The sequence below is a fragment of the Somniosus microcephalus genome, chromosome 3 (genome assembly GCF_052327205.1).
Source record: "Somniosus microcephalus isolate GS21.2 chromosome 3, FLI_Smic_1.0, whole genome shotgun sequence".
In the NCBI taxonomy this organism is placed as follows: Eukaryota; Metazoa; Chordata; class Chondrichthyes; order Squaliformes; family Somniosidae; genus Somniosus; species Somniosus microcephalus.
The window spans coordinates 287,838,337-287,910,425 of record NC_140989.1 but is presented as its reverse complement, the minus strand read 5'-3'; positions in this window follow the sequence as shown (position 1 = coordinate 287,910,425).

Here is a 72,089-nt window from a genome sequence, read left to right as displayed (position 1 = left end):
GCACCCGAAACAGGTTGCTTAAGTATGCAAATCGGGATGTAGAACCCCAATTGCAATTTTCCGATACAACTGGGCAGAGCGTGTGCTGTGCATGCGCCACCCAGTTGTACTAGGCAATGAGCAGCTTAACCAGCAAACACTGGAGGCTGCACACAAAATTTTGAGGAAACTCTTACTTTTTTTAGTAGGGCCAGGAGGCACAGAAATGCTCCGGGATTGCCTCCCCCTCTTCCCAGACCCAATCTGGCAGCTGGCCAATTTCCCACCCTCCCACAACCAGCAAGCTGCAGCACAAGGCCCACATGGCACCTCAAGCTCACTGTGCATAAATGAGGCCAGGGCCTTAGAATGGCTCGGGCCTCAAGCTGGCAAGAATGGACACAGCCGCTCCACGACTTTGTGCCCGTGTCAAGCGGAGGTTGAAGATTTCCCTGTACTTCATTACCCCATTGAATTGTTTCCTTAAATAATGTATTCACCTTGTAATCTCATCAGGACATGCTGCTGAGAATTACCCAGAAGGAAACTGATCAAAGTGTATCCTGAACATAAATGTTATAGAACCACCAGCTATGACTCAGTTGGGTTTATCTTGCCATGACACATGGGTATGGGTATAATTATAATGTTTGTTTCTGCCTACATAATTCATATAAACGCTGCATTCTGTTTTTGCTGAGGAACATGATTGCTAATCTCTTTCTGGGAAATACATCATCATAAGTTTTATAAGAAGAATTCAACCGGACTTGTCTGGCAGATTGGTTTGATTAACTCCTTGTGATGTGTTTTTAGACCTCTAATATTGTATAACCAATACCCTACAACAACTTTCATTTCTGTGGCCAGAAGAGAAAATAGACAGAATTTACCCTAGGATTGCCAAACGGAAGACATGATAATAGTGGGACAGGGGACAGGGACATAGCTTGAATTGTGTTGTTGGTTTTGCTGCTGCTGAAAATTCACCAAAACATTAATGATTAATGCTTCCATCTCATAAATGTAAGAAGTCACACAACACCAGGTTATAGTCCAACAGCTTTATTTGAAATCACAAGCTTTCGGAGCGCTGCTCCTTCTTCAGGTGAAGTGGAGAAATGCATAAAGACACAGCTTATATAGTCAGAGAATCATGTCAGATGTTTACAGGTAACCTTTCCAACTGCCATTTATCACACCTCGGCAGAGAGATAATCACAGCAGTCAAAGGTGTGAATGGTGTCCAAACAGGTCAGTCAGGGAAACATTACATCAAAGAACAATGAGGTGGGGTCACAAGGGGTCAAATATTGCAGATGCTGGGGTCTGTATGAAAAACAAAAAAAGACAAAAAACATTTTTTTTGGCTGGAAATCACAGCAGGTCCGGCCACATCTGTGTAGAGAGAGCAAGCCAATGTCGACTTGAGTCTGGATGACCCTGCATCAGGTGGGGTTACATGTAGCGTGACATGAACCCAAGATCTCGGTTGAGGCCGTCCTCATGGGTGCGGAACTTGGCTATCAGTTTCTGCTCGACAATCACCACCCACCAGGTACATGGTACATACTCATGTGACTCGGCCAACGTTGTCTACCTCATACGTTGCAGGAAAGGATGCCCCGGAGCATGGTACATCGGCGAGACCATGCAGACACTGCGACAATGGATGAACGGACACCGCGCAACAATCACCAGGCAGGAGTGTTCCCTCCCAGTCGGGGAACACTTCAGCAGTCAAGGACATTCAGCCTCCGATCTTCGGGTAAGCATTCTCCAAGGTGGCCTTCGAGACACACGACAACGCAAAATCGTCGAGCAGAAACTGATAGCCAAGTTCCGCACCCATGAGGACGGCCTCAACCGAGATCTTGGGTTCATGTCACGCTACATGTAACCCCACCTGATGCAGGGTCATCCAGACTCGAGTCGACATTGGCTTGTTCTCTCTATACAGATGCGGCCGGACCTGCTGTGATTTCCAGCCAAAAAAAATGTTTTTTGTCTGTTTTTTTGTTTTTCATACAGACCCCAGCATCTGCAATATTTGACCCCTTGTGACCCCACCTCATTGTTCTTTGATGTAATGTTTCCCTGACTGACCTGTTTGGACACCATTCACACCTTTGACTGCTGTGATTATCTCTCTGCCGAGGTGTGATAAATGGCAGTTGGAAAGGTTACCTGTAAACATCTGACATGATTCTCTGACTATATAAGCTGTGTCTTTATGCATTTCTCCACTTCACCTGAAGAAGGAGCAGCGCTCCAAAAGCTTGTGATTTCAAATAAAGCTGTTGAACTATAACCTGGTGTTGTGTGACTTCTTACATTTGTCCACCCCAGTCCAACTCCGGCATCTCCACTCCATCTCATAAGTAACAGAGACAAGTGGAAAAATTGATATCTATTGGGGGGGGGATTTTTACTTCCAGACGCTCTGGGAGCAGGGGGTTGGGATCCGGAAGCGCGCGGGAAACCCGGAAGTCTGGGTTTCCCTGCATGCTGTGGAGATTTAATTCCACAGCGTGTGACTCTTGGCCCAGACAGGTACCCCGCCCGGATGTCAGCCTGATTGATAGGCTTGGCTTCCAGTCGGGCGGGGATTGATCCGGAGGAGTCCACAGGACCATGCAAGTCCAATCCCCGACCCCAGGGGGTGTCTGATCCCAAGGGGGGTCCAATACCTGACCCCGTTGGGGGAGGGGGGGTCCAATCCCCAACTCCAGGAGGGTTCAATCCCGAGGGGTCCAATCCCTGACCTCGATGGGTCCGATCCCCGACCCCGGGCGTGGGGGGGGTCCAATCCCTGACACGGGCGGGGGGTGGGGGGGGGTGTCCAATACCGGAGGGGGGTTTGTATGGGGGTGGGGTCCGATCCACGACCCTGGAGGAGGGTGGTGGGGGTGTCCAATACCGGAGGGGGGTTTGTATGGGGGTGGGGTCTGATGCTGGGAGGAAGCACTCCTGCTCCTCCTGGCCCACAAGGAGTGCTCCCCGAGGCTGTCCTCACCTCACCGCAGCTGTCGGGTTTCCCAAGGCCTGGGAAACCAGCAAAGTAGTTTAAATCTGCGGCTTCCAGCCACATCAACATATTTAAAATGCCAACCCTCCTCCTGGTGGTGGGATTCTTGCCCCCCCCCCTCCTTGTCCTGCCTCAGTAAAACCCAAAAGTCGGCGGGTTGGAACCGGCTCCCTGACACGCTTGGAATTTTTGCCCATTTAACATCCGCACCCACTCCCATCCATGTTAAAATTCCCCCCTATATTTATTTTTTAAAAGTGTGAAATTTTCCAAGACTATGCACCACTGGCAGTAGACAACTTATTGGAAAATCCTGGATGCACTGTCTGCAATTTTCTGTCCATTGATTTTCCATTCCATTAATTTTCTGACAGTGCTCCAACGATTTTATAATAAGCCTCTCGCTGCATGCAAAACCCCGCTGGTGGAGTGAGGTCTCATTAGATCTTCCCTTTGAGGTTTAATTTACATTTTGGGAAGTTTCAAACAATCCAATCCAAAAGCAGACAGATGGCAACCCCAAGTTTAGCTTTGAATTGAAAAAATGAATCGCAATTGGTGCAATGTATCATTGATATCTGAAAGTGATCAACATGACAGCTGTCAGCATGATCCAGGGTAAAGGAGCTTCTGCTTTATTTCACAGATGTACTAATTTTGTTTTGTTTCATTTTCCTGTTGATGTCATCAGTGTCATGGTTACATTAGACACAAAACAGGGTATCTAAATTATGGAGCCTTAAAAGGGAATTGTTTTCATGAAAATCTGTCCAGTAGACCTTTTTTTAAATTTGAAAAGGTGAAGGGCATTTGCTTTTTTTGACACAATGATACCATGTGCAGACAATGCAATTATGCATTTTGACATATTGATGTTGTTGCTATACTTTTTCTTTATGAAGACAGTACCCTTTTATTTTTATATCTATAGAATTTTATTTGCACGAGTAAACGTTGGCTTGAGGAAATAGAAAAGTATATTGTTGTTGAGAACTAAAATTTGAAACTTTAATTCTGGAAAGTTTTTAAAAAAATGTTTCTCCCTGTGGCCACTTGGGTGAGGTATGGGGGAGCTGCCAACGCTCACAGAATCATTCCACAGTGTAAGCAACTGCATTTGGGAGAGGAAGGAAGAAAAACAAGGGCAAAAGCAATACCTAGCCAAGAATTCAACAGCTGGAACTTCATCTGTGGCAATCAGCAACCAAACAAACTTTGACCATTCACAGGAAAAATCTCCTTAAAAAAAAGTGATGAACTGTACAGTAATTTGCATTGCTAGATTCAAAAGGGAACGTAACATGCCTAAGGTCTTTTCACAGCTTAGATGGTTAATACTGATGCATTTTTGAGAACAAAGTTGTAAATAAATGTTGTAGAAATTACATATTACAGTAATAAATAATTGGTGCTTCACTCTGCCCACAGTCTATGGAACTGTAAATATATTTGAATAAAAGAAAAAAGTACAGCTCCAACAGTACCTGTTTATAGGCAATAAAGGTGCAGCTCTTATGTTGAATTAGTTTATTAACTTGTTGTAACGGATAGGGACTGGATTCCAATATTTCTGAAAATGGCAGGATAATGAACCACTACCAAAGCTGTGAAAACATACACTTCTGAAATGTCCAACTCCTGCAAATATAATTTTGTTAGCAGCACTTATAAAAGTAGCCAATCCCAACACATCTCCAATAACAAACAGAACAGTCAGAAGTGGGGATGTTCGCACAGTTTTCAGCTCCATTTGCAACTCCTCAGATAAGGAAGCAGTCCATGCCCGCATGCAACAAGACCTGGATGACATTCAGGCTTGGGCTGATAAGTGGTAAGTAACATTCACACCACACAAGTACCAGGCAATGACTATCTCCAACAAGCGAGAGTCTAACTACTGCCCCATGACATTCAATGGCATTACCATAGCCGAATCTCCCACAATCAACATCCTGGGGGTCACCATTGACCAGTAACCATTAACTGGACCAGCCACATAAATACTGTGGCTACAAGAGCAGGTCAGAGGCTGGGTATACTATGGCTAGTGTCTCACCTCCTGACTCCCCAAAGCATTTCCACCATCTACAAGGCATAAGTCAAGATGGAATTCTCTCCACTTGCCTGGATGAGTGTAGCTCCAACAACACTCAAGAAGCTCGACACCATCCAGGACAAAGCAGCCTGCTTAATTGGCACCCCATCAACTGCCTTAAACATCCCTCCCTCCACCACCAGCACACCATGGCTGCAGTGTGTTCCATCTACAAGATGCACTGCAGCAACTTGCCAAGGCTTTTTCAACAGCATCTCCCAAACCCACGACCTCTATCACCTAGAAAGACAAGGGCAGCAGGGGCATGGGAACACCATCACCTCCAAGTTCCCCCCCAAGTCACACACCATCCTGATTTGGAAATATATCATCGTTCCTTCATCGCCACTGGATCAAAATCCTGGAACTCCCTCCCTAACAGCACTACGGGAGCACATTCACCTCACAGACTGCAGTGGTTCAAGGCGGCGGCTCACCACCACCTTCTCAAGGGCAATTAGGAATGGGCAATAAATGCTGGCCTTGCCAGCAAAGCCCACATCCCAGGAACGAATAAAAAAAAAAATTCTCAAGCAGTTAATACCACTGAACTCGCATAAATGTTGAAAAATTCATTGGCCCAGAAATTCCAGAACGGGGCTTGCAGCGCGTGCAAGCCCCGTATTTACACTTACCCCGCGCTACTGCCGATCAGCTCCAGGGACGCCTGGAATTGGTGTTTCCAGAAGAAGAATCCCGGGCAGCGTATGACGTCACGCCGCCCAGGAGTGCAGCCAGCGCGAAGTCAGGAGCGTGCAGTGCAAGTGAGACACGCCCCTTGAGGTCTCAGTTTCACTGGACACGCCCCCAATGTTTCTGTCAAGCTGCTAACCATTTTTACATGCAAAGCAGCAGTTTAAATAGGTTTTTGGAAGTTTTTTGAAGATTTTGGTAACTTTCATAAACTTTTTTAAATGTTTACATTATTTTGAGTAATCTGAAGTAGTTTTAAAGAGAATTAAAGCAATTTAAAGGCTTTTAAAAGCCCTAAAAGAATTTTTTTAATTCCATTTATTTATTTAGCAATGTCGTCGTCATACGTGTCTTCACACTGTTCCCTTTGGGGAACTGTATGAAGTGGTGGAAGGATTTATGGCCATGATTAACGCTCATTCCGTGACCGTAACCATCTTTGAACCAGCCATTAGGGCGGTTAGTCCTATGGCAGGAGGGTTTTACGGGCTCCCACAAGCTATACAAGGAGGGGGGGCCACCCACACCCACGGACGCAAATATCCCACTGGATGTCAACCCAGAATTTAGAGCCGGAGCTCCGACTCCACTTGCCGGGACTGTCTGGAGCGGGGTTCGAAACCCTACCCTGATCTGGCCCAGCGGCGGGGATCCTACCGCTATGACAAAGGCCCAATCCAATTAGCAACGTGAAATGGCAGCATAGGGCTCCAGTCACGGGGAGGGAAAAGGCGCAGGAAACGTATGGGTGTCACCTTTTGTGCGGAGTGGGCCTTTTGCGTAGCAGTAAGCATCCCCGCCGCTGGGCCAGAAGGAGTAGGGTTTTGAACCCCACTCCAGACAGTCCCGGCAAGTGGAGTCGGAGCTCCAACTTTAAATTCTGGGTGGACATCCAGCGGGATGCTTGCGTCCGTGGGTGTTGGTGGCCCCCCCCCCCTCAGATGGGTTGTGGGAGCCCGTAAAACCCGCCCGCCATAGGACTAACCACCCTAATGGCTGGTTCAAAGATGGTTACGGTCACGGAATGAGCGTTAATCACGGCCATAAATCCTTCCACCACTTCATACAGTTCCCCAAAGGGAACAGTGTGAGGATACGTACGATGATGACCTCTCGCGCAATGCACCTCCTTGGACCCTCAGTCGCAGATGCACGGGGGCAAGTTGTGCAATTGTTAAATTTTTTATTTTATTGACATGTAAAATGTTGGCCCAGTAATTCCCTTCCAAATGCGCTAGTACGGTCGGGGTACTTACGCATCTGGCCGGATGAAATGCCGGTTTTCAGCATGCACAGTGCATGTGGGGAAAACCGGCATTTCCTGTCCTCTGAACGAAGGGGTTCAGAGGCAGAACGCGTGCGACTGCACAGGCAGCGCGTGCGCAGTATAATTCGCCGCTTTCATTAATGCTTTCAGTGAGGTCCAGTCATTACAACTTACACATGAAAAAAGCATGGGTACAGTTGCTCCAGAGGCTGCGGAGGAAGATATTTCTTATCGTGGAGCTTCTGAAAGTATGTATGTCTGTATATATTCCTTTGCGTGTTATGTATATATTCCTTTACTTATGTGTATGAATGTATTATTTAATTATGACTTTCAGAGAAAGTAACTTATTGGAAAATCATAATTAAAAATATACATTCATACACATTAGTAAAGGAATATAAAACATACATACATATACGTAAAGGAATATATGTGGACATACATACATAACTCATTCTCACATTCCATTCACACAGCCACAATTGCTCCTTCTACCTACCGTTCTGAAAACCCGTTTAAAAAAAAAAAATTAAAGTTTAAAACTTAGTTAAAATTTCTTAAAATAACTTCCCTCCCTTTCCCAAACCTAAATATTGCATTTCATAAGCTCCTCCATAAAATATATCTCCTTCCCCAGCCAATGAACAACTTTACACTTGCTTTTTTTAAGTGCAAGTTCTAGGGACTTACCCTCACTGAATCCATCAGTGAAATCTACAAAGTTCACTGCGCAAGCGCTGCCTGTGCAGTCGCACGCGCTGTGAATAGACCTCGGGTCTGGAAATGCCGGCGTTCCCCGCATGCGCTGTTCCTGCTGAACGCCGGCATTTCCAACGGCCAGATGCGTGAGTAACCCGACCGTACTCACGCTTCTGGCCTGGAATTTCTGGCCCATTAATTCAATTGTGGAGTGTACAATTGTACTAGAGAACGACTTAACTGCAGCAGTGAAAATCTTATTTTACTAATGGTAGGTTGCAAGCATTCCTAAGGATATTTTAGTGGGAGAGGATAGCCTACAAATATGCAAAGAAGAAGACAAGCAAGGAGCACACACTCAGATAGTGAGTACTGTGTTAATGACTAGAAGGACCTGGACAGATATGAGAAAAAAATTACACACCTTATAGAAAGTAATAGTCAGACACAAATATTACTGAAAAACAGCAGCACAGGATGTAGTAAACATGATGTAAAATTGTAGTTGTAAAAGATATACACAGAAAAGGGATAGTGATGCAGAATGTACCAAACAAGCTATTAAAAGTGAATATACTTATATTGCATCATGGTAGGATGCACTGTGGGAACCATAGAAGTTTATAATATAGGGGGCTATGTCTGTGCTGGCTTTTTGCCAGAGCAATCCAAAAACAATCCAACTGCTCTGCCCTCACCTCATAGCCTTGTATTATTCCCCCTTTCAAATATTTATCCAACTTGCCCTTAAAAGATGCAATGATCTTTGCCTCATCACTCCCATGCATTCAGTGTTCCAACAATCTTCTGTGTAAAGAAATATCTCCAAATCTCTCCTCACTCTGAGTGAAAATAGTCCCAGTAGCTCAACTTTTTTCTCATACCTGTAGTTTCTCATCCCTGGCAGCATCTTGCTGAATCTACGCTGTATTCTCTCTCTGGCTTTAATGTCCTTTCTATAAAGTGGTGCTGAGAACTACAGGCAGTAGTAGTTCTACATGTAAAACTACTACTGCGGCCTTACTGATGTTTTGCATAAATTCATCAATACTGCTTTACTCTTGTAAATTTTCCTTTTTATGGTTTTATCTACCTGCACTTGCATTCTAAGGGAATTATTTATTTGAATCTCTCAGTGTCTCCAGTAATTGTATTCTCCAATTCCTTGTTTTTTTCCCCGAAATGTATTACTTTACACTTACCTACATTAAATTGCATTTCCTACCTATCTGCCCATTTCACTAAACTGTCTATGTCTTCCTGAAGACCTCCTCACTGTTTTGCCATCCATCTTATTTTTGCATCATCAGCAAATTTTGAGATTGTGTTCCCTGTACTCAAATTCAACTCATTTATATATACCATGAACAAAAGACTCAGCACAGACCCTTGCAACACCATGACCTACCCTTCTCCAGTTCAAGCAACAGACATTCACCCTAACTCCATTTCTTGTCCGTCAACCAACTTTCTATCCATGCTGCTACATTTTCTTATACCATACAGATGAATTTTTCTAACAAACCTCGTTAAACAACTTATTGAATGACTTCTGAAAAACCACATACACTACATGTACAGCATTCCTTTTACCTATCCAGTGACTTAAGAAAAAAATATTACTTTTATCAAATGCAGGTTGCCTTTAACAACTCTATGCTGACTGTCCTTGAATAACCCATGCATTTCTCATTTCACCTTGAATTATGGATTCTAAGGCCTAGAAATTGGGTATAGCCTCGCTTGAGGCGTTAGAACTGGCGGAGCGCTAAGTTTATAGCCAGACGAAAGTTATCGCTGCCTGGCGAGATATTGGGTTGCATCGCCCCCAAAGGGGATTGAGGCACTAATTCAGCCGTTGCACGGTGCTCTTAAGGCGCAAAAGTTCAGGCGCTACTCAATATCGACGCAGACGGGCGCAGCGCAGGTGATCTCAATTACGGGAAACCATGAGACCTCCAGGCGTCGGCCGGCTCTTAAAGGGGTGGGTCAGTCAGCTTGAGCTTCAACACCCAACGCCCTGTAGGCCTCAGATTCGGCGCTCGCCCTTGTCTGGCGGTACAAACTTGTTCAGCATGGAGAAGGTTAGACAGAGAGCAGAGCGCTTCAGCACTGAGGCTCTGGACCACTTGGTGGCTGCAGTTGAACGCCGTCGAGAGGTCCTGTATCCGGATAATGGCAAGAGGCCGAATCAGAAGGCTTACCGACGATCTTGGAGGGAGGTTGCTGTGAGGGTCAACTCCAGCAGCATGGCGACCAGGACCCCTGTTCAGTGCAGGAAGAAATTCAACGACCTCACACGGATCGTTAGGGTGAGTGATGGTTTAGCAATCTTCTGATTCCCTCCATCTGCAGCTGGCTTCGGGCACCCTGCTGCAATGATGGCCCAATGGCCATCTGTCAGCATGCACCCATGGCCCTTTCTGGGCACACACATGGACAGATGTCTCAAGGCCTCATGTAAGGGCTCTTGCACCATGGGGGGCATGCGATGATCTCTCAAGGCCTTATGTAAGGGCTCTTGCACCATGGGGGGCATGCGATGATCTCTCAAGGCCTCATGTAAGGGCTCTTGCACCATGGGGGGCATGCGATGATCTCTCAAGGCCTCATGTAAGGGCTCTTGCACCATGGGGGGCAAGCGATGATCTCTCAAGGCCTCATGTAAGGGCTCTTGCACCATGGGGGGCATGCGATGATCTCTCAAGGCCTCATGTAAGGGCTCTTGCACCATGGGGGGCATGCGATGATCTCTCAAGGCCTCATGTAAGGGCTCTTGCACCATGGGGGGCATGCGATGATCTCTCAAGGCCTCATGTAAGGGCTCTTGCACCATTGGGGGCATGCGATGATCTCTCAAGGCCTCATGTAAGGGCTCTTGCACCATGGGGGGCATGCGATGATCTCTCAAGGCATCATGTAAGGGCTCTTGCACCATGGGGGGCATGCGATGATCTCTCAAGGCATCATGTTACAGAACTTCCCCTTCTTTCCCCTGCAGTCCAAGCTGGCGATGATCCGGAAGGAGCAGCATCGAACCGGTGGCGGACCTCCACATGTGGTCACTCTGACGGATCTGGAGGAGAGAGTGCACCAGATACTTGGAGGACGTCTGTCTGGTCCTGTGACCACTGCATCTGCAGACCCCATTACCGACAGCGAGGGTAAGACTCTCACCTTTTTCACCTGTTGCCTTCCACTTGGTCACCCGCCAGCATGCATCCTCAGTGTGCAGCCATGTCAGAGCCTTGCCGCAATCTGGCATGTCTTTCAGCAAACCTGTCCTTTTGCTAAAGCCACTCTTCCACCTCCCACTTTCAGATGAAGCAGCACCAACTCGGGCTCAACGCACTGAAGCTGCCAGTGCCAGTGCCACTGGAGGAGAGGACCAGTAGGAATCCGGACCAGCCGTTGCAGAATCCGGGGAGCTGACACATCTACAGACTGGGGATAGCAGTCCCCTGGAGGGGAGGGGGGGGGGGCTCTGAGGATGAACCAGTTGCCGGACCAAGCGGCATGCAGCAACGCACGGGGGATAGGCAAGTTCAGCCACCGTCTCCCCGGAGGGCAAGGCAGGGTCGTGATGACTGCTGCACAGAGTGCAGATGAGGTGCGTCGCCTGGCTGAGATGAGCAAACAGGCCCGGGTCAGACACACGGAGCTGATGGCTGCAGTCGAGAAGATGCCTGAGTCAATAGATTCATTGGCTAAGAGTATGTTGGACTTCGGGGCAACAATGGAGAGGACTCTCCAGGGCTTTGGGGCAACAATGGACAGGACTCTGCAGGTGTTCGGGGCAACAATCGACAGGTCTATCCAGGGCTTCGGGGCAACAATGGACAGGACTATCCAGGGCTTCGGCCCAACAATGGAGAGGACTGTCCACGGCTTTGAGTCGGCTATGGAAAGGACTGTTCAGGGCTTCGGGCAATCCCTGGAAAGGTCTGTGCAGGGCTTGTCCGAGGCAGTGGAGCGGTCGGCACCTGGCTTGTCCGAAGCAATGGGAAGAACTGTCCAGGCCTTCTCCGAAGCACTGGCACCTGGCACACAGGTCCTCACTGTTGCCACACAGTCACTTGCTGGGCTCCTCCACAGCCAGATTGATGCAACGCGATCTCTCACTGTAGCCACCCTCTCTGCATCAGTTAGGATCACCCCGGGCTCTTCCAGTCCCATACAAGGCCAGCAATCAGTGGAGCATGCGATTGTGGCGGATGAGCCGAGCCGCTCCCCTCAGATAGCCAGTGTGTCGTCCGACCATGGTGCAGGTGTCCTCTCTCGGCAGGAGACCGCTGCACATGCCAGTGCTGGGACGCCTGCATTGCAGCTGCCACCACCTGCAGGCCACACTGCTTCCAACCATTGTCACATCAAGCATTCTGCGTCCGCACCCTCCAAGCCCAGAGGTCGGCCAGGCCGTCCCTCAGGGGCTTCTGCGCTTCCAGACAGTCAGCAGGCATCCCCCAGCCTTGAGGCCGCCACTGGGGTTCAATTATGTAGGAGCAGCAGGGAGGGAAGGGGCCGACCGCGAAAGAGAAGTCGTTCTCCCTCAAGGGGCCAGTTGTAGAGGGAGGTGCTGAGACATTTGTTTATCCAAATTCAAGGACACCCTCACCTGTTGTTATATTTGCAGAAGGTTTGTTGAGTTTTGCGGCTTTGCCGAACAGTTCACAGTTATTTTGAAAGTTATGGGCCTAGAAATTCAGTTCGGACGCTATTGCGGCGCTAAAGTCGGGCGCTCGGCAAATTTAGCGGCCGCCGGAAAGTGCAGGCGAGCTCGCCGAAATTCAGTAGATTTGGCCAACTTTTTGGCCGAGCGCTGCAAAAGGCGTTGGAACCCTGTGTTCAGGCGCTAATCCGGCGATGCGGCCTGATAACGCCGATTCCGGGCGCAGCGCAGGTGCGATCATGTGGTGAGTGTCAGCAGACACCCTGACGCCGGCCAGCTCTTAAAGGGGGAAGGGTCAACTTTGACTGCAGCCACGCCCTGCATGCTGTAGCCCTGCAACTAGGCCTCAGGACTGGTTGTGTACCAAATCAACGCCTGGAGGTAATGGAGAGGGCCCGTGAAAGAGCCCAGCGGTTCTCTGAGCATGCGCTGGGTGTGCTCCTTCATGGGGTACGCAAGAGAAGACGGGTCGTGTGCCCGGCTAGTGGCAGGAAGGCTCCCAGGAGCCAGTTCAGGGAGGCGTGGACCAAAATTGCCCGGAGGGTCTCCTCCAACTCCGATGTTCCCAGGAGTGCGGACCAGTGCCGCAAGAAATACAATGACCTATGTCGGCTGGTCAAGGTGAGTACCCTTTCCAGTGTCCCCCTCATCCTTGCATGTGCACCTCCCATTAGGGCCAAAGGGACATCAAAGGTCTAATGCCCAGCCCTCCTGCTGCTGCAATGGCACTTGCATGTTAATCAATAGCTCTTTCTGCACTTATCACACTGTCCAAGCTATTCCACCATGGGAGGCCTCACACACAGCAACAGGGCACCACACTGTGCAAGCTATTCCACCATGGGAGGCCTCACACACAGCAACAGGGCACCACACTGTCCAAGCTATTCCACCATGGGAGGACTCACACACAACAACGGGGCACCACACTGTACTTAGACGCCCTCCTTTCTCTTGCAGGCCAAGCTGGCGAGGAACGCCAGGAGCCTGCGTGTCACTGGTGGAGGCCCTCGCGATTACCAGGAGCTAACGGTTCTGGAAGAGAGGGTGGCCCGACTCCTGCATCACCCGGTGATTGGGCCTGTGGCGCTCGGCGACGCCGACCCTATACTGGAACCCACTGGTAAGGACAGGACCAGGTGCACCTCTCTCCTTGCCCTCGCGCATCAGATCTACATCCTTCCCCACTGGCCGAAAAATGCGCATAATGCACCAGTGCGGCCTCCCTCGCTGTCGGCCTGTCCTCACTCTAAAGCTACACTTGTGCCTTCCTGCTTTCAGCTGGTGAGGAGGAGGTGCTCCCTGAAGCCCAGACAGCCAGGCCCTCGGAGGAGGAGGACGTCGAGGAGCAGCAGGAAGGCGCCACCTCGGGGGAACCCTCCTCCGCTCCAGGAGATGGCAATGAAGGGGAGACGTCTGGCGTGCCGGAGAGCCAGGGGGAGGCGGGGGAGGGGAGCCCCGAACCTGGTCCCAGTGGCATGGACGCACGCGGCAAGGCTCCGGCGGCACGCCAGCCTTCTGGCCAGAGGGTGGAGGCGCCCTCCAGTCCGGACTCGGACGTCGCCCAAGAGGTGCGCCTCCTGGACGAGATGTCGGCGGCGTCAGAGCGGCGGCACGTCGAATTCATGGAGGTGGTGGCACAGATGCCTCACGCCATCGAAAGCCTCGCACAAAGTGTGGTGGCTTTCGGCCAATCCCAGGCCAGGGGCCTGGAGCAAATCACAGCAGCGCACGCCAGGGGGGTGGAGCTCCTTGTGGCAGCGCATGAGAGAGGGGTGCAACAACTCGAGGCAGCGCAGCACGCCAGTCGCCAGCTGAGAGGTGCTGGGCAGACAATGGCACTGCAGATGCGGGCACATGCCGGCGCAGTTGGGGCACTGACTTCTGCCACCCTCGCACTGGCGCGGAGGCGTCGCCAGGCCAGCCGCCGCCCTGCTGCCGCACACCGGTCTGGCAACCAACAGTTTGGCGCGCTTGCTCCCCGGCCAGGCCGCCCGAGTGCACGTGTGTCTGGCGAGCAGCGCGCGCCTGGCATCACCCACCTTGTCCCCATTGGTGCAGGCGAGCCTGCCACTCCCCCAGCCAGGGTGCAAGGAGCTGCTGCAGGCAGTGAAGAGGGCCACCCACAGCTGCAGCAGCCACCAGCCGGCCCCTCCCGGGCCCGCCCTCGTGTAGGCCGACCCCCAAGGGCATCTGGCGAGACGCCTTGTCGCCCTGAAGATCCTTCCCCCAGCCTCGCCACAGCCTCACGGCCCAGCTTGAGGCGCAGCAGCAGGACGGGCCGGGGAAAAAGACGGCTGTCGACGGACTCGCCCTCTCGCCACACCGAATAGAGTGTGTTGAGCGAGGGTTTGGGTGATGCGGGGGCTTCTGTTCTGGGGGGCATTATGTTGTTTGGTTTTATGGGGGTGTTTGTGTTGTGGGGGGGGGCTTGTTTTTGTTAGGCCAGTGAGGAAGGCCATTTGGATGGTGATGTTTTGTTAGTCCTCCCCAGGTTTTGGGAGTGACAGAAGTTTGTGACTGTTTTTTGGGGGTCTTCTCTGTTTTGCTCTTCCATGTGGGAAGGGCCCTGAGTTTTTGAAATAAAGATGTTTATTTATTCACCATGTGCAGGTGTCATGTTTCAAGTGGTTGTTGGGTTAACCGGCTGAGGGCTTGCGGAGCGGCTGCCTTCAGCTGCGTTCAGTGGCCCAGGCCATTCCCTGACAGGGGGCCTAGAAGTGTCGAGCAATAAGCCCCCGGCGGACGGCCCTTGGACCTTGTCGCTCCCTCCTGGCCTGGTGCTCCTCCTCCTCAGGGTCCTCCTGCTCGTCCTCCTGAGGTGGTGGGGCAATGTCAGGTGGCAGTGCCTGAGTCCTGCGGATAGCCAGGTTGTGGAGCATGCAGCACACCACGACGAACTGGGAGACTCTATCCGGCAAATACTGAAGAGACCCGCCCGAACGATCCAGGCAACGGAACCGTTGCTTGAGGACGCCTATCGTTTGCTCTATTAGGTTCCTTGTGGCTTGATGGCTTTCGTTGTATGCCAGCTCCGCTGGGGTCCTGGGCGCGCGGAGCGGGGTCATGAGCCATGTGCACAAAGGGTAGCCCTTGTCCCCGATAAGCCATCCCCTTGGTGGAGGCTGTGCCTGGAACATGTCAGCCACAGTAGTCTGGCGCAGGATAAAGGCATCGTGGCTGCTTCCTGGGAAGCGGGCATTGACAGCTAGGATGCGCTGCCTGTGGTCACACACCAGCTGCACATTTAGGGAATGGTAGCCCTTCCGGTTGCGGTATTGCTCGGCATTGTGGATAGGTGCCCGCATAGCCACATGCGTGCAGTCAATGGCGCCCTGCACCATGGGGAAGCCCGCGATCCTGGCAAATCTGACTGCACGCTGCTCCTGCTTGTGTTGGGTCATGGGGAAGGAGATGAATTGGTGCCTCCTCGCGAAAAGTGCTTCGGTGACCTGTCGGATGCAGCGATGCGCGGCGAACTGGGAGATGTTCGCAATGTCCCCAGCAGCGGCTTGGAAGGAGCCGCTTGCATAAAAGCTGAGAGCCACCGTGACCTTCACTTCCACCGAGAGAGATGCCCTGGACATGAGCTGTGGCTGCAAATCTGCGTGAAGCAGCTGGCAGATCTCTCCAACCACCTCCCTTCTGAAGCGCAGCCTCTTAACACAATGCGCCGCAGTCATGGTGAGATATGAGACCTGCTCCCGGTATTGCCTGACTGGGTAAGGCCTACGTTGGCGACGCCTAATGGCCCCTCTGCGTCTAGGCATGCCTGGCCCTCTCTCAAAGCGTCTGCGAGCCCTTCGCACAAAATGTAGCAACTGAGGGTTGGCCCCCCATGCAGCCCCCATTACAAAGTTCCAAACAGCAAAATCACAAGGATGCAAATGTCAAAGCACTGGCTAGAAGCCAAAAATACCTCTCCTATGGTGTCCGAAATCAGTAATCTCTGTGCCTTGCTCTCTGTGCAGAAATCCAAAGCAGTCAAGTCATTGCAGCGAAATGGCTGGCTTTTATGGGTGAGTGGATGTGCCCTTTAATTAGCGCTCCCCGAATCCCACAGGGCCTCTGTTGAGTTCCATTTCACAGTTCTTAGCAGCGCCACGCCCACATCGGCCGGGCGCCACTGAATTTCCGGTTTGGGGCGCACAAACGGCGTTGCACGACGGAATGACGTCATAAGATGCGCACGCAGCTGAGCGGGCGCTAACACTTTGCGCCGGCGCTAAAGCCCAGCTGAATTTCGGCGTAGGCGCAGATCCGGCGGTGCCCGGGCGCTAAGTGGATAGCGCCGGAAATCTGGCGCTAACGGCTGGCGCAAACAGCTGAATTTCTAGGCCATGGTTTCTGTTGACATTACGTTGTTTAGCTGTAATGAAAGACTTTTGTGCTAATAAACAGAAGTTTCAATGTGGCATGGTGCATGTGACTAGTTTCAGTGATGCTGGCATTCAGAGGCCCTCAAACATCCAAAGTGCGCATGAGTTAAGACTCTCATCATTCTGCCACAGGGGTCTCGACACGATTCCAGATGAGCCTCTGACGTATGGCCCTTCCACTTTCAGCAGCCCTTCCATCTTCCTCCTCCTCCTCCTCTGCCTGCTCTTCCTCCTCCTCCTCCTCCTCATACTCCTCCTCCTCATACTCCTCCTCCTCATACTCCGCCTGCTCTTCCCCCTCCTCCTCCTCCTCCTCCTCATACTCCGCCTGCTCTGCTGGTCGTTGAGGGACAGCTGGAATTGGCTGGGTGCGTCGATTCGCCAAGTTGTGGAGCATGCAGCAGACGACGACGATGTGTCCCACTTGCTGCGGCGAGTACTGCAGGGATCCCCCCGAATGTTCCAGACATTGGAAACATTTTTGACAACACCAATAGTGTGCTGTTTACTGTGCCTGGTCGCCTGATGGCCGCTGCTGATCAGCTCTTCTGCTGGGGTGTCGGCCACATGGAGTGTTGTCATCAGCCATGGCCATAGAGGATAGCCCTTGTCCCCAGTAAGCCAGCCTTGTCTTCGAGGCAGCCCCTCAAAAAGGTTACAAACTGAGGTCAACCGCAGGATAAAGGCATCGTGGCTGCACCCTGGGAAATGCGCGGTGACTGCCATGATGATTTGGCGGTGGTCACAGACCAGCTGCATGTTGAGGGAGTGCAACCCCTTGCGGTTGCGGAAGTCCTAAGGATGATGGCATGGCACCCTCAAAGCCACGTGTGTGCTGTCACTCGCCCCCTGCACCATGGGGAAGTCCGCAATAGAAGCGACACCCTGCGCACCCTCCGCCTGCTTGTGCAGGGTCCGAGGGAAGGTCATGATTTGACGCCTTCGCCTATAAAGGGCTTCTGTAACTTGCCGGATGCAACAGTGGACTGCAACCTGAGCGACAGTCGCAATGTCCCCAATGGCTGACTGAAAGGATCCGTTGGCATAAAAATGGAGGCCACCAGTCAGTTTAGCCATCACGGACAGAGAGGTTCTGCAGCGTTCACGCGGCTGCAGATCCTGACCAAGCAGGTGGCACAGATCAGTAACAATGTCCCTCCAGAATCGGAGCCTTCCCAAACACTGCTCCTCCGACATGTCAAGGCTTGTCACCTGCTGCCTAAAGACCCTCGCAGCTTCCCGTCGGATTGGCCGACCTCCATTGCCCCTCCTCCTTCTGGCCAATCCCGGCCCTCTCTCCCGCCGTCTCTCTGCCCCTTCACAGTGTTGGGCGATGAGGCCGTCGCCCTCCAAACAAACTCTCATTCCGATGCCAATTGGTCAAAAGGCTTTTAGGTGTAGTGCTGCAAGTGCTTCGGACAGCTTTGAAGGACCCAAGTACTGTAAAGCTAAATTCCCAGAACTCGGTTCCACATTAGCTCGCCAACTCTCTCTAGCAACGATCGCAATGAGCAGGCCAAGTGGCAGAAGATTCTGCACTAAAGCTGTCCCCTTTAAATAGCGCCCCCCTACTCCGAGAAGGGCCTGATAGCCCTCCTTCGAACTGTCACTAATAGCGCTGGGCGCTAAGGCTCCGGGCGCCACCCAATATGCGCTCAGGCGATCTTAGAAGGCATTGCACACTGAAATGACGTCATGAACTGCTTGCGCTCGCGGGCGCGCGCAAACACTTAGCGCAGGCGCTAAATGTATAGTCAATATCTGAGTTGTCGCTATCTTCATAGCGTCCGCCCCAACATAGGGCTTCGCCCCAATTCTAGGTCTCTTTAGGCGCTCAGCGCCGGCGCTACCAACCCAATTTCTAGGCCTAAGAGTTTGCCCACAAACGACATTAAATTAACTGGTCTATAGTTATCTGCTTTATCCTCTCCATTCTTGAATAAGGATGTTACATCGGCTACTCTCCAATCCCATGCCACAATTTGTGTATTTAATGAGGATTGAAAAATCATGGCCAGAGCTTCTGCTATCTCCTCTTTGACTCTTCTCAACATCCTAGGGTGCATGCCATCAGAGCAATTTCTATTGACCAATTCACTGCATCTTAAACCCTACTGCTCTGGTGACCAATTCACTGCATCTTAAACCCTACTGCTCTGGTGTCCAATTCACTGCATCTTAAACCCTACTGCTCTGGTGTCCAATTCACTGCATCTTAAACCCTACTGCTCTGGTGACCAATTCACTGCATCTTAAACCCTACTGCTCTGGTGACCAATTCACTGCATCTTAAACCCTACTGCTCTGGTGACCAATTCACTGCATCTTAAACCCTACTGCTCTGGTGTCCAATTCACTGCATCTTAAACCCTACTGCTCTGGTGACCAATTCACTGCATCTTAAACCCTACTGCTCTGGTGACCAATTCACTGCATCTTAAACTCTACTGCTCTGGTGACCAATTCACTGCATCTTAAACCCTACTGCTCTGGTGACCAATTCACTGCATCTTAAACCCTACTGCTCTGGTGTCCAATTCACTGCATCTTAAACCCTACTGCTCTGGTGACCAATTCACTGCATCTTAAACCCTACTGCTCTGGTGACCAATTCACTGCATCTTAAACCCTACTGCTCTGGTGACCAATTCACTGCATCTTAAACCCTACTGCTCTGGTGACCAATTCACTGCATCTTAAACCCTACTGCTCTGGTGACCAATTCACTGCATCTTAAACTCTACTGCTCTGGTGTCCAATTCACTGCATCTTAAACCCTACTGCTCTGGTGACCAATTCACTGCATCTTAAACCCTACTGCTCTGGTGACCAATTCACTGCATCTTAAACCCTACTGCTCTGGTGTCCAATTCACTGCATCTTAAACCCTACTGCTCTGGTGACCAATTCACTGCATCTTAAACCCTACTGCTCTGGTGACCAATTCACTGCATCTTAAACCCTACTGCTCTGGTGACCAATTCACTGCATCTTAAACTCTACTGCTCTGGTGTCCAATTCACTGCATCTTAAACCCTACTGCTCTGGTGACCAATTCACTGCATCTTAAACCCTACTGCTCTGGTGACCAATTCACTGCATCTTAAACCCTACTGCTCTGGTGTCCAATTCACTGCATCTTAAACCCTACTGCTCTGGTGTCCAATTCACTGCATCTTAAACCCTACTGCTCTGGTGACCAATTCACTGCATCTTAAACCCTACTGCTCTGGTGTCCAATTCACTGCATCTTAAACCCTACTGCTCTGGTGACCAATTCACTGCATCTTAAACCCTACTGCTCTGGTGACCAATTCATTGCATCTTAAACCCTACTGCTCTGGTGACCAATTCACTGCATCTTAAACCCTACTGCTCTGGTGACCAATTCACTGCATCTTAAACCCTACTGCTCTGGTGACCAATTCACTGCATCTTAAACCCTACTGCTCTGGTGACCAATTCACTGCATCTTAAACCCTACTGCTCTGGTGACCAATTCACTGCATCTTAAACCCTACTGCTCTGGTGACCAATTCACTGCACCTTAAACCCTACTGCTCTGGTGACCAATTCACTGCATCTTAAACCCTACTGCTCTGGTGTCCAATTCACTGCATCTTAAACCCTACTGCTCTGGTGACCAATTCACTGCATCTTAAACCCTACTGCTCTGGTGACCAATTCACTGCATCTTAAACCCTACTGCTCTGGTGTCCAAAGGAAAAAGTGGCAGATAATAGGAGGGCACAAATGGAACATGTGGAAGACCCCAAGACCATACGCTGCTGACCCCTGAAGAAAATATTATTGTCAAGCTGTTCAGGGTGGAGAGCTTGGAAAGTGTGGTCTATGCAGAACTGCACATAACTCATATCGTGTATTACCTTATTCAAATATTCTGAGACTTGTATGAAATGTTACACAAATATGTCCACAAACAGTAATTGTGCCCATTACATAATGAGGCATAGAAAAAGTAGCTTGCACCTCATCACATCCTCAGGACATTCCAAAGTGCTATGTAGCTAATGGATTACTTTTAAAGTGCAGTCACTATTGTTATGTAAGCAAACATAACAGCAAATTTGCATACAGTAAGGTCCCTCAAACAGCAAATAACTGACCAGTTAATTGGTGCTGGTGATGTTGGCTGAGGGAAGTGACCAGGAGAATGTATTGCTCTTCTTTAAATAGTGCTATGGGATCCTTTACTTTCCATATATAATGGTTATCAGTTCCAGAGGAGACAACTCTCTGCGAAAAAAAAATCCTGGATTCTAATCGGACTCCTTGCTCACAGATTTAATAGGTATGCTCACTAGCCCTACCATCATTACCCATTTAAAATACCTTATCCAAATCTACTACATTCAATGCTTTCATAATTAAAAAAATCTCAATCCCCACCCCCTGCATTCTACATTTCTCAGAGTGAATAACATTAACTCTCAGCCAATCTCATAATTAAAGGTATCATCCTTGTTTCCCTCTTTACAATCTCTAAAGCCTCAAAATCTATCAGCAAATATGAGGATCAAAATTGGATGTAATACTCCAAGTGCAGAGTGCGGCATCGGCAGCGAGTGGAGGCGGAGCAGCGCGGCAGAGCGACTACAAGAGGCCCCAGAGGCTCAGGTAGGCCTCAGTGCGGCATCGGCAGCGGGTGGAGGCGGAGCTGAGCGGCAGAGCGACAACAAGAGGCCCCAGAGGCTCAGGTAGGCCTCAGTGCGGCATCGGCAGTGGGTGGAGGCGGAGCAGCGCGGCAGAGCGACTACAAGAGGCCCCAGAGGCTCAGGTAGGCCCCAGTGCGGCATCGGCAGTGGGTGGAGGCGGAGCAGCGCGGCAGAGCGACTACAAGAGGCCCCAGAGGCTCAGGTAGGCCCCAGTGCGGCATCGGCAGCGGGTGGAGGCGGAGCAGCGCGGCAGAGCGACTACAAGAGGCCCCAGAGGCTCAGGTAGGCCTCAGTGCAGCATCGGCAGCGGGTGGAGGCGGAGCTGAGCGGCAGAGCGACTACAACAGGCCCCAGAGGCTCAGGTAGGCCCCAGTGCGGCATCGGCAGCAGGTGGAGGCGGAGCTGAGCGGCAGAGCGACTACAACAGGCCCCAGAGGCTCAGGTAGGCCCCAGTGCGGCATCGGCAGTGGGTGGAGGCGGAGCTGAGCGGCAGAGCGACTACAAGAGGCCCCAGAGGCTCAGGTAGGCGTACCAGTCTCCAATCTCAGGGAAGGAGAGAGGTAAAAAGTATTCAAGGTGTGATGTCACCACAAAGCGGGTAAGTGATTGGTTGGTAAGTATTTCTCCCTTTTTAAGCTTAAATCTCCTTGGTTTATAGTTTCTAAGGTGTGATATTCACCATCTAGAATCGGGGCAGAGGGTATTTAAGAATAATATTAATAAATTTAATTAATTACATAGAATGGGAGATCAGGCGATGTGTTGCTGCTGCAATATGTGGGAGCTGGTGGACACCATTGATGCTCACGGTGATCACATTTGCAGTAAGTGTTGGCTGCTCGAGGAATTCCGGCTCCGTGTTGAAGAGCTGGAGTCCGAGCTTCAAATACTGAGACACATCAGGGAGAGGGAGAGTTACCTGGACTCTGTGTATCAGGAGGTAGTCACACCAATTAGATTAATTAATTCAGATGTAGTCCGTGGCCAGGGTCAGGATGGTGTGACTAGAAGTGAGGCAGGTACGGGGATCCAGGAGGTAGTGTTGGAGGAGCCGCAGCCCTTGCACTTGTCCAACAGGTTCGAGGCTCTTACTCCCTGTGAGGATGGGAACAGGGACTGCGGGGAGGATGAGCAACCTGGCCACAGCACCGTGGAGCGGGGGGCCATTCAAGTGGGGGGAGTTAAAAGAAATGTTGTAGTGGTAGGGGATAGTATCGTTAGGGGGATAGCTAGAGTTCTCTGCAGCCAAGAGCGAGAGTCCCGAAGGCTGTGTTGCCTGCCCGGTGCCAGGGTTAAGGACATCTCCTCTGGACTGGAGAGAAACTTGGAGTGGGAGGGGGAGGATCCAGTTGTCGTGGTCCATGTTGGTACCAACGACATAGATAGGACAAGGAAGGAGGTTCTGCTGAGGGAGTTTGAGCAGCTAGGGGCCAAATTAAAAAGCAGAACCACAAGGGTAATAATCTCTGGATTATTACCTGAGCCACGAACGAATTTGGCTAGGACAAATAAAATTAGAGATTTGAATGCGTGGCTCAAAGACTGGTGTGGGAGAAATGGGTTTTGCTTCCTGGGACACTGGCACCAGTACTGGGGCAGGAGGGAGCTGTTCCGTTGGGACGGGCTTCACTTGGCCAGTGCTGGGACTAGGGTCCTGGCGGATCATATAACTAGGGCTGTAGAGAGGGCTTTAAACTAACTAGTGGGGGGGAGGTTCCTAGAGAGCAAATAATACAAATGACAACAGAGAAGGTCATAGACTTAGGTAGCAGTGGGGAAATTAAAAACCAGAGCATGTCAGGAAGCGGCAGAAGGTATGGAGTAAAAGGTAAAGTAATAAAAAGGGCAAAAGCAGAAACTAAGTGTCACAAAACATCTTTGAAAGTTCTCTATCTGAATGCACGTAGCATTCGTAACAAAATAGATGAGTTAATGGCACAAATAACTACATATGGGTATGATCTTGTGGCCATTACAGAAACATGGCTGCAGGGTGACAATACCTGGGAATTAAACATACCAGGTTATTTAACGATCAGGAAGGACAGGCAGGGAGGAAGGGGAGGTGGGGTGGCTATGTTAATAAAGGAAGGAATCACTGTAATACAGAGAAATGATATTGGGTCAAAAGATCAGGACAATGAAACAGTTTGGGTGGAGGTAAGGAATAATAAGGGGAAACAAACACTAGTGGGCGTAGTCTATAGGCCTCCGAACTGTGGCAACTCTGTTGGACGGAGTATCAATCAGGAAATAGTTGAGGCTTGTAATAAGGGAACATCTATAATTATGGGGGATTTTAACTATCATATTAATTGGACAAATCAAATTGGGCAGGGCTGCCTTGAGGATGAGTTCATTGAGTGTATTAGGGATGGGTTTCTTGAGCAGTATGTAACTGAACCGACCAGGGGGCAGGCAACCTTAGATCTGGTCCTGTGTAACGAGACAGGATTAATTAAAAATGTCCTAGTAAAGGATCCCCTTGGAATGAGTGACCATAACATGGTTGAATTACATATTCAATTAGAGGGTGAGAAGGTTGGATCTCAAACAAGCGTGCTAAGCTTGAATAAAGGAGACTATGAAGGTATGAGAGCGGAATTGAGTAGAGTGGACTGGGAAAATAGATTAAAGGGTAAGATGATACATGATCAGTGGTGTACATTTAAGGAGTTATTTTACAACTTCCAAAAAGTATATATTCCACTAAGAAGAAAAGGGTGTAAAAAAAAAGACAGCCATCTGTGGCTAAGTAAAGAAATTAAGGATAGTATTCGACTAAAAACAAGGGCATATAAGGTAGCCAAGTCTAGTGGGAGGATAGAGGATTGGGAAAACTTTAAAAGACAGCAAAAAATAACAAAAAGATTGATTAAGAAAGGGAAGATAGATTATGAAAGTAAATTAGCAAAAAATATAAAAACAGATAGTGAGAGTTTTTACAGTTATATAAAAAGAAAAAGGGTGGCTAAAGTAAATGTTGGTCCCTTAGAGGATGAGACCGGGAAATTAATGGTGGGAAATATGGAGATGGCAAAAACACTGAATGAATATTTTACATCAGTCTTTACAGTAGAAGACACTAAGAATATCCCAACACTGGACAAACAGGGGGCTAAAGGGGGGGAGGAGCTAAACACGATCAAAATCACTAAGGAAGTGGTACTCGGTAAAATAATGGGACTCAAGGCGGATAAATCACCTGGACCTGATGGCTTACAGCCTAGGGTCTTGAGGGAAGTGGCGGTAGGGATTGTGGATGCATTGGTAATAATTTTCCAAAACTCCCTGGACTCGGCAAAGGTCCCGGCAGACTGGAAAACTGTGAATGTAACACCCTTATTTAAAAAGGGCAGTAGACAGAAGGCTGGAAACTATAGATCGGCTAGCCTAACATCTGTGGTAGGTAAAATTTTGGAGTCCATTATTAAGGAGACAGTAACAGGACATTTGGATAATCATAATTTAATAGGACAAAGTCAGCATGGTTTTATGAAGGGGAAGTCATGTTTGACAAATTTGCTGGAGTTCTTTGAGGAAGTAACGTATAGGGTGGATAAAGGGGAACCAGTGGACGTAGTGTATTTAGAGTTCCAAAAGGCATTTGACAAGGTACCACACAAAAGATTATTGCTTAAGATAAAAAATCACGGGATTGGGGGTAATATTCTGGCATGGATAGAGGATTGGCTATCTAACAGAAGGCAGAGAGTTGGGATAAATGGTTCATTCTCAGACTGGCAATCAGTAACTAGTGGTGTTCCGCAGGGGTCAGTGCTGGGTCCCCAACTCTTTACAATCTATATTAACGATTTGGAGGAGGGGACCGAGTGTAACATATCAAAGTTTGCAGATGATACTAAGATGGGAGGGAAAGTAGTGAGTGAGGAGGACATAAAAAACCTGCAAGGGGACATCGACAGGCTAAGTAAGTGGGCAGAAATTTGGCAGATGGAATACAATAATGGAAAGTGTGAGGTTATGCACTTTGGCAGGAAACATCGTAGAGCAAGTTATTATCTTAATGGCAAGAAACTGGAAAGTACTGAAGTACAAAGGGATCTGGGGGTCCTGGTGCACGAAACTCAAAAGGTTAGTATGCAGGTGCAGCAAGTGATTAAGAAGGCCAATGGAATGTTGGCTTTCATTGCTAGGGGGATAGAATATAAAAATAGGGAGGTATTGCTTCAGTTGTACAGGGTATTGGTGAGACCGCACCTGGAATACTGCGTACAGTTTTGGTGTCCATACTTAAGAAAGGACATACTTGCTCTCGAGTCAGTACAAAGAAGGTTCACTCGGTTAATCCCGGGGATGAGGGGATGGACATATGAGGAGAGGTTGAGTAGATTGGGACTCTACTCATTGGAGTTCAGAAGAATGAGAGGCGATCTTATTGAAACATATAAGATTGTGAAGGGGTTGGATCGGGTGGATGCGGGGAAGATGTTCCCGATGATGGGTGAAACTAGAACTAGGGGGCATAGTCTTAGAATAAGGGGCTGCTCTTTCAAAACTGAGATGAGGAGGAACTACTTCACTCAGAGGGTGGTAGGTCCATGGAATATGCTGCCCCAAAAAACTGTAGAAGCTACATCATTACATAAATTTAAAACAGAAATAGACAGTTTCCTAGAAGTAAAGGGAATTAAGGGTTACGGGGAGCGGGCAGGAATTTGGACATGAGTCTAGGTTCGGATCGGTCATGGCCCTGTGGTTAGTGGAGCAGACCCAGGGGCCGTGTAGCCTGATCCTGCTCCTATTTCGTGTGTCTAATTCTGTTAGATTCAGGAGATGGTTCTGTGATAGTGGATTGGCAGTTAGGATCAGATCAGCCATGATCTTATTGAATGGCGGAGCAGGCTCGAGGGGCCGATTGGCCTACTCCTGCTCCTATTTCTTATGTTCTTATGTTCTTATGTTACCTATATTGTAAGAATAGAGATCTTTTAGTTTGTTCTTTCAGGCCTTGGTGATTTTTACACAAGAACATAAGAATTAGCAGCAGGAGTAGGCCATACAGCCCCTCGAGCCTGCTCCAACATTCAATAAGATCATGGCTGATCTTTGACCTCAACTCCACTTTCCCGCCCAATCTCCAAATCCCTTGATTCCCTTAGAGTCCAAAAATATATCTATCTCAGCCTTGAATATACTCATCGACTGAGCATCCACAGGCCTTTGGGGAAGAGAATTCCAAAGACTCACAACCCTCTGAGTGAAGAAATTTAAGAACTTAAGAAATAAGAGCAGGGGTAGGACATTCGGCCCCTCGAACCTGCTCCGCCATTCAATAAGATCATGGCTGATCTTCTACCTCATCTCAGTCCTAAATGGCCAACTCCTTATCATGAGACTATGCATCCTAGTTCTAGACTCTCCCTCCTAGTTCTAGACTCTCCAGCCAGGGGAAACAGCCTCTTAGCATCTACCCTGTCAATCCCTCTCAGAATCTTATACATTTTAATGAGATCATCTCTCATTCTTCTAAACTCCAGAGAATAGGCCCATTCTACTCAATCTCTCCTCATAGGACAACCCTCTCATCCCAGGAATCAATCCAGTGAACCTTCCTTAGGTAACGAGACCAAAACTGTACACAGTACACCAGGTGTGGTCTCACCAAAGCCCTGTACAATTGCAGCAAGACTTCCTTACTCTTGCACTCCAACCCCCTTGCAACAAAGGCCAACATACCATTTGAACAAAAGTATAGGAATGTAGAGGCCAGAACTTAATTTTGGTCCAACTAGCTAGCTCCAGAGTTCAGAAACAGAATACATACTATATTCCTAGGTTGACCTTCTTGCCAAATACCTCTCTAACTCCCTGTTCCAAGAATCTATTTGCTTTCCCTATAACCGCCTTATATTTTAATCTTTAGTGATTGCTCAATGACTATTCCCAAATTCACTTTCCTACTCTTTTAATGGGCATTCATACATAGAATAGCCCGGCCCCAAGTGCATTGTTTTCTGTTAATCCTCTTAATGTCTTAGTTCCTTCCTCTTAATTATTCCTACTCTCTTTCATACATGTAGTAACACCTTCCCCTTTATGACCTAACCAAAATCTCAAAAATATTTTATAATCCTTCAACTGCATTTGTGGTCCATTGTTAATGTTAAACCATGTTTCTGTGGTAAAAGTTAATTCATAATTATCACTTGCCGCACATACCTCTATTTCCAGAAGCTGATTCCTAATACTTCTAGCATTTGTTTAGAAACATAAATGATAAATATGGGCTCTTTTTGATACTCCATTCCTAAATTAGTTGAACGTATCAGCTACCTCACCTTCCCCTAAATGAGAAGTACTATACTTTTGGTGAATTTCCTTATAAGAAAATAAGAAATAGGAGCAGGAGTTGGCCATTTGGCCCTTCGAGCCTGCTCCGCCATTCAATGAGATCATGGCTGATCTTCTGCCTCAACTCCATTCACCGGTCCTATCGCCATATCCCTTGATGACTTTACTAGTCAGAAATCTATCAACTTCTGTTTTGAATATACCCATTGACTGAGCCTCCACAGCCCTCTGGTGTAGAGAATTCCAAAGATTCACCACCCTCTGTGTGAAGAAATGTCTTCTCCTCTCAGTCCTGAATGGCCTACCCTTTATCTTGAGGCTATGGCCCCTGGTTCTAGACTCCCCAGCGAAGGGCAACATTCTCCCAGCATCCATCTTATCAAGCCCTGTAATAATTTTGTATGCTTCAATGAGATCCCCTCTCATTCTTCTGAATTTAAGAGAATACAGGCCTAGTTTACTCAATCTCTTCTCATATGACAGTCCCGCCATCCCAGGAATCAATCTCGTGAACCTTCGTTGCACTCCCTCTATGGCAAGTATATCCTTCCTTAGGTAAGGAGACCAAAATTGTACAGTACTCCAAGTGTGGTCTCACCAAGGCCCTATATAATTGGAGTAAGACTTCTTTACTCCTGTACTCAAATCCTCTTGTAATGAAGGCCAGCACACCATTTGCCTTCCGAATGGCTTGCTGCACCTGCACATTCACTTTGTGACTCATGTACAAGGACACCCAGGTCCCTTTGAGCATCTGCATTCCCCAATCTTTCACCATTTAGGAAATACTCTGCCTTTCTGTTTTTTCTACCAAAGTGGATAACTTCACATTTATCCACATTTCCCCAGTCCCTGCTAGTTAAACCTCCAATTTATCTAATTGTAATTTTTTTTTACTTCACCCATGCAGCCAATCATTAAAACAATAATTCTACTATTTCTTTCAGAGAAATTGTTGATGATGAGTAGCAACTCTGAAGCAACTTCCCTTGCCCCTTCACCTTAAACTACTGCACCATAGCCTGATATTGCCTTCATGCGATTCATATTATTATTGCCCACATGGAATACAATTATTATTCCCTTATTCTCCCCCTTCAAGAGACCATCCACTCTATTATCAATATCCTTAATTCTAGTCCAAAGCAAACATGCCAACCACCTTGCTGAATTTCTCACCTCTGCATAGTCCTTCATCAACTGAGCAATGGCATCCTCAATCATCAACATTCTGTCAGTTACCTTGCAGTTTATATTTGCCTGATTAGACGATCTAAATTTTGAATATACAGCCTTATCCTCCTTTAATTTCTTTAAGGTTCTATGGGGGGAAAATTTGGTTGGTTTGCGCTTCCTGTTAGCGCCTTAAGAGGGCGATAATGGGGCGCAAAGCAACTAGCGCCCAGGCGCGGCGATGTTTGTGCCGCTCACGAAGTTGACCAGACATTTTGCAGCGGCGCTAAACACTACCGACATGATCTCCTGTGCCTGCAGATCATGACATCAGTCGAGCGCGCAATGCCCCAATAGCGCCCCGGACCGGATATTGAGTGGCGCCTCCTGCCTTACCGCCTGCCGCTTGCAATGACAGGTTGAGGGGAGCGTTTTGCAGTCAGGAAGGGACTGGGGGAGCACTATTTAAAGGCGACCGTTTCCTGCCTTTTTGCGTCGGCGACTTTTTTGCACCACGCATTCTGAGAGAGAGAGAGAGAGAGACTTCTGGAGATCTTCAACGCTGTGTTGAGGAGTTTTGGGTGCTGAGCAGCACTTTGCAGGTTCATTTTGATTTGATCTTCCTTGCATCGATTTAGAAGAGGCTGTGGGGGCTGCACTCTGAGCTCTTTCCCTGGTGCTCTCCATTGTTCTTTCCAGCAGATTTGATGTACAGGTCTCTCCAGGCCAAGATTCAAGGCTGCAATGTGCAGGGTGTGGATGGAGAGCAAGATCAACCTTCCCCTTTAAGAACTGGACGGTGCCAGTGTGTCTGTGTTCCTTTGCTGACTGACATCACATGAGCTTCGCCAGCACTCTGAGGTAGCACCTCACTCCTCGGCATTAGCACCTTAAGAGAGGAGTGTAGCGCCTGATTTAGTGCTCCAATCACCTCCAGGGGTGATAGAAGCCAAGTTTGCAGTCGGAGGTGATAATTAGCGCCAGGCGCTAAACTTTGCACCCAGCCGATAATTGCACCACAAACAGGTAATACCGAATTTCTCCCCCTATAAGAGGGCTAGAAATTTGGTATTGCCCCGGTTGGGGCGCTAACTTTTGAAAAGTTGGAAGTTTAGCTCCAGGCGCTAATCAATCTCGCTGTCTGCTAAATTCAGTCACAGCGCTCAAAGAATGCAGGGGAGCGCTAAATCAGGCGCTAATGGCATAGGTGAGTGGCGTTAGGCTCAAAACAATAAGGAAGACGAAGTGTTGTGTAATCGGGAGTGAGCATTGGCGAAGGCGCCTTCCAGCCATTAAAGGGGAGAGTCACTGGAGTCTGCACACCAGCCCCCAATGATTCGGGGCGTGCAGAACAGCGATATGCTGTGGGATGAAATGCAAATTCCTTTGATGGCCCGCAACACTCCGGGGACTAAGCAGCCGTTATTTGGCTGCAGATACATCTTGCGCTCTCTGCCACTCATAATTGACCTTTGGAATGGAAATTCCTTGACAGCTGGGGTGCATCCCTTGAAGTAGCGCCCGCCAGCCGGCTGGTTCACACCTCCGCTCCCTGGCGCAGTCGGCGCAAGGCGGTAAGGTGGGGGCGCTACTGAAGTTTGCAGATCAGGCGCCCAGTGAGCGTTGCATGCTCACTGATGTCACAATCTGCCTGGCGAAAGGTGCCAAGGCACTCACTGTTATAGCCGATGCTACGGGGCCGGCGAATTTGTCATGCGGCGCAGGATTCGCTCCGCCGTGGCACTACTGCCTGAGCGCCTCGTTAGCGTCTCTGCCAGGTGCTAACTGGGGGCGCTAACATGCCGAATTTCTCCCCGCTAATCTTTTTAAAAAGTTAAGCCTTCTACCTCTTCATGGAAGTCTTACACATTTTGGAAAAGTAAATTCCTCAAATTCTTCTTGAAGAAAAATTTGAAAACAAGAAAGGAAAATCTTTTAGGATCATATCAGCAACCTATGATTCATATTTGGTGCGTGATGTGAGCCAGGTTGATTACATGCTTGTTTGAAAGAGATGGATGTTGTGTGCTCTTGGTGTTAAGCTGCAGTGTTGTGTCTTTACCTAAGACAAAGGCAAGAATGAGGTACTGTTAGGAACTGCAGTTATACACTGTGAATACCGAATGCTGCACATAAAGCATCCCATATTGACATTACAGAGCTTAAGGCTCGAATCAACAGAAATACTCCCTGCCTGCATCCCCCAGACTGGGGTCTTTGACAACAGTTACACAAAATGTTGCCGTTTTCAAGGTTAACGTGCTTTAAATCTTCAATACTATAGCTGTGGGAAGAATAATAGAATGAACACAAAATATTTTCAAGTGAATTTCTTCAAAGGGGACCTTGTGGCGGTATTATCATATAGGGGTATATAGGATAATTAAAAGGCAGCAGTAAACTAAGACCATTACTTTCAGATATGCCAGGTCAGCAGGACAAGAGGACACAGGCTCAGGATTAAACAGAACAAATTTACAACAGACATGACAGGAAGCATTTCTTTATATAGAGGGTGATCAACAGGTGAAACAAACAACTAGGAAGGGTGGTTAAGGCCTGAACACAACACTTATTAAAAGGGAAAATATTTCAATGATGTAATGGGAAGAGGATAGGGCTAAAATCACTCCTTCACTGTCTAGATTCTGGTATGAAGAATGTTAATGAGATAAGGTACCTGTCAGTACTCAGGGAACCATACATTGACCAAGTTCTTGACTTTGGGTGAAATAAAGGGAGAAGATGAAAGGGAAAAAAATGGCAAAATAAATTAGCCTAAGTGTAAGTATTTCTGAAGTTTATTTAAATAAATCCTTCACTGCTTTATCCTATTGCAGTCTGCTCACCGTGGATGAGTACCACTATTTCTAACTCACTCTCCATCTGTCAGTTGTTGCAAGGTAATTAAATAAATTGAATTTTTAAGTGCATATGAATAGTATTTAATTACAAAAGGTCTAAGAGAAATTAGTAGTGCTTGCTCCATAAATATTTTGAGATTTGCAGTTATCTACTTCAGAGGTATTTACCACTTGAGTACAGAAGGATCTCAAAGAAGCATGAAAAACTTGCATAATTAGAGACCTTACTAACAGAAATTTAAAATTAAAACTAAAATCTGCCTGCCTTTCAATGAAGATCTTAGTTTGTTCAATTCAACTATCTTTTATAGCTCTCAACCCAGTGCCAAGATTTGATATAAATTTATACCTGCCAGCATCATTTAAAAAAAGTAACAGGCTGCAAAATTCATAATTAAACCAATCTTGAAGTCTGCACATATTTAAAAATAGTATTAGACATTTTCTCAAGCTTGTTACCAGGAAGATTATAACAATGAAATTTTGCAACACATGTAATGAAATAGGTTATGGCCAGAGCTGCTTTTTAAAATCCCATGTACTGAGCCTAATTTAAAGGGGCAGGTACTAGCCCAAAACAAGATAAGACTGTTTAGTATTTGACACAGTGATCAATAATGGGAATCCTGACTTTTGCCGATGATCTTAAAGTTATGCCTTCTCACGGAAAAAATTGGTCGGAATTTTCTGGGGTCCATCGGAGGTGGGTCAGGTGGGAAATTTTAAATAAGTTGGAGCAGGTCGGAAAGCCACCATCATCCTGCCCCCACACACCTTTCCCTCTGGCGCGTTTGCCTGTGCGGCAGCGACCCAAACAGCAGAAACGGGTGACCTAACTTAAATGATTATCAACGAGTTGTCAGATCCTTAAGCTCCTTTTTCAGCCTACCTTTCAAATTTCGCTGCATGACAACAGGATTCTCGCAGCTCAGGAACCACATTTGTCAACCTGAGGTGGGAGTTGAGTGGCCATTGATCCAACTGTTTAGTTGACAGTATGAAATGTACAATAAAAGCACCCACCTCACAGCTGATCACATTCCTCAGACAGAAGCTGTTGCTGACTGCATCCCCAGTACAGACTTAGCTTTCGAGAGGCTGCAAGTGTTTCCAGCAAAGTCGCCATCCAGTTTCACCTCATTGGTAGAACCTATCACACCATTGCTTCTGTCATCTCTACTTGACCGATCATCTATTCCATCAGCATGGGTGCCGTTTATACTGTGTCACCTTGGTCCTCAGAATCGGACCACGATGAGCCCCAACACCAGCAGCACCACCACCAACCTTCTCCTCAACCATCTGATGCTGCACAGGACAGAGGGCATCAGCGCAGGGCTGCACAGCACCGGATGCGATACCCCCAACACAGGGTATACAGGCAGAGGATGAGCTTCCTCAACATGACTGAGCAGCAGTGCCAAAGGAGGCTCAGGCTATCGCGCCAGTTCATCACAGAAATTTGCACATTGCTGGAGGAAGACCTACAGCCCAGAGGAGTGGCTGGACACGCCTTACCAGTGGCTGTCAAAGTTACCAGCGCCCTCAACCTCTTCACCTCAGGTTCCTTCCAGGGATCTGCAGCAGACATTTGCGGCATCTTGTAGTCGGCCGCCCACAGATGCATCACACAGGTCACAGATGCCCTCTTTGACAAGTCAGGAATTATATCAACTTTGCCACTGATGAAGCCAGTGTTATTGAGCGGGCGTTCGGCTTTACCACTCTGGCTGGCTTCCCACGGGTGGAGGGCATCATGAACTGCACACATGTGGCCATCAGGGCACCCCATCATAACCCAGAATTCTTTGTCAACCGCGAGGACTTCCATTCCCTCAATGTGCAGCCCATCTGCAACTATAGGAAGTTCACCAGGAATGTGTTTGCTAAATTCCATATCAGCTGCCATGACTCTTTGATCCTTCGCCAGTCTACCCTCCCTCAGCTCTTCGCTCCTCCAAACAGCCTTCCTGGCTGGCTGCTTGGAGACAAGGGCTATCCACTGAAGACGTGGCTCATGATACACTTGAGGAGACCAAGTACTGAGGCGCAGGAGAGATATAATGAAAGCCACATTTCCACCAGATGTGTCATCCCGCAGACAATATGGATGCTCAAAATGCGCTTCAGATGCCTTGACAGATCTGGAGGAGCCCTTCAGTACACACCAGCCAAGGTCTCCAGAATCGGCATGGTCTGCTGCGCCCTGCATAACATATCACAGCAGCGAGGATTAGTGCTGCATGAGCAGCAAGGCACTGAGTGCACAGTCTCTTCAGAGGAAGTGGACCAAGAGGATCAGCTAGAAAACAAGGAGGAGGAGCTGGAGGAAGCTGCGGGCCAGATCCCACCAGCACCCGAGCACATTGCTACCCGGGAGGGCAGGGATGGCCTCATCATGGCCAGATTTACTCAACTTTACGCAGAACACCCATATGGCTGCCACATGCTGCACCAGGTTGGCACCACCCCACAGCAACACCATAAAGCATCCCTACAATGACCAAGACATTCCTTTCACACTGACCACCATTGCTGGAGGTTCGTTATGTCTCACTATTCACTGCAACTCACTAAGCCACTTCCAAAGGTGCACACAAATTTGCCCAAGACTGGAAAGTAGTGAAAATATAGATTTTTGTGGTTGAGATCACATTAATGGAAACTTGACATTAACATTGAATAAAACACCCAAGTGGCTACCCTTGTCGACCTACTTGTGTGTCATCTTTCTCTTATGCATGCTTCTATGAGGTGCTACCCCTCTGGCTTCAGCAGAGGTAGAGGCAGCCTGCTCACTTTCCTGCTGCGACTGCTTAGACACTCTAGGCAGATGTCCTCTGGATTTTGGAGCCTCTGATGACCCCGTCAAAGTCTGCTCCTCCTGCAACTGTGCAGGGGCAGACTCGACCATCACTGTCTGAGGAGGCGTCTGGGGCTCTGACTGAGGGGGTGGCAATGAGGGAGAAGTGTACGTGCTTTGAGAGGACCCCACACTTTCATGTCCCCTCTCACCATCACCCCTCTCATGGGCCACCTGCATTTCTCTGCTAGCAAGGAGCTGGAGAGCACCTTGCTGCACATCAGTCAGGCCATGAGAACCCACATCTACACTGACATCCCTCATAGAGTGGAGGTCTATGAGCCTCTGCTATCTATTCTCCATAGATAGCATGTGCTCATGTGAGTGGCACATTAGCTGCTCCATGCAGGTGGCCATCCTATCCATGGAAGAGCCTACAGTCGCCATCGCCTGCGACACGGTGGTGCTCATGTTGAAGACGGACTCCTCCATTCTCTGAACATTTGCAGATATCGCTCTCGCAAAACCTGTCAGAGCCCCCTGCACATCTTTCTGCACCTCCAGGATTGCCCTCTTTCTGGATGGCCCCCGAGGCTCAGCGTCTGCATGCAGCTGAGCAGAGCTGGGAGCATCCTGCGCCCTTCGGCAAGGAGTCTCCACTGCAGACCCTATCTCCACCATCTGCTCTTGCTCACTTGTGACTTGTGAGACACCACTACTCTATGTCGCGTGGGACCCATCGAGGTGTGCGTTTCTGCGCTGGTGCTGGGTGCGCTTATTTCTGGTGATGCTGCACTCTCAAGAGGCTGGAGGCTCCTCTGAGGAATCGTCTTCCTCTTTCTCCTGGACAGTGGGGGCAGGCTCTTGATGGACCTGTGGGAGATTAAAGAGATGAGGTAGATGTGTCATTGAAGAATGGGTACAGATACCATTATGCATATGATGACCATTCAATGGCTGCTGACATCAGTCCCCATATGAGTGACTGATGTATGCCATGAGGCTGTATGATATGTAATTCTGTCACCGGGTTGCTGAGATAGCCCCTCTCAGTCTCCCACGTGCAGCTGGTCGGTGACTCCCGATACTTCAAATGCAGCCTTCTCTGCTGTTGTGAGGGTGGCAAATGATGGAAGGCCACCTCCAGTTCTCTCCTTCTCCCATTTATGGTGGGCTCTCTTTTCCTGTAAGGAGGGAAAGAAGAGAACGTTGAACAAGAGTGATGGAATGAGTGTAAGGAATGGATGGGTTACATCTTTAGAGGGAGACTATGATGGAGTGGGGTGGCAATGCCAAATGGCCTCCTTGTGTGTTGTTAGTTGGTATGATTGCATTAGGATGAGGGTGAGTGTGAGGGGTGGTTATTTAGATGGGGATGTGATAATGCAGATAAAGAGACAGAGAGATGGGTGGACATGCAAGGTACGTTGGTGTGAGTAAGGATGTGCAGAAGTAGGGTTGGGGAGGCAGAGTGATAGGGATGTGCTGAGAGGCACAGCAGGATGAAGTTGAGTGTGGCTTTGTACTCACCTTTCCTGATCTAATGAGATAATTGAAACGTTTTCGGCACTGCAACCCCCAGATCCTCCTCACCACATCGTTGCTGTCAACCTCCACTGCAATTTGGAGCCAGGCTCTTTTTGTCTCCTAGGGAGGTCTCTTCCGCCCATTTGAAGGGAAGTGGACCTCCCTGCGTGCTCTGACTCCCTCCACAAGCATATGGAGGGAATCATCGGAGAACCTGGGTGCAGTCCTCTGCCTCTGTGCAGTCATGTCTCCAAGTGTTTGGAGCAATCAAAGCCTCCAGTGCAGTGACTGCACAATCCTAGATGAACATTCAAATGCAATGTGGCCATGGCTCCTTTAAATAGCCCAGCTGGAATCGTGTCATCGATGACGTCATCAGACCGGCACCATTTAATAGGGGCGGGTAACGCGCAGAGCCGGCTTAATAGGCCTCATTAGCGCAAAGTCGATTTCTGCAATGGAATGGAAGCAAGAACAGGGTCGTGACCCACCACGGCGACCGCCCGCACCGGACCCGCCCAGGTAAAGAAAATACTGGCCCATTTCTCTCTATTTGCCTTCTCAAAACACTTTATAATTTTGAACATCTCTCTCTCTCTGCAAAGAAGTGCTGGAATTACCTGCACAGTACACACATGCAGGAGTTTGCAATCCTCAGGTGAGAGATTGTGATATCCTATGACACGAATATGGGACAGTTGGTAATCCTGGATTTGACCATATTCCAATTCTCCCCCCACCAACACAGTGCTCTTCCTGAATATCCTGTTGAGATTGGAATTTTCTTGTATCTTTAAAATGTTTGAAAATTTAGGGAATTTCACAGACGTTAACAATTCTGAAAAGCACAATACCTAAAACTACAATATGTTTAAGATAAAAAACTCAAAGGTTTAAAGTGGATAATTTTTCATTAATTTTTTTTTGATTTGTTTAGTTGATAGGGAAACAGCAGGAGGTTTCAGCTTACCATTAGCGCTGTTAATAGTCGATAATGTTGTGATGGATTGTAGGTAGCAAAAAATAATCATTCTGTCAGCAATGCTGCAGGCAACTGCATCAGCAGTGTGAAGCGTTCAGGAGGAGCAGTGTCAACAAACAATATCCAATCTGCAAAGCTTTAGCAAAAAAAGTGGCTCCCTATTTAATCCAAGGTCACAAAACACCACCTAGAAATTGAAAGCGAGGCTTCTAGTTGACATGCTGAGTCAGCGTAATCTTGCTTTTAAAGCACATTTTTCTGTTAGTGGATGAGAATTTAGTGGACCTATTCAGCAATGGTGTGCATAGAGTGCATTCACCCATTCAATTCAAATAAAACTGTGCAGTTGAAAATTAGCCCTAAATAAAGCCTTATGGCCACAGATGTTGCTTCAAGTCAATGGAATTAAAGTCCTTTTTATTACATTGGATTTCAGGATATTTAATGGTGTTTTGGGATCACATTCTGCCGGTCCGTTTGCTTTTGTATGAAAATTGAAACCCAATGACATACAAAAAGAAATGCAGCTGGACATGAACTTGCCATGACTTAAGCTGCAGCTGTACCCAATATTTGATCAGTTGTTTATAGGAAACAAATAAAATATACAAAAGTACAACTTTTGCAGTGGATTAGAATTTTTTGAATGAAGGAGTGAGGTCTGATGGTGCAATGGTGCAAATTTTATTTCCTGTTGTTCCAGGGGTAACCCCCCCACCCCCCGAAAAAAAATGGAGCCTTTTCAAGCATTTTTAAGAGTACTCTGATTCTTTCCCTTGGCTTTGGTTTCTGTTCTTTTGTTGTGCTTTCTCTTTTCCATAAATTTCAGATGTTTTTGTCCTGCTATTGAAATTCAGCCAAAAATCTTTACTTCTACACATATGCTTGTGTAGTCCCATTCTTTGGACCCATGAACAAAGGCATGGGACTTGAAATAGTTAAATTAGAAAGCTCAATACAATCCAAAATGGATGTGTTTGAGGTAAAACAAATAAACAGGCAAAATAAAATGTGTTACATGGTGTTAAGAGAAAATTGCCATTGAACAACTCATATTCTATAGCTATTATGTATACACAATATCCCTCCTTTTGCAGAATTCCCACCATAAGTATACAGAAACTGGAATCAGTGCTATTAGCATTAAGAGTGGCATCGTGAGAAGGAGTCCAGCCTTGTCTATTAACAGCTGGACTTGGATAGGAGCAGGACGAACTGGAGGGAGGCCCAGTCTGTGCTGACTTTTGTCAACGAATGTCAACTCGCTGACCAGTTCCTCAAAGCACTGACTGTGTGAAACACTGATGGTTGGAACATTTTATATCTATAATCCCAGTTGTGAGGCCAGCCATCACTCATGTCTGCTCACTCATTGGATACAAATTGTATGCGCCTCCCCGTCACTTACGTGGAAGCCGGTAGACCTGTTCTTCCCCTGCAGGCAGACACTGTATCCTGTTCATGCCTGTTCTGGCGGAAAGTGGCCGAGCACCATTTAAATGAGGCCCGGTGGTTAAAACCGCTGTGGCTTCCTGCTGCCTCTAGCAGGTGGTGGATTAGCTTATCGGAGTGGTTTCCCACCAATAATCTGCTCAGAGTTAAAATATACCCCATGTAAAACTCTAGAATTTTTGTCTCGTCTTACAAACTGATGATGCAATGGCTTAAAAAAATCTATAAACTTTTAAAAGTTTCTTAAATTAAAAAATGTTATGACTTCAGTAACTAAGAAAATGGTAGAAGTGGTCAAAATACCTCAAATACCCCCACACTGGTGTAAAATACTCCAAAATGCACCCACTCTGCTAGGGTAAGATAATCACAAAACCCACCTATCCTGCTATGGCAGCACACACACACACACCCCTGCTGAAGTAAAATACACCTCCCACTCAGGCAAAATATCACCAAAATACACCCACCCTGCTCAAGAAAACCAATGACAAGCAAACCCTATCATTTGCAGTTCATTCCTGCTCTTCCTAACCCCACAAGGAAAGGAAAGATACTTACCTCTTTGGGTTTCTCCTGGCCCCAGCCCCTCTTCCTGCAAGGTTGACCCAGCGGGAAAGCCACACCCTCCTCCCCACTGAGGCTCATGGTTAAAATAGCAGTTGGGCCCTGATGATATCATCAGAGCCCGATCTGCATATTCAAAGAAGGACCTTGCCAGTTTTCGCTGGGTGTCCTTCTCTTCTGCTCAGAAGAGCAGTTTAAAATTGTAGCCTGTAGGAAGAGAGTGGCATGTCGGCAGGTGAGTCCCTGGGTTATTTTAACTGCAGGATTAATATCGGCTTTAGAGTGTGTTTAATAGAACAGATTCATTTTACACGTTATCTTCCACAACAGCTGGATTTGGCAAGTCCACTTATATTGTCTTCCTAGAAGATTCAAAAGAAAACAACAAGGAACAAAAATCCAATTTAAACAGAAGTATTGAAATAAGAAATATAACCATGTCTCCCCAGCCTATATTAGTAATAACATAGGTCACTTCATTTCAGTGCCTCTTGATGTAATCAGATAGGAGAAATCTGCCTTTCATTTTTGAGAGAAATCGAGAAATCCTTTTGCTCTGCTTGAAATGAATTGCACTTACAAATATTTATTTTATTTCAATTCAATATCTGACTCTACGGATTCATACTGAGCTCTGACACTTGGTAGATAGAACAGACATAGTTGCTAGCGTTTGCAAGAGACTGATGAATGCCCCATAATGCGCACTCTCTCTTCTGCATGCATTGAAACATTACACATGCACAGAAGAGATAGCTCACAAAGGGCTGTGGGGTAGGTTTCATAGTGCCCAGAGCCACAAACATAGTGAGCACCGTGCAAGTAGTGCAGAGGGCCAAAACACTGACAGCCCACTCAGACAGTGAGCAGTTGGCAACTATGCTTCATTGTCAATGCTTCATGAGGCAGGCTGTCACAGAATTATGCCATCTGCTCAAGACTAACCTCCAGACAAGATCGACCACAAGGACAGCACTACTCATCGCTTTGATGATTACCACATCTTTGAATTTTTATGTGATAGGATCTGTTCAAGCTATCATTGGTGAGATTTGCCATATTTCAGTCTTTGATCAAGTGCAACATCAAGCAAATCACGAAGCCTTGTTTACCAGAGGAAACACTCTTCTACTTTCCCCATAGAAAGGAAACAACAGCACAAAAGGGCTCATTACTTTTACCAGGTGGCAGGCTTTCTAAAAATGCAGGAGCTCATTGATGACACACATGTAGCCCTCAAGGACCTGACAACCTCCATTATGAATAGGAAAGGTTTTCAGTCAAACCACAGAAACAACATAATACAAGTTAATGCATAATACCACAATACCTTAATTTTACATCAGTCCACAGTGCCAGCATTATTTGAAAGAGCAGGCAATGTGGGGCCAATGCTATCTCCTGGAGCCCTGGCTATCAGCATCATTAAAGAACCCCTCCAACAGAAGTAGAGCGAAGTTACAGCCCTGACAAGGTGTCCAAAACTATCGGCATATGCTGCATAATTTTGCTATACAGAAAAAGTAAATGCTTCAGCAAGAGAACCAGGAGGGTCAAACTGAAGACTTTGCAGAGAAGTAGGAGGAATAAGAGGAAGCAGAAGCAGATGCTTACATGCAGCCAGGAATACTGGTAGATCAGTTATTGATTGACAGGACTTTTAGTTAAAATCTGTAATTGCGGTCTTGCATGAACAACCATATCATCTCCATTATAATGTACTGGACCCATGAACAACCATATCAAAGTGTAAGACGGTACAAGAGCAGTGGTCTACATTCAAGGAGATATTTCACATCTTTCAAGATAAATATATTCCACTGAGGAAAAAGGGGAGTAAAAGAAAAGACAGCCATCCGTGGCTTAGTAAAGTAATAAAGGATAGTATCCGACTGAAAACAAGGGCATATAAAGTAGCCAAATCTAGTGGGAGGATAGAAGATTGGGAAGCATTTAAAAGCCAGCAAACAATAACTAAAAGATTAATTAAGAAAGGGAAGATAGATTATGAAAGTAAACCAGCAAAAAATATAAAAACAGATAGCAAGAGTTTCTACAGTTATATAAAAAGAAAAAGGGTGGCTAAAGTGAACGTTGGTCCCTTAGAGGATGGGACCGGGAAACTAGTGGTGGGGAACATGGAGATGGCAAAGACGCTGAACAAATATTTTGTATCAGTCTTTACAGTAGAGGACACTAAAAATATCCCAACACTGGACAAACAGGGGGCAATGGGGGAGGGGGGGGAGGAGCTAAAGACGATTAAAATCACTAAGGAGATGGTACTCGGTAAAATAATGGGACTTAAGGTGGATAAATCCCCTGGACCTGATGGCCTACATCCTAGGGTCTTGAGAGAAGTGACGGTAGGGATTGTGGATGCATTGGTGATTATTTTCCAAAACTCCCTGGACTCAGGAAAGGTCCTGGCAGATTGGAAAACTGCTAATGTAACGCCCTTATTTAAGAAGGGAAGTAGACAAAAAGCCGGAAACTATACACCAGTTAGCCTAACATCTGTGGTTGGCAAAATGTTGGAGTCCATTATTAAGGAAACAGTAACAGAGCATTTGGATAAACATAATTTAATAGGACAGAGTCAGCATGGTTTTATGAAGGGGAAGCCATGTTTGACAAATTTGCTCGAATTCTTTGAGGACGTAACATACAGGGTGGATAAAGGGGAACCAGTGGATGTAGTGTATTTGGACTTCCAAAAGGCATTTGACAAGGTTCCACACAAAAGATTACGGATCAAGATAAAAAATCACGGGATTGGGGGTAATATACTGGCATGGGTGGAAGGTTGGCTATCTAACAGAAAACAAAGAGTTGGGATAAATGGTTCGTTCTCGGGCTGGCAATTAGTAACCAGTGGTGTTCCGCAGGGGTCAGTGCTGGGACCCCAACTCTTTACAATCTATATTAATGATTTGGAGGAAGGGACTGAGTGCAACATATCCAAGTTTGCCGATGATACAAAGATGGGAGGGAAAGCAGTGAGTGAGGAGGACATAAAAAACCTGCAAAAGGACATAGACAGGCTAAGTGAGTGGGCAGAGATTTGGCAGATGGAATATAATATTGGAAAGTATGAGGTTATGCACTTTGGCAGAAAAAATCAAAGAGCAAGTTATTATCTAAATGGAGAGAAACTGCAAAGTGCTACAGTACAAAGGGATCTGGGGGTCCTGGTGCATGAAACACAAAAATTTAGTATGCAAGTGCAGCAGGTGATCAGGAAGGCCAATGGAATCTTGGCTTTTATTGCAAGGGGGATGGAGTATAAAAACAGGGAAGTCTTGCTGCAGTTATACAGGGTATTGGTGAGGCCACACCTGGAATACTGCGTGCAGTTTTGGTTTCCATATTTAAGAAAAGATATACTTGCTCTCGAGGCGGTTCAGAGAAGGTTCACTCGGTTAATTCCGGAGATGAGGGGGTTGACGTATGAGGAAAGGTTGAGTAGGTTGGGACTCTACTCATTGGAGTTCAGAAGAATGAGAGGCGATCTTATCGAAACATATAAGATTGTGAGGGGGCTTGATCGGGTGGATGCGGTGAGGATGTTTCCACTGATGGGTGAGGCTAGAACTAGGGGGCATAATCTTAGAATAAGGGGCTGCCCTTTCAAAACTGAGATGAGGAGAAACTTCTTCACTCAGAGGGTAGTAAATCTATGGAATTTGCTACCCCAGAGAGCTGTGGAAGCTGCAACATTAAATAAATTAAAAATGGAAATAGACAGTTTCCTAGCAGATAAGGGAATTAGGGGTTACGGGGAGAGGGCAGGGAAGTGGACGTGAGTCTAGATTCGGATCAGCCATGATCCTATTGAATGGCGGAGCAGGCCCGAGGGGCCGTATGGCCTACTCCTGCTCCTACTTCTTATGTTCTTATGTTATAATGTACTGGACCCATGAACAACATGCTTTGCCTAATCATTCAGGCCTCTAAAATCATCCCTGCTACATTCCACCATCTGCAATATTAATATGTCCCTTCTGGCAATAAATCTACACACTACATTGCAATTCAGATGCAACTAGTTTATTTCTCTACTACTGTTTGGTGCACATGTGCTTTACTTTGTCCTTCACGAAAGTGTACGGTGTGCAGGTTCTTGCCTAATCTTGTGCTCCATTATGTACTGCCTCAACGGGAGAAGTAAGTAAGGTGGCAGCAATGGGACTTCATGACATGGCTGTGGTCCTCTACTTCTGTCAGAAGTGCTGGCACAATTTCAGGTCTTCCTCATGCTGAGTCAACCTGTGGGTAACTTTGCCTTGACATTGTTCGTCATGTCAGAGAATTTTGTCTGCATTTACTACCACAATCTACAGACATGGAAGACAGTATTGACCTGATCATCCATCTCCTGCCATACATGCAGCACATTTGGTTGCAAAGGTGAATTCCTCTCTGGCTCAAATATGCATAATTTCCACTGTTTCACCTCTTCCAACAGAGACTCCTCATTGAAGGGGGAAATTCTACTCATTTTCCCTTGGCTCTACTTTGCCTGGGTAAATGGAGTGACAATGGGCATGAGCCAAATGCCATTGGAACAAAATATCTCAACAATGTCCCCTGGGAGGAGAGTACCACTAAAACAGGATAAGTGACCCAGAAACTCAAAACATCTGTGCTGTATTAAATGATTCTGACTTTTCTATGTCCTGTGATGCCCATCAGTCACAGAAAGCTTCAAGCAAATCGCTGGATTACTGGGGCTCAGCAAGATTCCACCTTTGCAGCACCAGTCAGCCACACCAAACAGCTGTGTTTCCAAAGAGCAGCAGCCCTTTAAGAGCTGTTGCTTTCCTCATTCCTTGCCCAATTGCAGCCATAACACTCACTGTGCTAATAGAAAATGCAGAGAGAGCACATGATAATTATTTAAATTTTCATGAATTGATCATGGGGCCACTTTTCCAAGGGTCAAGAAAGTAACTCTTTCTGTGACTACTGGCATAGACATGGGACATAGGATGTGCCCCACATAAGTCTGTTCTAAGGGCTTGTTTGGTCAAATTTCCTGGAAGCCACTAAAATTAAGATGCATTTTCTATCATGATTTGAGCTTTGCACGCAGTTAATAAAGTGATAAGCAAACAGAAAACAATCAGCTATGATTGAATAGTGAAGATGGATAGTTATTCCAAGTTTTGCATGATGACCCTTAAAGGTCAGGGTGTTTTTATTCAGAGTTTTCTATCAGGAGATTAGACAGATATGATGGATGGTATATTGTCATTGTGAGGGTGGACTTGATCACCTGAAATGCCTTTTCCTTATTCCAGGCTTTCTTATATTCTTAACATCTCCACAACGTTTTAAATCCGACAGAAGGGATTGTCCAATTTGTGAAGCCTATTTTGAATCAGGATGCAAAGGTAAACTTTCATGTTACAACTACCATGACAGCTCATGGACTCATTTTATAAACTTGCTCTGCTTAGAGCTGTATGTTCATTTCCAGTTGCAGCTTTAGTTTATTTTAATGCTTGTAAATCTCCCATGGCACAGATTATGGGTAGTTTGGATCTGATATGTGGTTTTGGATATTTTTGACACTTCCACTGCAGTTTAAATGTGATAGTTCTAATCTGGTAATTTTACTGAAGCAATATAACATAACTGACATGAGGCAAAAATATTACATACCTTACTGATACTACAAGATACAGGGCCTCATATATTTCTAATACAATAGCTGTACCACTTTACAAAACTTCCATAAATATGTGTACCTCTTCCCTCCCCAAAAACTCTGATTTTCTAAAATATAACTATTTAAATGCTAGTCTGACATCCAATCTAGGATAAATTGCAATTTCCTCCAGTTAAACATTGGGAAGGTCGAAGCCATTGTCTAGCCCCCACCACAAATTCTGTACCCTTGCCACCGAATCCATCCACCTTCCCAGCCACTGTCTCAAGCAGAGCCAGACTGGTCGCAACTTTAGTGTCTCATTTGACCCTGAACTGAGCTTCTGACCCCACATCCTCTCCATCACAAAGAGTGTTTACTCCTACTTCTGTAACACTGCCTGCCTCAGCCCCTACCTCAACTAATCTGCTGTTGAAACACTCACCAAATAAGTTTGTCACCTCCAAACTTGACTATTCCAATGCTCTGCTGGCAGACCTTCCAAACACCACTTTCCATAAACTTTAGTTCATTCAAAACTCTGCTGCCCGCATCCTATCATGCACCAAATCCCACTTGGCCAGTACTCCTGTCCTCACCGGGCTACATGGGGTCCCAGTCCACCAATATCTCAAATTTAAAATTCTCATTCTCATGTTAAAATCACTTCATGGCCTCACCCACCCCCATCTCTGTAACTTTCTCCAGCCCTACAACCCGCTCAAACTCTCAATTCCTCTGACGCTGGTCCCTTTTGAATCCTTCACTCTCTTCACCCTACCATTGGTCAGTGTGCCTTCAGCCATATTGGTTCCATGCTCTAGAGTTCCCTCCCTAAATCCCTGTCCTCTCTCCTGAGAATCCATGCTTCGACCAAGGTCACCTGTGAGATGTTTTTCTACATAAAAAGGGCTACATAAAGGCAAGTAGTTATTCTTGAAATTATTTTTGACCCTACCTCCCATGGTGGGTGGTAGTATTGCCTCTAAAGGGGGAAAAATTCGGTCGCTGTGCACCTCCCATTAGCGCCCTAAGAGGGCGCTAATGGAGCGCAAAGCAACTAGCGCCCGGGTGCGGCACCGCTAACGCCTCCCGCGAAACTCAGCGGGAGGTTAGCGGTGGCGGTAACCGTTAGCGCCCCATGGTGCTGCGCCGCCAGCGATGACATCATCGCCGTGCGCAGCACCCCGCTTGTGATCTTTGGTAGTGCCTCCTGACTTACCGCCGGACGCTATGTCCGACGGGATCAGGGGGGCCTACCTGCGACTGGGGCGGTGCTATTTAAAGGTGAGGTGTCGGGCAGCCATTTTTGTTGCTGGCCGTCTGCCAGCACCTGCCCCCATTGCCATCCCTGGCCTCCTGAGCACCCCGCCCCCGCGGAGTGCCAGCTGCGCTCCATGAGCCCAGCACTTCTCGAGTGCCGGGCTCTTTTGCCGGCACTCCGATCCCCGGTGGTCCAACTGGGCCCCGGGTCACGCTGCGCAGGACCCCTCCCCTTTAAGAAGGAGAGGAAGGCCTGCAATACCGTGGTGCTGCGGCACATAGTGCCACAATATTCCCTCGCAACGCCCCAAGAGGGAGGCGGGGCGCTTCCAGTAGTGCCCCGCTTCCCTCTTGGGGCGCTACCACTCAATTTCGGCCGTGGGGGCGCTAATTTTTTCAGGGCGCTAAAAGTAGCGCCCTGGCAAAGTTAGCGCCCCAAAGGGGGCGCAACTCAATTTTTCCCCCTTTGGGTTTTACTGGTATAGCCTGAGCAGAATGTTGTCATTTTATAATGGTTTTATAAATTAAATGTAGCCTTTTGTTTGACTTATCATTAACCAGTAGGCTTTGGACTAGGTTGATTTGAAGTGTTAATGATCTACATTATCTATTAATGATTCATTTCATTAAAGCAATCAGCTTTTAAAATCCTGAAAACGATCTTCCTCCAGTGCATGTGTCTCACTGAGGAGGGGACAAGTCTGTAAGATAGAATCACAGAACGATCTCGCACAGAAGGAGGCCATTCGGCCCATCGTGCCTATACCAGCTATTTGGTAGAGCTATGCAATTAGTCCCACTCCACTGCCCTTTTGCCATAGCCCTGCTAATTTTTTTCCTTTTTAAAATATTTATCCAGTTCCCTTTTGAAAGTTATTATTGAGTTTGCTTCCACTGCCCTTTCGGGCAGCGCATTCTGCACAATAATCTTTTTGATATGTGTTAAGGTGAAAAGAAGGACCCAGGCAATGTGGAGAGAAATGGTTAATCATGAATCCATTTTCTAAAGCAAATCTGATTTACCCCAATGTATCAGAAAAGTCTGCAGACTGTAATGGTCTGAACACTGAAGTGACCAAGACTGTAGTGTCAGCCGTGGATCAGTTGGTAGCACACTTGCCGCTGAGTCAGAAGGTTCTGGGTTCAAGTCCCACTTCAGAGAATTGATCACAAAAATCTAGGCTGACACACCAGTGTTACTGAGTGAGTGCTGCCCTGTCAGAAGTGGCATCTTTCAAATGAGATGTTAAACTGAGGCCCCATCTGCTCTCTCAGAGGGAAATTAAATCAAATCAACTTTTATTGTCATTGTTAGTGCACAAGTGCAGTACAACGAAATGTAGGCTTGCGGCTCCCGAGAGTGTACAATTTGGATTAGGACACTTAAACATTTCAACATACATTTGTACATATATATTAGCATAAATATGACCATAATAAAGTGCATCGGCAGATGTGCAGGCTTTAGAGTTTATTTGTGGAGTTCAGTAGGATGACAGCCCTGGGAAAGAAGCTGTTCCTAAATCTGGTCGTACGGGTGCGAATGCATCTGTAGCGTCTTCCAGATGGTAGGAGGGCGAACAGACTGTGGCTGGGGTGGGTAGGGTCTTTGATGATGGACCGTGACCTCCGTAAACAGCGTTTCTGGTATATGTGCTCTATGGTCGGTAGCCGGGTGCCGGTAGATCCCATGGCACTATTTCGAAGAATAGCGGGGGAGTTATCCCCAGAGTCCGAGACAATATTTATCCGTCAATCAACATAACAAAAACAGATTATCTGGTCATTATCACATTGCTGTTTGTGGGATCTTGCTGTGTGCAAATTGGCTGCCGCGTTTCCTACGTTACAAGAGTGACTCCACTTCATAAGTACATCAATGGCTGTAAAGCACTTTGGAATGACCCAAGGTCATGAAAGGTGCTATAAAAATGCAAGTCTTTCGTTCTTTACACAAAGAGAAACAGCCATAAGATGGTTTAATTTTGCATGTGGCTGTAACTTTGAGACAATGGGAATCTCTGGATATAATTATAAACAGTCCTCTGTGATGGAATAGATTCTTCATGACACCTAATCAGCCAATAATGGTTTTCATTTAATGGGCCCAATATTACCCGGGAGGTGGGGAGGGGGCAGTTTTGCAGTCGGGAAACCCGGAAGAACAAGTTTCCCTCCGGTCCTGCCGAATTTAAGGGCAGGACCTGATTACCATTTTTGGACTCCGCTTCCTGGCCGCAGCCAGCCAGACTGAGGGGCTGTTGGGCAAGTAGGCCTGCGGCAGCGGCCCGCAACAGGGAAGCAGAGAGGGGGGAGGGAGAGATCAGGGGTCAGGGAACATCGAGGGGGAGGGCCGGAAAGATTGGGGGTTGCGGGGGGGAACATTGATGGGGCGGTCTGCAGGGATCAGGGAGAAGATTGCGTGGGGCTTGTAGAGTACATGGGGGGGTGGGGGGGGGGGCGGTTGGGAGGGAAGATATCGTGGCCGTGGAGGATATCATGAAGACATCCGATCGCTGGGGAGATTAACAGGTTTCCTTGGTGGGCCGTGGGGAAGCATTTCTGCTCCTCCTGAACCACAAGTAATGCTGGAAAAGCACTTACCTCTTCCATGCAGTAGTCCTCGCCTCCCTTTAGCTGCCAGGTTTCCTGAGGCCCGGGAAACCAGGCCGGCCAGCATTAAAGCTGGAACAGAGAAAAAAATCTGAGGAATGCAGCCTCATTAAAATATTTAAATGAGGGACCTGCCTCCTGTGAGCGGGTTGGTCACCCACCTCCGTTAAAACTGGAAGTGGGCGGGTTTGAGATTTTTTATGTTTTTACTTCCCATCTGACCCAAACCCACCTGTTCTTGGGGGTTAAAATTCCACCCAGTATGTCTGGCAGAGTGCAGAAGTAAAAAGATATTCAGGTGTCAAATGTGCCCTTCTCAAATGGGCAAGCATTTTGATTAGACTGGGAACTTTGATTGACAGCTTGTTGGGCCTATCCCTCACAGACAGAGTTAAGGGAAGGGTTAGAGGACTTTATTTGTTGCTTTCTCTGTCTTTGGTGATAGAGAGACTCCAGGCTGGGCATAGTTACGCATACAGCCCAAAACAGAGAAATACATGGTTAGTTAGCTTGAAAGTGAGTTCCCATTTAGAATGGCAGAGCTGCCTACTTATTATTTTTTCACGGAATGAGGAATTATTTGACTGTGAAGACTGTATTTTGTTCATTCATATATTTTTATACATTTGTCTAAGTTTGACATTGTACTTTCATTTCTCGCACCTAAGTTTGAGTGCAGTCCCCAGACTGATGAGATTAAAGCAATAGCAAAATACTGCAGATGCTGGAAATCTGAAATAACAACAGAAAATGCTGCAAATACTCAGCAGGCCAGGCAACATCCGTGGAGAGAGAAACAGAGTTTGGGTCTCAGACCTGAAACGTTAACTCTGTTTCTCTCTCCACGGATGCTGCCTGGCCTGCTGAGTATTTCCAGCATTTTCTGATGAGATTAAAGTCTTTTCTGCCAATTGGTGGGCCCAACCAGTACATTGTGGCGGAGACCACATAGGGACAATAACACAATGTATAGCCAATGCTGTTATATGTACCTAAACACAATTCACTGTGTATAGCAATGTTGTGATATGTACATGCTGGGTTGGGTTATCAGTGCAGGGTCCCTTTAAGAGCGTCGGTAGCGTGATGATGTCATAACGTCGGTTGCGTGATGATGTCATAGCCCCTGCACGGGGCTGAGCCCTTCAGACCTCATGGAGAGTGATTAAAGAAAGACACGTTTTGCCTTTGCTTAAACAAAAGCCTCTGCCTGTTGTTTTCTATTTGATCCCAACATCAAAACTATCCACAATTGACATAAATTAGCAATTTCACTCTGAAAGACTGTAAGGATAGATGCTTGGGAAATACAAACATCAGACTGCTGCATAGGGCAAGGATACCCAACTTTTAATGCTGAGAGTGGGTATAAGTCACAATCTATTGCACAGCAATTAGAGTCCTCATACACAAAAAAATCTAAGCTCCCCTAAACTATAAAAAAAGCCTCCTAAGCTTGAAAATTTTGGAGTTTCAACCTCAGCTCTTTAAACTCCCTGGGCCTGGAGGAGTGGTGGTGGCTGATTCCTGATTGGTACAATCAAGGAAGAGTGTTTTCCAGTCCTTTGGACTTGGGAAGTTTATAGAGTTGAGACTGAGCAGACACCAAAATGGGTTTTGTGCATAAAAATAAAAGGAACCAGCAGGGGATTTGCGGGCAGATGAAAAAAGCTTGCTGGCAGGAGTTGAATACCCCCACAGTAGGGAATGCTCTCCTCAGCTTGGGTTAACACACTTTACTGGGACAGAATAGAGGGAGCTTTATTCTGCTTGTAAAGTGCTGATTCTGGGTGGCCAAATTTGTAGTGTTCCACTCTCACCATTGACATCTCTCACTTTGATGAGCACAAAAAATGACTACACAAACAAAAAAAGAGAAAAGCAAAATTATAACAGTGTGGCGACATGCCACCATTGGACATAATCCGCTCATGGCGGCATGGACAGTTTACGCAGGCACACTGCCAGCAGCAGCCGCCCCCAGCCATGGGCCCTTTCCTCCGGCAGCTTGTTTCCCGCAGGGACAGGCTGCCGGGAGCGCTTCCTGTCTGGGGAGTATTTAAGTGGTTGCGCGGGCTTTTTAAGCACTTGTTTTGCCATGATGCAAATTAAAGCAGTTGTGTTCCATCAACTCTGGTCTTGACTCCCACGTTTGCCGCGGTATCTCAACACTGGTGACCCCGACGCTCAGGACGAATCCTAAGCTAGCATGGCAGATACAAACGCAGTCACGGTTAAATTACCGGACTTTTGGGAGAACCTGGCCGAGGCCTGGTTCGTTCAAGCTGAGTCCAGATTCCGGCTGAGAAGCATTACAGTCGACGCCACGAAGTACGACTACCTCGTCGCCTCTCTCACCTGCGCCACAGTCCCTAAGGTTTGGGCAGCGCTGCAAGATCCACCAGAGGAAGGCAAGTACGAACATCTGAAGGCCATGCTCCTTAAAAAATTTCAGGCGTCCTCCTACCAGCGCAACTGCCAACTCCTCGACCTCCCAGGCCTTGGTGACGCTTCACCATCAGACCTGCTGTCCCACATGCTGTCCCTCTCGGACGACAAAAAACCCGGCGCTCTCTTTCACACGCTTTTCATTCGGCAGCTCCCCGCCAGCATCCGCCCGCTCATTGTGGAGTCTGGCTCCATGGACCTGAACGAGATAGCTGAAAAGGCCGACCGGCTGCTCTCCGCGCAGACCGCCCGCGATGTCGCGCCCGACCTCATGGCAACGACCACGCGGTCCCCCCGGCTCACTAGGCCCGACCACCCTACCACTCCGGGTCACTGCTACTACCACACCCGTTTTGGCACTAGGGCCCAACGCTGCACGCCACCGTGCACTTTCAAACCCCCCCCGCACTGGCCCGCACGATGGCCGTGGGGCAAAAGGGGCCCCTACTGTACGTCATCGACGGCAGCACCAACCGCCGATTCCTGTGCGACACAGGAGCCCAGCACAGCATCACCCCCGCCTCCGCCCTCGAAATCCAACGCGGTGCATGGGGTGTTATGCTGGCTGCAGCCAATGGCTCTGACATCCGCACATACGGCACCCGCATGGTCACGCTCAACCTCGCAGGCCGCCGCTACCGCTGGGAGTTCCTCACACCCAAGGTCCTCTGCCCACTCATCGGCGCCGACTTCCTACGCGCCCACGGCCTCCTTGTCGACATTCCGAGGCACCGCCTCGTCGACATCAACACTATGGCCCCCATCCCTGGCGCAGTCACCCCGGCCCATTCGGCTGGCCTGACGACCTACTGCCTCGCCAGAGCCACGGACGACTACTCGGCACTACTAGCCGAGTTTCCCGCCCTCACTAACCCGACCTTTTCGGCCAAAGCCGCCAAACCCGGTGTGGAGCACTATATCCCCACCACCGGCCCCCCGGTCGCTGCCCACGCCCGCAGACTCGACCCAGGCAAGCTGGAAATCGCGCGGGCCGAGTTCACCACCATGGAGCAACTCAGCATCATCCGCCGCTCCAGCAGCCCTTGGGCCTCACCCCTCCACATCGCCCCCAAGCCCGGCGGAGGCTGGCGCCCCTGCGGGGACTACCGCCGCCTCAACGATGCCACCACCCCCGACCGATACCCGGTGCTGCACATCCAGGACTTCTCGGCCCGATTGGCCGGACGCACCGTCTTCTCCAAGGTCGACCTGGTGCGCGGTTACCACCAAGTCCCCATACACCCCGCGGACATTCCCAAAACGGCTGTCATCACCCCATTCGGCCTGTTCGAGTTCCTGAGGATGCCCTTCGGCCTCAAGAATGCAGCCCAGGCTTTTCAGCGCCTTATGGACTCAGTCCTCCGGGACCTGAACTTTCTATTCGTCTATCTAGACGACATTCTCGTGGCCAGCTCCTCCAAACAGGAGCACCTCGAACACCTTTGCACCTGTTCGGGCGCTTAGCCCAACACGGGCTCATCCTCAGCCCGGCGAAGTGCCAATTCAGCCTAGCCGAGATCGATTTTCTCGGCCACCACATCACCCCTGTTGGAGCCGTCCCCCTGCCCAACAAGGTGCAGGCCGTCCAGCAATTCCCCCGCCCTAAAACCATCAAGGGCCTCCAGGAGTTCCTCGGGATGGTGAACTTTTACAACAGGTTCATCCCCAGAGCTGCAGCCCTCATGAAGCCCCTATACGATTCCCTCCGAGGTAAATCCGGCAAGATGGCCGTAGCCTGGACCGCTGACACGTCAGCCGCCTTCGACGCCACCAAAAACGCGCTCGCCGACGCCACCCTGCTCGCGCACCCGAGGGCTGATGCCCGGGTCGCGCTCACCACCGACGCCTCCGACCATGCGGTCGGAGCCGTGTTCGAGCAGTGGGTCAATGGCGCGTGGCAGCCACTTGCCTTCTACAGCCACCAACTGCGCCTCCCGGAGGTCAAATACTCTACTTTCGACCGCGAGCTCCTCGCGCTCCACCGGTCGGTCCGCCATTTCAGGTTCCTCCTGGGGGGCCGCCCCTTTACCGCGTACGTGGACCACAAGCCGCTCACATACGCGATGGCCAAGAACACCGACCCCTGGTCCACTAGGCAGCAACGCCAGCTCGCGGCCGTGTCCGAGTTTACCACGGACATCCAGCACGTCTCCGGTAGAGACAACGTTGTCGCCGACTGCCTTTCCCGTCCTGCCATCTGCGCGAATCACCTAGTGGTCGACTACGCGCAACTAGCAGCGGCCCAGCTCACGGACCCAGACCTCCTCTCGGCAGCTACCAGCCTGCCAGGGCTACGCCTAGCCAAGGTCGCGCACGGGCCCGAAGCCACGGCAGTCACTTGCGACGTCTCACTCGGCCAACCCAGGCCGGTCGTCCCTGCAACCTGGCGCCGCCGCATCTTCGACGCGCTCCACAGGCTCTCCCATCCGGGTTCCCGCGCATCCGTTAAACTCCTCTCCCAGCGCTTCGTCTGGCGCAGCCTCAGCAAAGATGTTCGGACTTGGGCCAACTCCTGCCTCGCCTGCCAACGGGCTAAGGTGCAGCTGCACACAAAAGCACCCCTGGGAGACTTCGAGGTACCCAGCCGCCGCTTCGACCACGTACACGTCGACATCGTCGGTCCTCTGCCGCCATCGCAAGGCCAAACTTATCTTCTCACGATGGTCGACCGCTACACACGCTGGCCTGAGGCAGTGCCGCTGACCTCCACCACCACAGCCGACATCGCCAGGGCGTTCGTTAACACCTGGGTCGCGAGGTTTGGCGTACCAGCTGACATAACCTCCGACAGAGGCGCCCAGTTCACCTCCGAACTCTGGACGGCCACAGCACGCAACCTCGGGGTGACGCTCCACCGAAACACGGCGTACCACCCGCAGGCCAATGGGCTGTGTGAACGCTTCCACAGGTCACTCAAGGCCTCACTCCGCGCCAGCCTGCAGGACAGTACCTGGACTGACCGCCTACCGTGGGTGCTACTAGGCCTACGCACTGCGGTCAAGGAAGACCTCCAGTCCTCAGCAGCGGAGTTAGTCTACGGACAACCGCTGCGCATACCAGGCGAACCTTCCGGAGGCTACCACGCCTTGGTCGGCCGAACAGCAGCGGCTCAACTCTTTCTCTTCCGCTCAACAGTTCGCCCCACTTCTGGTCAACCGACACGGCGAACTCGCACCTCATGTCCCGCCAAACTTACAGCAGGCACGCTTCGTCTTTGTGCGACACGACGCACATCGCGGACCCCTGCGACCCCCGTACGACGGACTGTACGAGGTACTACAAACCGGGGACAAGGTCTTCAAGCTGCGACTCGGCGACAGGGTCGAAACGGTCTCCATCGACCGACTCAAACCAGCACACACAGAACCAGGGGAACAGGTCCCCGTGGCCCGACCTCCAACTAGAGGCTGTCCCGCCAGCAAGCTAGCACAGCCGGCGGCGAACCGCCCGGCCCCACCAACTAGACCGGCGGTCACTCAGAGCCGCTCCGGCAGAACCATTAGACCACCGTCACGACTCGTCCACTCCTCCTAAGCGGATTCTGGGGGGAGCTCTGTGGCGACATGCCACCATTGGACATAATCCGCTCACGGTGGCACGGACAGTTTACGCGGGCGCACTGCCGGCAGCAGCCGCCCCCAGCCGTGGGCCCTTTCCTCCGGCAGCTTGTTTCCCGCAGGGACAGGCTGCCGGGAGTACTTCCTGTCTGGGGAGTATTTAAGTGGTTGCACGGGCTTTTTAAGCACTTGTTTTGCCATGATGTAAATTAAAGCAGTTGTGTTCCATCAACTCTGGTCTCGACTCCCACGTTTGCCGCGGTATCTCAACAACAGCATATTTATACAGATTGAAAGATTTTTAATTTTGATGACAAATGCTGAGTCTTCATCCACCTTTTCTAAGCTTGAAAATAATAGGGTATAACTATTAGTTGACTGCATAGTGCAAAATATTGTGTCATAGATGGAAATATATCTATTGCACTTAACACCTACACAGTTGATTCTTATAATGGCATCCATGTATATTGCATAAATGATGTCTAACTTCTGCTTGATGCTTGTTCACCTGAAGTGTAGTGGAAATTGAATCTACGCTCCATCATTCTATCGTCTCTCATGTTGGTATTCCAACACCAATGACCATCTATCATTTCATTTGTATTAGGCTCACTGTATATTGACAATTTGATACAACAGAATGAATGACGAGTTTTAACACCTTAACTAGTTTATCCAATGGCCTACCTGTCAAAGTCATCACAAAGTCAGTACAAGCCACATAGATCAGGAGGTTCAAAATTTGATTTCCACTGTGTATGCTCAATTGATTAATCTCAGTTGGTGCTCCTGATTGCTATCCGGTGACACTTGCTGGAAAGTGAATGTCTAGGAACATTGTGAAAAATTAATCAGACTGGGCTGTGATGCCATACATAAAGAATTTGCATTTATATAGCGCTTTTTACAATCTCAGGATGTCTCAAAGCGCTTCACAGCCAAGAAAGTATTTTTGAATTGTAGTTGCTGTTGTAATGTAGGAAACGCAGCAGCCAATTTGCACATAAATTACCACGATCAACAATGAGATAATGATTAGATAATCTGTTTTTTAGTGATGTTGGTTGAGGGATAAATATTGGCCAGGATAACAGGGAAAACTCCCCTACTCTTCTTCAAATAGTACCATGGGATCATTTACATCCACCTGAGAAGGCAGATGGAGACTCAGTTTAACATCTCATCCAAAAGACTGCACCTCTCACAGTGCAGCACTCCCTCAGTACTACACTGAAGTTTCAGCCTAGATTATGTGTTCATGTGGGACTTCTGACTCAGAGGCAAGAGTGCTACCACTGAGGCTGACACACAGTCAAAAAGCCTTCCGTTAATCACTGTCTAAGCTCACACATAAATAATGGTCATTTGAGGGAGGTGCAGTAGAGCTGATGGCACCCCTAGACCCATACTCCAGCAAGAATCAGCACCTTCAGGAGGGAGAGATTTAGAGAGGAGAAATACTTACAGTAATAGAATTAGCTTGATTAGTCATTGGGTTGAGAACATGTTCACATCACAAACAGCTAAGTAACATCAAAAGTTGTAGCTTTCCATTTAGACTGGACTGTCTGAGAAGGGTAAAGTCAGAATTCTAATTAGCAGTGACATTGGACGGAGGACACTGAGCACCCATTAGACAGTGCAACCAGCTGCATTTGAAAACAAAATCAAATTACAGTACAGAAATGATTTGCTTTGTTAGCATGTAAGAATCTTATCATGAAAGTTCTAGGTAATGTTATTGTTAATCAGGTGATGTGGACGAACAATGAGCAGAAATCAGAACAAACTTGAATGCGCTTATACAAACGGTTTGGGTGGAAAAAAAAGCATTAGATTGAATTCAAGACCTACAAAAATTCAGAATTTTTTTTTTTTTTTAAGAGGTAAATTTAGGAACCAAACTTATTTTTCCTGCACTGACATTGATGAGATGATGAAATAATAGAAATGTTTTACAGTCCTGGATAAAATTAGATACAATCCCCAATCTTCCCAGAAATAAAAATGATTGCTTGCCATTATGTTCCTCTTTAAAATACTGTTTCACTTTCTATTTAAAGGCTGTGAATTGCTGGCAATGATACAATGGCTAGATTTCACCTCTGAATAATTAGTGCCAGTTCTAGCTTTCAAAATAAGCACGTCTTGTGACATGTGTTGTGTATGTAATATGTGTGCTACTTTGAACCTATGGACAGGACTGCACTACTTGTTGGGCGTAGTGATACGCAGTACCACTCCTGGCCATAGGGGTATAAATAGTACTGTGGGTATTGATCTCCCCTCAGTTCCCGCCTGTGGGCATGAAGTAAAGACCTACGTATAGTCCCTACCTCCAACCAGTAAAGACCTGTTTGAGTTATACGTTTAAGTCTTTGTGTTAATTGTTCAATACAATACACATACTTAACACTGGCGACGAGTCAGGTTCTTACCCTGTGGCAGTTGAAGAGAGGTTTCAAACATCACCACCCCACTAGAAGCGACAGGCTTTAGGACTCTGAAGCCTCCATCAGCGACTGAGCACTGGAGTGCAGCAAACATCCTGACAGCTTCCAGCGACTGACAGAAGTCTTTCTGCAGTTTCCTTGTTCAACCTAGGTGGTGGGGTAAGCCGTGCAGCGTCGGCTGCAAAGACAGGGCTGGGGAAGTTGGAGAAGATAAGGGCGATCGCAATCCCTGATAAGAGCCGCGGTGAAACGCGCGAGTGGGTAAGCCAGAGCCCGGGAGGGAGCGAGCAAGAGCCGCGCGAGCGGGTGAGCCAGAGGCCGGGAGCCGCTTCAAGTGCGAGGCGCAGCGCGGGCCAGCGATCGGGACCAAAGATAAGGGCCGCACTCGGACTGAAAGGCGCGGCGGCTGCAGAAGCTCAAGGTGCGAGAGCCGCGGTGCACAGCGCGGGCTATCGATCGCGGCGAAGATAAGGGCCGCACTCGGGGGCTGAAGGGAGATGGCGTCGGGGGACGGGTGAAGACCGCCAAGCGCGGGAAAACCGCCATTTTGTGGGCGGAGGACGACGGCAAGAGCGGGAAGCCGCCATCTTTGATAACAAGTAAACAAAATAAAATCTGAGAAATTGCAAATCTACAATGCCTAAACACGGGAATATTAGTACCTTTGATAGTGACCTCGAAGATTGGGCCATATATGTTGAAAGAGTAAAAAATTATTGTAAGGCCAATAAAATTCATGACCAAGATAAAGCTCTAACATTATTAAATTTAATGGGTGCGAAGACATACGGGCAATTGAAACACCTGTTATCACCAGATGAACCGGCGGATAAGACGTTCGATGAGATTGTTACTGTCCTGAAAGATCATCTAAACCCCACGCCGCTGATGCTAGCGGAATGATTTAAATTTTACGACAGAAGGCAGCTACAGCATGAAAGCAATGCTGAATATTTGCTGGAATTGCGTAAATTAGCGAAATATTGCCAGTTTGGAACGGGACTGACAGATGCACTACGAGACAAATTTGTGTGTGGTTTATTTAAACAGGATACACAAAAGCGACTGCTCGAGGAGAATGAGCTGACGCTTGAGAAGGCGGTCACTATGGCAGCAGCACACGAAGCCGCAGCGAGAGGCACGGCAGTAATGCAGCTACGGTCACCGGAGCTCAGTGCACACAAATTGGGTGTGAGTTCTGGCAAATGTTATCGTTGTGGAAAGACAACACATGATCAGAACCAGTGTTGGTTTAAAAACCAAGAATGTAGAACTTGTGGTAGGCTTGGACATATAGCTAGAGTATGCAGGTCAGGGAAGAAGACCAGCAACAAGAAGTCACCGCAAGGAAAATACGCAAAGGTACACAAGGTGACCGAACAGGAGTCCGATTCAGACGCTAGCAGTAATGAACTGGCTAGCTTAAGCTGTAATGAACTGGCTAGCTTAAGAGTACTCAACGCTGGTAAGGGTGCAGACCTCCAGACAATTTGGGTCACTCTTCAGATAGAAGGAGTCCAAGTAAAACTGGAATTGGACACTGGATCAGCATTGACGGTCACAAATAAGAAAGATTACGGAAAGTTATTCCAACATATTCCCCTACAGGATACGGGGATTATATTGAAAACATACACGGGGCAAAGAGTGTACCCCATCGGGAAAATAGAGGTTGCAGTGGTCCACAAGGGCGAAGACAGTCAAATAATGGACTTATATGTGATATCTGAAGGAGGTTCTCCACTACTAGGACGGGAGTGGATTAGGAAAATGAATATGGACTGGCATTTCCTACAAACAATAACGAGTGAGAACTCGGTGAAGATAGTCGGCCCAGACTCTGGAACGGATGATGGTAAGCCCAACTCAGGTGCAAAAGACAAAGTTTCAGCACAGAATTCCACTGAGCAACAACAACATAGTTTAACTGTGGATTCTGAGTCTGGCAAGTCTACTGATGTGCCCATTTCTGAGGGACACCGGGCTCGAACTCAACTCCATTTCAAACTACAACAGCAATTAGAACAAATGCTTCACCGTTTTGAGCAAGAGTTGAATGCAACGAAAGAGTTCTTTGATATAGAGTTGGAGAATCTGGAAAGACAACAGAAGCAGCTGATGGAGAAAATGGAGCAGGAGCACACAAAACGTCTGATGTCAGAGGAGTTAACGGTCAGCCAACTCCTGCATATGCTGAAGGACAGGACTCTAAAATGGGAAAAACTTGAACACGAACTTCAATATTCAAACGAAAGGGGTTCGGAGCTCTCAAAGGTTATTGGAAGAGCTGAGGTGGCAACACAGACTGAGATGACTGCAACAGAGCAGCCCTTGGATGCCAAAAGTACGCTGACTCACGTCAACGTAGAACAACAGACCACTGAAACAGCTGCTCCGGTAGAGGGATTGAATAGTCCGATCAATCAATCTCCAAAAGAAGTTGAAGTAGTAAAATCTCAAATGAGGTCATTAGTAAACGACTTGCTGAAAGCCCAGAAAAAGCTGGATGAAGAGGCACGCATGAAGAAGTCTCTTCAGGAAAGATGTCTGGACTTGGAACAAAAGCTGGCTAACGCCCAGCTGGGTATGGAGGAAATAGAAGACCCTCTCGCTGGCCTAGATCAGGACGACACCGAATATTACTATGTCCTGTCCTGCCCAACTTGTAACTTCGACTCCCACCATACAGAAATCATGGAGGAGCACCGAAAGTCTACGGAACATCGGGAGAAGGTGGCTCTACTACGGAAAAAGGAGGAAGAGAAGGAGGAACTGCGCATGCAGCTGGCAGCTGACAGTGGAGCCCAGAGAGTCTCCAAGAAGCAGAAAAGGAAAAGTCGAAACAGAAGATGACCCATCTGAACCATTATTACCTCTACCAGATCACACACGTGGTCCCTCCGAACGGAGCCAATTCAGTTCGGAAGTTCAAACTGTTAAATCCATGGAAGGACTGTTGAATGAGTCACTCCAGCAACGTGAACCGACTCCACCACAGAGATTGAATCTGTGAACTGTTTTCCGCAGAGACTGAATCTGTGATCTGTTTTGACATGAAGTTATCTATGTATCTATGTTATTCTGTTATGTAAACCTGAAGTTATATATGTATATATGTTATTACGTTATGTTAAATGGGGAGATGACTGTAAAGCTAGGAAGGGAGGAATGTTGTGTATGTAATATGTGTGCTACTTTGAACCTATGGACAGGACTGCACTACTTGTTGGGTGTAGTGATACGCAGTACCACTCCTGGCCATAGGGGTATAAATAGTACTGTGGGTACTGATCTCCCCTCAGTTCCTGCCTGTGGGCATGAAGTAAAGACCTACGTATAGTCCCTACCTCCAACCAGTAAAGACCTGTTTGAGTTATACGTTTAAGTCTTTGTGTTAATTGTTCAATACAATACACATACTTAACAACATGTAATAAATAAGTTATGATTAGTAAAATTCTAATATTGACCATTAAAAAACAAAGTTCTAGGCTCAGAATCACCTCAACATTTAAGTTACCGTGCAATTCTTCTACCTCTGACCAGCTCTCAAGCTTCCTCCTATATTGCTCTTAAGCCAGTTGCGAGTAGGTATACATAAGCAGCCAGGTGACTCCCAATTTTTGAGCACTCCTCTAGTCCCCATTCCCCACACCCACCACAGCACAGATGACATCAGGAACTCATGAGATCATTCAAAAGAATGGAACTAGAAAAGGTTGTGGGGGAGTCCAAAACTAAAGGTAAATATAATGTAGTCACTAATAAATCCAATAGGGGATTCAGGGGAAACTTCTTTACCCAAAGAGTAGTGAGAATGTGATGCATTTAAGGAAAAGCTAGATAAGCACATGAGGGAGAAAGGAATAGAAGGATACACTGATAGGGTTAGATGAAGTAGGGTGAGAGGAGGCTCATGTGGAGCATAACGCCAGAATAGACCTGTTGGGCCGAATGGCCTGTTTCTGTGCTGTAGACTCTATAGCTGCGATTTTGCCAGCGCTCAGAGGGCGGGTTTGGAGCCGAGTCAGAGGTTAAATCGTTTTGATTGACGGCGGGTTTCGAACCTGCCGTCAACCCACCTTCACGCAACTTTACCAAATGTCGGGTCTGGGAGTCCCGATCAGACCCACCACCAAGCGGCGGGAGAGGCACTTAAGGCAGTTAACATCTTGTTAACTGCCTACATAATCCAATTTTAGCAGGCTATTCCCATTTTAGGACATTTTCAGCGTGTTCCATGCCGTTCGCAAAATTGTGCTGATTGTGCCGGGTTCAGCAACTATGCAAATTCTTGACAGCTGCACCTGCAGCATAAAAGCAGACCTGCAACATGAGCTCACTTTCAGATGACAGAACTTTGTTTTTTGAGGTTTTGGAACACTTTTTGCAGGTTTATTGAGCTTGTAAGTGGTTAAGCTGAGATCCATATGCACTGTGACCTCCTTGGAAAACCCTCTCTCCACATTGCTTGAGCACTTATAACATCTATTCCTCAACTGAGATATATACCAGTGTAATGGGAACCATTTATACCCTCTCATCCTGGTCCTCAGAATCGGAGAAAGAGCAGCCGTGGCAGCAGCAGAATGAGGCACAACAGCAGCAGCAACAATAGGAGCGCCAACCTCCTCCTCACCCACCAGATGCTGCACAGGGCAGAGGGCGTCAGCGCAGGGCTGCACCTCACTGCAGGAGATACCCCCAACACAGAGTTTACAGGCAAAGGATGAGCTTCCTCAACATGACTGAGCAGCAGTGCCAAAGGAGACTGAGACTTTCACGAGAGGTAGTCGCTGACATCTGTGCAATGCTGCACCAACACCGGTTGGCTTTGCAAATATGGCAGGCTTGCCAAGGGTGCAGGGCATCATAGACTGCACACATGTGGCCATTAGGGCACCCCATCACAACCCAGCTACATTTGTCAACCACAAGGGCTTCCACTCCCTTAACGTCCAGCTGGTGTGTAACCACAGGAAGAACATTATGCATGCTTGCGCCAAGTTCCCTGGCAGTTGCCATGACTCGTTCATCCTGCGGCAGTCTACTGTGCCTCAGCTCTTAAATCCGCCAACCCAACTTTCTGGATGGCTACAAGGGCTATCCCCTGAAGACATGGCTAATGGCGCCGTTGAGGAGGCCATCAAACGAAGCTGAGGAGTGCTACAATGCCAGCCACATTTCCACCAAAGCCATCATCAAGCAAACCATCGGCTTGCTCAAAATGCGATTCAGATGCCTCGACAGATCAGGTGGAGCCCAACAGTACTCAACAGCAAGGGTCTGCAGAATCATCGTGATCTGATGTGCACTGCACAACACCGCACAGCAGCGTGGCTTACCGCTGCCTGAGGAACAAGTGGCTCAGCGCACAGCCTCCTCCTCCTCAGGAAGAGGAGGAGGAGGAGGAGGAGGAAGACCTTGCTGAGGCAGATGTGCTAGTTCCACCAGCACGCGAGCACATTGCTGGCTGTGATGCAAGGGATGCACTAATTCATGCCAGATTTGTTTAAGTTTATGAAGCAAACACATGTGGCTGCCATCTTCTTAACACACCATACACCATCTGTACAATAAACTGTGGGTTCCTATCACTCTCACCACCATCATTACAGATGAAAGGCGCCCTGACACCTCACTGTGACACTTCCATTTCTGGGCATACATAGGCCAACTCTTTGAATCTTTGCCATCGCATTTCTTCATTACAATTGAAATGATGATAATCTTAAACTTGTATTACATCAAAACACCCAAGTGACTAGCCTTGTGACTAATTGTGTGTTAACTTTCTCTTACACGTGCTTCTATATGGTGTTTTCCCTGTGGCTTCAGCAGATGTGGAGGCACCTTGCTGAGCTGTGATACACAAGGTGACAACACTACTCTATCTCGCGAAGGTCCCACCAAGGTGTGAGTGTCTGCACTGGTGCTGGGTTGGCTGAATTCTGCTGATGCTGCTCCTGCTTCGACACCTTTGGCGGGCGTCCTCTGGGTTTGGGAGCCTGGGAGGGCTCGGCAACAGTCTGCTCCTCCTACGGCTATGCAGGGGCTGAGACGGCCATCTCAGTTCGGTGAGGAATCTGGGGCTCTGACCGAGGGCTCCGCAGTGGCATGGGAGTGTGAGCGCTTGGAGAGGAGCCCACACTTCCTTGTTGTCGACCACCAACATCCCACTCATGGGTCGCCCGCACTTCACTGCTAGCAAGTAGCTGAAGAGCACCTTGCTGCACATCAGTGGGGCCATGAGGACCCATCTATGTACAGATAGTCCTCATAACAGGGACATCCATATACCTCTGGTGTCTTTCCTCAATAGCTGCCTATCTATTCTCCATAGCAGACCATCTATTTAGAAGAGTCACCATGCTCTGTTGAGTCTGGCAACTTATGTCCTCCAAGGAAGTTGCCATTCTCTCCATGGTGGCACGTTCATGCGCCATTGCCTCCACCACTGCATTGCTTATGTTTGAGATGGACTCCTCCATTCTCTGCACACTTGCAGTTACCGTGGATGCAAACCCTGTCAGAGACTCCTGCACTTGTTGCTGAAGTTCCAGCACCGTTCTCTTTCTGGATGGCCCGAGAGGCACAGGGTCCACATGCAGCTGAGCTAGGAGCACCCTGCGGCCTCCGACGAGGACTCTCCACTGCTGTCCCTGTCTCCACCATCTGCTGATGCTCACTTGTGAGCTGTGATACACAAGGTGACAACACTACTCTATCTCGCGAAGGTCCCACCGAGGTGTGAGTGTCTGCGCTGGTGCTGGGTTGGCTGAATTCTGCTGACGCTGCACCCTCAGAGGTTGCAGCTTCCTCTGAGGAGTCTTCCGGCTCTTCCTCCAGGACAGTGGGGAGGGGGCTCTTGATGGTCCTGTGGGGGAGTAAAGGCATGAGTTAGACATGTGATATTAACATAGCAGGCACATCAAATTGTGCAGATGATCAGAACTCAATCTGTATGAACATCAGATGACATATCAGTACCTCATGCAATCTAAATGAGAGGGCTGCAAATCTATTCTGTCACCAGCTTGCTCTACTGTGCCCGTCTGACCGTCGCCCACTTCTAGATCCTCAGCACCTCCGATGTCGAGAGCAGCCTCCTCAGCGGTGATCAAGTGGGCAATCGAAGTGGCCCTCCTCCTGTTCTGTCCCTCTCCCTTATTGTGGGCTCTCTTTTCCTGCAATGAGGGACACAAGTGGAGTTTGATTGAGAATGAAGGAGTGAGTGTAGAGAATCCATAGCATAGATGCTTAGAGGGAGACAAAGATGGAGTGAGGTGCCAATACCAAGGGCCCTCCCTGTGCATTGTTAGTTGCTGTCATTGCATTACAGTGATAGCGAGTCTGAGGGGTGCACAGTAGAATAGTGAAGTGATTCTGTACATAGAGAGAGGGATGGTTAAGGGTGCAACGGATGTAAGGGTAAAGTGGGATGTGCAGGAGTAGGTTAACAATGCAGGGTCCTGGTGCTGAGAGGAGATGGGGAGCAGATTGAAGGTAAGTGTGATGTTATACTCACATTTGCTGTACGTAGCAGGTCATTGAAACTTTTCCTGCACTGAACCCAGGTGCGACCACACAAAGACCTGGCGCTCACATCGTCAGCAATTTGCAGCCAGGCTGCTTTGGTTTGCTGAGGAGGCTTCCTCCGTCCATTTGGGGGGAACAGTACCTCTTGGCGCCCTCTCACTCCCTCCACAAGAGCATGGAGGGAGTCATTAAATTTGGGAGAGGCCTTTGGTCTTGAAGCAGTCATTTTCAGATGTGCCACACTGAGAAGCAGCAGAATAGGATTGATCAAAAACAAGGCTGCATGGGCCCCCTAAATGCAGCTGGCTGAAAGACGTCAACAGAGGCGAGCAGCAGACCCGAACCCACTGATTGGGCCGGGTAGCGTGCATGACGGGCTTAATCAGCCCATTTAAGCAAAAATCGGAGTTTCATGGCGGCTGAAACTCGCGGGGACCGGAACCCACCGAACATCAAAGTCGCTTCCAATCCACCTCCACTTGGAAAATCGTGGCCTTTGTAACTCTGTAAATCTGTTATTTATCCCATTAAAATTCTGTCACAAACCATTAACTATTTCAAATTTCATGAACTCTATCCCTTCAACGTAATCTAATGAGAGAAAGTTCTACATAAATACAATAAATAATGCTTACAGTTAGATTGAATCTTATCACATCAAAACATTTCAGAGTGTGTGACATTATGAATTACTTTTGAATTGTAATGCCTGTTGTTGGAAAACTCGCTGATCTCCAAAATACATCAGTGAACTAGAACGTTGAGGGTAGCAATTGAACCCCATTGCACCAATTGTTCAGGCGTCTGGGATGGCCACCTAAAAAAGGCATTAAGACCCTTGTATATGTTAATCAGAGGCCTAATGGCTGTTTTAGGACCTCTCAGGGAAATTGGGTTGTCCTGAGCAGAGCAGGCATCGGACCTGCAGATTTTTCAGATATGCATGTCACCGAGCAAACGGCTAAAAGGTGACTTTTTTTGTCTGTTTGATGTGGCGCTAGGAAGAGCAGGAGTGCTTCTCCTGGCTCCACAACACTCCCAAAGGCTGCTGCTGGCCTGCGATTGGCCACCCCCGGGCCGTTACGGCAAGGCAAACAGCCCGATATTGATCCTTTAAATTAGGAGAGCTTCCTGTGGAGAAGCGACCGGCACCAGCAGATCGCCTAAGTAATGCTAATGAGGCTTGAGACCCAATTTTGGGCCAGCCTTGGGCCTACCGGTTGGGGCGCACGCTCTGTGTGAAAAAACGGACCCAAGGGAATTTCCATCCCTGAACGTATAATCACCACTTTATGGCACAATGGGTTGATGCTCCAATGTTCTGCAGCCATTGTACTACCCTATTTATTTTTTAAGCAGGCTAGAATGAAATTCTTACTCTAATATTTCTTATCATGTTGTAGGAATATAGTCCTCATTAAGTAGAAGTAGAAGGCAGTCTACTTCAACTTCACACTATTAGAACAGATTCAAACATCAAGGGGTATCAAGTACAACTATAAAAAAATTTTAAAACTATAAAAGTATTTTTAACAAATGAAATATAGTTTTAATTGTTCTAATGTGCATACATTATGGAACAGTTCTCAAATTCTGTATAGGTCTGGAGGAATGGAAGCAATTGACCCTTTGTTCAGAAGAGAATTGAAATAGATGTAAATGAAATAATTTGCATCAAATAAGCTGGGTCAAGATAGTACAGTAAGGTAACACACTGTCCTTACACCTGAAATGAATCCAATTAAGACTGAATACATGAAGGTTTCCTCCCTTTGCTGCTAGAAGTGTGCTACAAGAAAGAATTTGGGGTGGTCTCAACTCAGTTCCTAGAAAGCAAGGGTCCACAATACAAAGCTGCCCACAGTTGAGCACAAACTAGCTATCTCATTAGGAACAGGAGTAGGCCATTCAGCCCCTTGAGCCTGTTCCACCATTCAATTAGATCATGGCTGATCTGCATCTTAACTCCATTTACCCACTTTGGTTCCGTAACCTTTAATACCCTTGCATAATAAAAATCTTACCAATCTCATTTTTGAAATGTTCAATTGACCTAGCCTCAACAGCTTTTTGGGGGAGATTTTTCCAGATTTCCACTGGAATGCGTGTCAAGAAGTGCTTCCTGACATCACCCTTGCTCTAATTTTAAGGGTATGCTCCCTTGTGCTGGACTCCTCCACCAGAGGCAATAGATGGAGAGAAACTATCAAATCCTTTAATCATCTTAAACACCTCAATTAGATCACCCCTTAATCTTCTATACTCAAGGGAATACAAGCCTAGTCTATGCAAATTGTCTTTATAATTTAGCCCTTTTAGTTCTGGTATCATTCTGATGAATCTGCACTGCACCCCATTCCAGGCCAATATATCCTTCCTGAGGTGGGGTGCCCAGAACCGAACCCAGTACTCTAAATATGATCTAACCAGAGCTCTGTACAGCTGGAATGTAACTTCCACCCCTTTGTATTCTAGCCCTCTTGAGATAAAGGATAATATTCCATTAGCCTTTTGAATTATTTGTTCAAAAAAGGGCGTAAGGATAAACCCAGCAACTACAGACCAGTCAGTTTAACCTCGGTGGTGGGGAAGCTTTTAGAAATGATAATCCGGGACAAAATTAACAGTCACTTAGACAAGTGTGGATTAATTAAGGAAAGCCAGCACGGATTTGTTAAAGGCAAATCATGTTTAACTAACCTGATTTGAGTTTTTTGATGAGGGTTGATGAGGGTAATGCGGTTGACGTGGTGTACATGGACTTCCAAAAGGCATTCGACAAAGTGCCACATAATAGGCTTGCCAGCAAAGTTGAAGCCCATGGAATAAAAGGGACAGTGGCAGCAGAGATAAAAAACTGGCTAAGTGACAGGAAACAGAGAGTAGTGGTGAACGGTTGTTTTTCGGACTGGAGGAAGGTATACAGCGGTATTCCCCAGGGGTCAGTACTAGGACCACTGCTTTTCTTGATATATATTAATGACTTGGACTTGGGTGTACAGGGCACTATTTCAAAATTTGCAGATGACACAAAACTTGGAAGTAGAGTGAACAGTGAGGAGGATAGGGATAGACTTTAAGAGGACATAGACAGGCTGGTGGAATGGGCAGACACGTGGCAGATGAAATTTAACACAGAAAAGTGCGAAGTGATACATTTTGGTAGGAAGAAGGAGGAGAGGCGATATAAACTAAAGGGTACAATTCTAAAGGGGGTGCATAAACAGAGAGACCTGGGGGTACATGTGCACAAATTGTTGAAGGTGGCAGGGCAGGTTGAGAAAGTGGTTAAAAAAGCATACAGGATTCTGGGATTTATAAATAGAGGCATAGGGCTGGATTTTGCCAATGGGGAGCTTTTGGAGGCGGGGCTCCCATTTGTCGGGTTTCAGTCCCGCCTCCATCGACTTATGGCCAACCCACGCTACTTTCCCTTGATCGATCTTGTTAAGCCCGCCCTGCGGGCTTAGCAGGCCAATTAAGGGAAAGCCGGTGACAGAGAACGTCAGCGTATGACATTTCATCTGTCAAAAATTTTTGACAGGTGAATTGTCATCGCTTGACAGCTTCGAGAAATCAGATGGCTGTTGCATCAGAGAATGCAGCAGCCATCTGTCATCGCTGCCAGTGAGATGCGAGAGTCTCTGGTTCCCCAACTGTTGAAGCCTGCAGGAAGAAACAAAGGTAAGTAAATATTTTCTATCACTTTCCACTCACCTCACATACTTAACTCTCCACACTTGTACCCATCACTCACCTCCACAGCGCACTTTTAGACCCCTCCGACCCCCTGCTCGCCTCGCTGACCCTGGCGGGGTTTCCCGACATTGGGAAGCCCGCACCTGCAGGGGTAAAATGGGGATAATCCTCTTAACTGCCTGTTAACTACCTGTTAACAGGCAGTTAAGTGGCTGTAATCCCCTTCCCGCCTCGGGGAGGCGGTGCCCAGCGCGGGGCCTGGGAAGATGGCACGGAGGTGGGTTGGGGGTGGGATGGGAACCCGCCCCCAGATTCTGCCATTTTCCCGGTAGTCCCGCCTCCAAACCTGCCTCCCCAGGGCTGGCAAAATTCCCTCCCTAGAGTACAAAAGCAAGGAAGTTATGATGAACCTTTATAAAACACTGGTTCGGCCTCAACTGGAGAATTGTGTCCAATTCTGGGCACACTTTAGGAAGGATGTGAAGGCTTGAGAGAGGGTGCAGAAAAGATTTACAAGAATGGTTCATAAGAACATAAGAACATAAGAAATAGGAGCAGGAGTAGACCAATCGGCCCCTCGAGCCTGCTCCGCCATTCAATAAGATCATGGCTGATCTGATTCTAACCGCCAATCTACTGTCACAGAACCATCTCCTGAATCTAACAGAATTAGACACATGAAATAGGAGCAGGATCAGGCTACACGGCCCCTGGGCCCACCCCGCTACCCACAGGGCCATGACCGATCCGAACCTAGACTCATGTCCACATTCCTGCCCGCTCCCCGTAACCCTTAATTCCCTTTACTTCTAGGAAACTGTCTATTTCTGTTTTAAATTTATGTAATGATGTAGCTTCTACAGCTTTTTGGGGCAGCATATTCCATGGACCTACCACCCTCTGAGTGAAGTAGTTCCTCCTCATCTCAGTTTTGAAAGAGCAGCCCCTTATTCTAAGACTATGCCCCCTAGTTCTAGTTTCACCTATCATCGGGAACATCCTCCCCGCATCCACCCGATCCAACCCCTTCACAATCTTATATGTTTCAATAAGATCGCCTCTCATTCTTCTGAACTCCAATGAGGAGTCCCAATCTACTCAACCTCTCCTCATATGTCCATCCCCTCATCCCCGGGATTAACTGAGTGAACCTTCTTTGTACTGACTCGAGAGCAAGTATGTCTTTTCTTAAGTATGGACACCAAAACTGTATGCAGTATTCCAGGTGCGGTCTCACCAATACCTTGTACAACTGAAGCAATACCTCCCTATTTTTATATTCTATCCCCCTAGCAATGAAAGCCAACATTCCATTGGCCTTCTTAATCACTTGCTGCACCTGCATACTAACCTTTTGAGTCTCGTGCACCAGGACCCCCAGATCCCTTTGTACTTCAGTACTTTCCAGTTTCTTGCCATTAAGATAATAACTTGCTCTACGATTTTTCCTGCCAAAGTGCATAACCTCACACTTTCCAGTATTGTATTCCATCTGCCAAATCTCTGCCCACTTACTTAGCCTGTCTATGTCCCCTTGCAGGTTTTTTATGTCCTCCTCACTCACTACTTTCCCTCCCATCTTAGTATCATCTGCAAACTTTGATATGTTACACTCGGTCCCCTCCTCCAAATCGTTAATATAGATTGTAAAGAGTTGGGGACCCAGCACTGACCCCTGCGGAACACCACTAGTTACTGATTGCCAGTCTGAGAATGAACCATTTATCCCAACTCTCTGCCTTCTGTTAGATAGCCAATCCTCTATCCATGCCAGAATATTACCCCGAATCCCGTGATTTTTTATCTTAAGCAATAATCTTTTATGTGGCACCTTGTCAAATGCCTTTTGGAAGTCTAAATACACTACGTCCACTGGTTCCCCTTTATACACCCTATATGTTACTTCCTCAAAGAACTCCAGCAAATTTGTCAAACATGACTTCCCCTTCATAAAACCATGCTGACTTTGTCCTATTAAATTATGATTATCCAAATGTCCTGTTACTGTCTCCTTAATAATGGACTCCAAAATTTTACCTACCACAGATGTTAGGCTAACCGGTCTATAGTTTCCAGCCTTCTGTCTACTGCCCTTTTTAAATAAGGGTGTTACATTAGCAGTTTTCCAGTCTGCCGGGACCTTTGCTGAGTCCAGGGAGTTTTGGAAAATTATTACCAATGCATCCACAATCCCTACCGCCACTTCCCTCAAGACCCTAGGATGTAAGCCATCAGGTCCAGGCGATTTATCCACCTTGAGTCCCATTATTTTACTGAGTACCACTTCCTTAGTGATTTTGATCGTGTTTAGCTCCTCCCCCACTATAGCCCCCTGTTTGTCCAGTGTTGGGATATTCTTAGTTTCCTCTACTGTAAAGACTGATACAAAATATTCATTCAGTGTTTTTGCCATCTCCATATTTCCCACCATTAATTTCCCGGTCTCATCCTCTAAGGGACCAACATTTACTTTAGCCACCCTTTTTCTTTTTATATAACTATAAAAACTCCTACTATCTGTTTTTATATTTTTTGCTAATTTACTTTCATAATCTATCTTCCCTTTCTGAATCAATCTTTTTGTTATTTTTTGCTGTCTTTTAAAGTTTTCCCAATCCTCTATCCTCCCACTAGATTTGGCTACCTTATATGCCCTTGTTTTTAGTCAAATACTATCCTTAATTTCTTTACTTAGCCACGGATGGCTGTCTTTTCTTTTATACCCTTTTCTTCTCAGTGGAATATATATTTTTTGGAAGTTGTAAAATAACTCCTTAAATATACACCACTGATCATGTATCATCTTACCCTTTAATCTATTTTCCAAATCCACTCTACTCAATTCCGCTCTCATACCTTCATAGTCTCCTTTATTCAAGCACTTCAGTTACGTGGATAGACTGGAGAAACTGGGGTTGTTCTCCTTAGAGCAGAGAAGGTTGAGAGGAGATTTGATGGAGGTGTTCAAAATCATGAGGGGTCTGGACAGAGTAGATAGAGTGAAACTGTTCCCATTAGCAGATGGGTAGAGAACCAGAGGACACAGATTTAAGTTGATTGGCAGAAGAACCAAAGGCGACATGAGGAAAAACTTCTTTACACAGCGAGTGGTTAGGATCTGTAATGCATTGCCTGAAAGGGTGGTGGAGGCAGATTCAATCGTGGCTTTCAAACGGGAATTGGATAAGTACGGGGAAAGAGTGGGGGAGTGGGACTAGCTGAGGTGCTCTTGCAGAGAGTCGGCACGGGCTCGACGGGCCGAATGGCCTCCTTCTGCGCAGTAACCATTCTATGATTCTATTTTTTGTACCTGCCAGAATGAGGATGGCTGATGTGGAAAATCAAAATGTGACATTTATGCAATGTAAGATCTGAGGGCTTGAAGTTTTTCTTAGACAGCACGAGGATCTTCCCCTGTATAATTGAATTGCTGTAGTTTGTTTGTATTTTGAACATTACTTGGGAATATTCAAGAGGTTAAATAAAAGGCTTCATCAGATAGCTATGTCCATTAGGACAGAATCTGAGGAAAACAGAGTCTGGCATAATTTCTGCTGAGGTACCATTAAAGTCCAAGGTGGAATTTCAAACATTGATATGATGAAAGCCTGCAGTCCTAAATGGTTCATTTTGGAAGTGGAACTGAGCTACACAGATCAGGAAGGTTTCAGGTTTGCTCTCTACTCTGTG